At 46.9% G+C, this 71375-nt stretch overlaps 1 protein-coding gene and 1 long non-coding RNA gene across 2 annotated transcripts; one reads left to right on the top strand and one right to left on the bottom strand.

Annotated features, from left to right (window-relative positions):
• Positions 1 to 22576: 22576 nt before the first annotated feature.
• LOC118160238 lies at positions 22577 to 27927 on the top strand. The gene is made up of 3 exons (XR_004747374.1): positions 22577 to 22841; positions 26137 to 26195; positions 27811 to 27927. It is a non-coding gene; the product is annotated as an uncharacterized LOC118160238 (long non-coding RNA).
• A 33132-nt stretch (positions 27928 to 61059) lies between these two features.
• Positions 61060 to 69019, bottom strand: ALOX5AP (arachidonate 5-lipoxygenase activating protein). Its single transcript, XM_035324994.1, has 5 exons — positions 68829 to 69019; positions 64557 to 64656; positions 63345 to 63415; positions 62630 to 62711; positions 61060 to 61910 (listed from the first exon to the last, which is right to left on the bottom strand). Exons 1-5 carry the CDS (start codon positions 68896 to 68898, stop codon positions 61748 to 61750), a joined length of 486 nt encoding a protein of 161 aa, XP_035180885.1. The 5' UTR covers positions 68899 to 69019; the 3' UTR covers positions 61060 to 61747.
• Positions 69020 to 71375: the final 2356 nt, after the last annotated feature.

Consider the following 71375-nt stretch of genomic DNA (forward strand, 5'->3'; position numbering starts at 1 on the left):
AAAAAAAATTGGTTTCAAGCCCAAACAGCATGTTCTTGTGGTGGTAAAATTACTTTTGTTCTATTACTTACCAGTATCAAAACACTGAATTCAGGTTTTCATTTAAAGCAATTTCATATTATGTGAATGAACCATCTCTTTTTGATGTAGCCTGTCTACTCACAAATTACATGTTTATTCTTCTGTCCCACCCAATAGCTGGAATAAACCAGAACGCTCAGGGCTGCTCAGGATGTGTTTGATTTATCAGCACGCTTCTCCAAAATTAGGCAGAGATGTGCTATTCACACATGGCTAGTTCAAATATTCCAGCATGGCCACTTGTCTCCAGAAGGATGAAATAGAGATGATTTTCTGCTCTGGGGTGATTTCCTCTTGGAACCTACAGTATTTTTCACTGATGTACCTGCTCCTATGCTTAGTGCAATAGGCTCTGACCTACAGGCTCAACCTGGGGTTGCTACAAGGGCTGGGGACCTTCCCTGCCACCCTGGCCTTTGCAGGTGACCAGGGGACGTGTGTGAACATGAGAAACCCTGTGGCCAGACCCTTCCTCATCCAACCTCTTCCACCAGGCAGCTCCTGCAGGTGTGCAGGCCCCTTGTCTTCACGGGCAGCTCCCCTGGCTTGTGCTACAGCTCTGCTTGGCTTTATTTTTCTTATTCTTTTCTTTTCCAGAAGCTGCAGCACACGTTTCTTTCTGAGGCATGCAAAGCTGACTAATCCTTCAGGAATGTCTCAGGGGAGGAACTTCCCACAGAAAAGCACGGTGACTTGCAGCAACTCCCACTGGGTGCAGCTGGCTCTGGGGCAAGGCTCACGCACTGCTGGGGAAGACCTAACTCGCTCCTCTTCACCTCCGCAGAGGTGCAGTCACAGACCTTAGCACAATTTCCTCCTGCAGGGGAGAGAAAAAAAAGCAATTATTTCCCCATTTATATTCTTTAAACCTTCTCCACTCTTTCTTCCAGAAATCAGCAGACTGCTTACCTGCCTTTAGAGCACGCAGACAGTGCCCATTGTGATCCCGTATCTTCAGGCATCCATCCCAGCCTCATGTAGCACAGGACTTGATATCAGAGCTCTTTGCTGCATGCACCAGCAATAATGCCTGCAGAGATGTAACAGAGATACACAGAAATGCATCTTCTTCCACTGCTACCAGAAGTCAAAGAGGTGATTGCTGCCTCTCTGTGAGCGTTGGTCAACTCAGGTAACTGCTTTCCCATTTCAATATCCCACAATTTAATTGCCTTTTAAAGGGGAGACAAAAGGCAAAGGAAATTTGGAGTCTGAAAAGAAGCTTAAACCATTTGAATTCGCACCGCTCATGCCCACATTCACATCCCAGCTTTGTTTTCTGCTGAGCAGCAGGGAATAGGCATGTCCTTTGGTCACCATTACTAAGGTCTCAGATGTCTCTTCAATGCTGTAATGGGGGCCAGAGGACAAATTTAAGTGGGCCTTAGTACTTAAAAGCTCTTTGAATGAAAGTGGATCTGGGTGCCTAGCACCTGTGTGTAAGCAGCCACAGCTACTTGGGCACAGAGCTGCTTGGATCACCCTGGGCTCTGGTGGGATCCATGACGGAGGCCAACCACCACCTCATTTGCAGGACCTGCCTCATGATGGTGCTCAGAGCACGTCCCACCTCCTTCAAAAGACAGGTGGAGGTGGTAATATTGCCAGCCCTGTTTTAAGCCAATATCCAGTGGTTACCTGCAGTTCCTCCCACAAGAGCTGCTCACATTTGTGCAGGAGATGCTCAGATGCTCCAGTGGAAGGCTGCAAGACAAGTGGTTCCAGGGCAAGGGACTGATGCCACTCTGCAGGGACACAAGAGCCCGAAGAGTGGAGTGTCAAAGTCCAGGACCAGTCTGCCAACTGGCTGTCCCACCAGAATTGCTCTGGAGAAGCCTTCTGGGGCAGCATCCAGCACAGCTGCTGGGCTTCATTGCTGCTTCATTGAGTCACTCATTCACCCAAGGGAAAGCGTGGGGCAGGCTCTGGATGGACATCATTTGATTGGCATGGGAACAGGAAAATGAGCAGCATAAATAATAAAATCATGTTTGGGAGCAGCTGCCTGCAGGATGACTGGGACATGCAGCTCAATACCTGGCAGAGAGCAGGGCAATAAAATGCCACAGGAGGGAATAAATTATGTTCCTGTGGGTATATTAGAAGTGAAAAATAAAGCCCTGCACAGCTCCATTCCTGCTTACAGACGCTTGCAAGCTGCTCAATACCCGCAGCATAGTATGGGTGCCATGTGAGGAACTGCTCTGCCTTGTCACGGAAACCACTTGGTTGACACACAGAGTGCACAGCATGCCCCAGTGATGGACACCCCACATCCCCCTGGCTCCCACGGGAAACACCCAGCTTGTTCTCTAGTTTCTATTTAGATAGTAAGAACCAGAACATGGTATCAGTGGCCTCTACAGACATTAAAGTGTTCTCTGTGGACACAGAAAATATTATAACATCTTCAGATTGGCAGAGGTAAAAGATTGGTGGTTTATGGCTTTGGCTTCTGAGCTTGCCTGTGTATCACCTGAAATTTAGATGAGAACAGATCAGTGTTAAGCAGCTTTAGACTGTGAGTTTCTCATTAAGCCATGTCACATGTAATGGGCCCAAATCTATTACTACCCGTGTTTTGGAGAGCAAAGCTGTGCAAATTTTCTTGTGAACGTTTAGCCAGCAACAGTAACTCTTCACTGAAATGATGGCCGAGATGCTGCAAGTATTTGCCTGAGGAAAGCAGATTTTCCTGCTAGTTGGCATTGTTTCATTGCTTCCCTGCGTGCCCCATCCCTTTCTGCTGCCATCTCCCCTGCAGGCTATGAGCTCTGCTCCTGATATCTGCACCTTCCCTTCAGGGATTTAGGGACATGGATGAGATCCCCCTGAGCCTCCTCTTCTCCAGGCTGAGCAGTCCCAGCTCTCCCAGCCTCTGCTCACAGGAGGTGCTCCAGCCCCTTCTTCGTCTTCATGGTCCTTCATTGGGCTCTTTTCTGCTGAAAAATGTGGGGCATCTGCTTGGGCAGAAACCACTGTGTGGTGGTTTTACCAAGCTGGGCAGCTGAGTTCCACCACAACCCATCTCTTCACTTCCCCTCTGCAAAGGGAAAGCGGAGGAAATAGGATAAAAAGTGCTTTAGGGTTGACATAAGGATAGGGAGATCACTCAACAAACAGTTACCATCACGAGCAAAACAGACTTAGCATAGGGAGATTTATGTAATCTATTGCCTATTACTAGTAAGCAGTGAGAAATAATTTAAAAAAAAAAAAAAAAATCAAAGACACCTTCCCCCCATCTACCCTTTTCCACCTCCTCCCCCCGAGCAGCACATGGGAATGGGGAATGGGGGCTGCGGTCAGTCCCTGACACTTCATCTCACCACTCCTTCACGGCCCCTCTCTGCCCCTGCTCCCTGTGGGGTCCCTCCCACGGGATGCCGTCCTTCCCAAACTGAGCCTGCGGGGGCTGCCCACAGGCTGCAGCTCTCCAAGCACTGCTCCCACACGGCTCTGTGCCATGGGGTCCATCCCCCAGGAGCAAACTGCTCCAGCACGGGTCCCCCACGGGCGGCAGCTCCCCCCAGAGCCCTGCTCCTGCGTGGGCTCCTCTCCAGGGGCTGCAGCTCTGGCCTGGGGCCTGCTCCTGCGGGGGCTCTCCATGGGCCGCAGCCTCCTCCAGGCCACATCCACCTGCTCCACCGGGGGCTCCTCCACGGGCTGCAGCGTGGAGATCTGCTCCATGTGGGACCCATGGGCTGCAGGGGGACAGCCTGCTCCACCAGGGGCCTCTCCACAGGCTGCAGGGGAGCTTTGGAGCCAGCAGACACTGGCCCTTATCTAACATTGCACTCTTTTCACAGAGGTCACTCCCCAACTACTAAAACCTTGCCATGGAAACCCATTACATACTGGGAGCTGAGGGATGAGGACCAGCTCCAGCCAAGCTCCCAGTCAGAACAGTTTGCCATTCTGCAAAGCATTTATGGCAGCGGGTTGTTCCCTGGGGTTTGTGTAGGCCAGCGGTATGCAGTGTGAGGAGCAGTGAGCTGCGGTGCTGTGCTCTGGGGTGTCTGCCATAACCAAAGCAATGCAACATAGCTGTGGTCCTGAGCTCACAGCTTGGCAAAAGCCACCAGCAACTCGCTTCCCACACCCAACGGCAGGTTGCTTTTCTTACTGAGCACAAACGCTTTCACTCCTTTGTGGACTCTGAACACACCTGATCCCCTCCCGCTTTCCTTGGAGCTGCCACCGCTGTGGTGCCAGCACAAGGTACTAGGGCCAGCCCTGGGCAAGGGGGAAACATCGGCGGGACCAAGTGATGTTTTCTAGCACAGGTTAGTAATGAAGAGAGAAGCAAACCAATCTGTCATTTTGCAAATCCAACTTTGTTTTCCTAATGCAGGGGAAGAAGAACGAGAAAAGCCCAGGGCAGCTACAAGCCAGCACTGCAGGTGGAGTCCAGGTCCTTTCTTCCCCCTGGAGGGTCCACCTACCTGGAGGCTGCACAAAGTTACAAGTGTGGCTGCATCTGCTGCTGCCAAGGATTCCAGAAACCCTGCCCCAGAGTTTCAGAGCTGAGCAATTATCTACTACTAATTTTATAACCTTGAATTAAACACATTCTCCATTTATGATCTACCCAGGAAAATTGAGCTTTGTGAGATTGAAAAGCAATGGGTGTTTATAGTTGGATGATGAAGTAAGAGGGTTATTGTCATTGTGCCAGTGTCAGCTATTTCAGATAACTTTATGTCTGCCTGCTGTCTGCTGAATGAAACCACAGACAACGTGATATCAGCTTTGTCTGCAATTGCCACATTTAGGCTGGAAAAAAAAAAAAATAACCTTCTTGACATCTCTTGGGTCTGCAGTGTAGATGGGCCATTAACTTTGTGCACACTCTTCACGCCATGCAGACAGTAATATTTGACTAACTCGCAGTGTTGCTGTTAAGTGATGACTGTGCTCTGCGTTGAGGTTACTGGAGGGAAGGCTCTGTTCATGCGTACTATCACAAGAAAGATATAGAGGAACAAAATATCACCGCTTGTTCTTCTGAGTGCCGGGGACGGAGTGACATGAGGGCCAGAACTGGGAAGGGAAAGACTGAACTCCTCAGGTCTTGGGTTTTCATATTCCTCATGAAAATGATGGTTTTTGAGACGTGCTTGCAGTTATGCAGCAAAGAGGACCTCTGAGTAACTGAAGCAAAACGACAATAGCCTCATCACAAGGGCTGTTCTGGATGACAGTATAGGATAGCTAAAGGGGAAAAAATGTAAGAAAGATCGCACCAGCAGTTAATTTGCACTATTTCTAACAATTCAGCTAAGACCAGAGAAAACAAATATATGGGTTTAAAGATGGTTGCTATAGAAACCAGAAGAGATCTTATAGTTGCTTATGAAAGTAACGGAGGTTCTGATTGATAAGACAATCGCATTCCCAGAGTCACTATGGAAACCCAAGGTGACCCGGAGGAGACGTGACTCCTCTCGCTCTGCTCCTGGGGGCAGATGGAGGCAGAAGGATGGGGGAAGGTCTGGGCTGGGCGATGAAGCACGCTCACTGTCAGGCTAGAGATGCTCAGCACTTCACATTTCAGAGCTGTGAGAGTGCTGATTGCTGTAGTGGTGAGCTATATTTATTTACTTACCCTTGGAAGGGTTTTTCTCTCATTGAAATCGATAGGAGCTTGACTTCCTTGGTAGCAAAGCAGATTTTAGAGACCTTTCTGTGTCTTCAATCCATCAAAGCAAGGAAGCACATTTGCATGTCTCCCGCCGAGCTCAATGTTTAGCAACTGCTTGTGCTTTGTTGAAACGGGGCCACGGAGCTGCTGAGCACTTTTCACCTTCTGTGCATGCACCATGGTCCCAGACACAGGAAAGAAAGTGAGCTGAAAATGAAAGTCTTTTTTCTTGCAGACTGGTTATTAGAGGAACCCCTCAGCTCCTCTGCTCAAGCCTAGACATAATCTAGACACATCTAAATAATTTAGAAAAATGTTTGATTCACACTACCCACATATGAACAGATCACACAGTTTTTAATCAGTCAGAGATTTTTACTTTGCATAATTTCCAGCGAGGCAAAAAGAACCAGTTGAGAGTCTCAGAAAACCACTGATATTTCCGAGATTTCATCAAGTTTCCAGTACCAACCTGCAGCCAGGAAGAAACGATGTAGTTTGAGACAGCCTGAGAATGAAGGTCTGACTGTCAGGAGCAGACAGCAAGCAGCACAGGTTCCTTGCAACCCTTGGTCAGCTGCCAAAGTTGGTAAGAGCAGTCAGGAAACCAGTCCAGCCCAACCACAAGACCAGTGTCTTTTCTAACCAGCCTTGATGTGTTTCTAAAATTGCCCTCCCATGTAGGAAACCTAGCTGGGCTTGTACAATGGGTAATCCTTCAAACAGAGAAAAAAAAAAAAAAAAAAAAAGGCTCCTGCTTCCATCATCAAAGGAGACGTTCCAGCTTCAGGCTACTACTGGAAATGGAGGTAGTAGCACCACCGCTGTGGTGGGGCCACAGTAACCCGGAATGGCTGCAGGACTGGAAGCAGGGAGAGCGGAGCGGATGCACATTATCCTCAATGAAGTTCCTGCTGGTTTTAGAGATAAGCAAAATTGTTACCTATTACTAAAGCTGTCGACTCATGGCTGGAGGTAGAAATCACTGCTTTAATGGAGTCCTAATAATCCTGCTACAAAGAATGAGAGAAAGGGAGTAATATTTAATAAAAGATGTGCTCCCAGGAAGGTGCAGTCTGCCAGGCTATTTTCTGTTCTGTTTGTGTGTCTGTTGAAAGGAAACACACAGATGAATAAATAAGGACAGGTTAAGGTCTTTGAATGGGTATGAATGGTGTAAACATTTAATAGAGCTTTTCATCCTCAGCACTCTTGTGCTCACACTCTTGCTCATCAAATGACAGCGTAGCTCATGTATATAAACACTGAACAGCCTGCCAGGAGACATGATGTGCTTCTCCACAGGTACTCCAGCAGCCTCCCAAAGCACAGGTGGGCATCCAGCAGCTTTCTCCCCTTGGTAGGAAGGACCTACAGTGTGCCCAGGTGGCCAAGGAGGCCAATGGCATCCTGCCCTGTGTCAGAACTGGGGTGACCTGCAGGACCAGGGAAGTGATTGTCCCCCTGTACTTGGCACCGGTGAGCTGGCACCTTGAATATTGTGTTCAGTTTTGGGCCCCTCACTTCAAGAAGGACATCAAGGTGCTTGAGGATATGCAGAGAAGAGCAACGAAGCTGGTGAAGGGCCTGGAGGTCCTGTGAAGAGTGGTTGAAGGTCCTGTGAAGAATGGCTGAGGGAACTGGGGTTGTTTCATCTGGAGAAGAGGCTGAGGAGAGATCTTACTGCTCTCTACAATTACCTGAGAGGAGGTTGCAGGAAGGTGGTTGTGGGTCTCTTTTCTAACAAGTGATGGGATGTGAAGAAATGGCTTCAGGTTTGTCCAAGAGAGGTTTAGGCTGGACATCAGGAAGAATTTCATGATGGAAAGGGTGGCCAGTCACTGGACTGGGCTGCCCAGGGAAACGGTGGGGTCCCCATCGCTGGAGGTATTTAAGAGATGTGTGGACGTGGCACTAAGGGACATGGTTTAGTGGTGGGAATTGGTAGGTCAGGTTAATGGCTGGACTTGATGATCTTGAAAGTCCTTTCCAACCCAGACAATTATATGATTCTATGATGGGTAGCACTTCTTCACCAGTGCAGGGAATGTCTGAGGAAGGTACTGTTCTGAGACAGTTTTCGCTCTTTTCTTTCAGGCTGAAGAGGCCTCAGAGCACCCCTCCTGTAAGCACACGCTGATCAACATTCCCTGTGAATTATCCCGGCTTGCACAGGCTCCCCTGGGCCTCAGCAACCTCATACAAGAGGCAAAAGCTGTCTGGTACAGACGGCTCCTGCGAGCTGCATTTTGAAACCTGCCCAAGGAGATGATAAAAATCCCTCTCCTCCTCCCACCTTCCAATTCTAAAGAAGCAAAAACAAATGATTATGGTGGCAGCAAAGCATCATTTCGAGAAAACAGCCCGTGAAAACAGCCGAAATCAGAGGGGTTTCAAATCCTAAAGCTCTCAACACTGTGGGATGTGTTTTTCTTCAGTGTCCAATCCTTCAGCCCTCTGAAAAGTGACAAGTAGCTGTGAGCCTTATCGCTCTCCCTGGGTGACTTCCATAAATAAGCGAGTGGGTAGCGGAGGAACAAGCTGAGCCGGACAGGAGCTCTCGTAGGCTTTCTCCGAGAATCATGCACAGACAGTAAGCACCATCTGCTGGCTTCCTCATGAAAAAGGAGGAGAGAATTTTTTTTTGTCTGGTTGCACATCTCCGCAGCTGTTCTGCCCCCAGTTTCAGGGCAAACATAAAGAAACTGGTGCAACGATGATCCTCACCAGAGCAGGGCTGTGTGGGGAGCATCACTGACCCTGCCAGCAGATGGAGATAATAAACAGAAGAAAGTTAAACTTAGAGAAAAATCACAAGAATTTTATTAGCATTCAGACCGAACAACACTAAAGACCTTTTCACCTGTTTTTGCATTGTATTCGAAATATAAATACTTACCTTGGGAGTTGTCCCACGGAGGACATGAGTAAAATATCAACACAGCCCTAAAAAAAAAAAATAGAAAAATAAAGAAGAAGAAAAAGAAAGAAACAGCCAAGAAAGATTTTTCAGGGAAACTCATTTTTCCCCCTCGAAGGCAGGTTTGCCCAAATAAGGATATGGGGATTTGGCATGCGTAGAGCAGGGCAGTATTTAGCAGATGGCTAATTCATGTTGTAGATACTCATTACCAGAGGACCAGTGATTAAGGCAGCGAGAGCTGAAGGCACACATCAGCTTCACAAAGCTGCTCAGCAATGTGCAAAGAACAAACCCAGAGTACCAATAAAAGCAATGAATACGTGAGAATTGCCAGTTTCCAAACAACCAGCAGAGCCAGCCCCAGCCTTCGGAGCAAGACACAAAATGCCCTGAGGACAGATAATTTGTGGGAAGGCCAGATCCTGCTGGTTGCTGGGAGTTACAAACCTCTGGCCATTCAAGTGTGGCCCCACAGCATGGGAAGGGGCAGGAACTGAGCTGCCCAAGACCCTGGGGATGAGCTGGGAGAGAGGAGGGTGGCAGGGGGAGCCTCCGGGTGCTGTCAAGATGGGGTCCATCAGCACCAGGTGGGGAAATAAAAGAGTTTGTCATGGCCTGAGTGCTGGACACCCTACTTGTTCTGCCAGGCATGGAGAAAAGGGGAAGGATGCCCATCTTGCTAGGGGATATCCCAAGGGATAGTTTGTCCCAAGAAGACGCTTTAATGCACTTTCAGAGCTGTCTCCTCAGACTGCAATACAAAAATTGTGAGGTTTAGCTGTCTTGAGCCTACCGTTGCTGTACTGACTGCAAGACAAAGTCCATTAGATAACATCTTCCTGACCAGGTTTGTCCTGCTAGGCAGGGGTGGGAAATGATTGCAGCAGAAAAGAGACAGGTTAACACTCGGCACGGCTGGGGTGGAGTTGGTGGACTCATAGCACAAGACCTCTCACAGCTCCTTACACTCACAGTCTCTGCCTTGTCCAGAAGAAGGAGAATGACAAGTGCTGGAGGTTTCACCTGGGGAGAACAGCTCATCCCAAACCTCTCAAACCTCTTCTTTCAGTCTCTAATCAGCCAATTAGACAACCTAATGGCAAATGCTAGCTATCTTCGTGTAGTCATAATGCACTGAGGATGCCTTACTCAGATCACGAATCAGCATTTCAGTGTTAATGCCAGCATTCAGGTCATCTAATGTATCTTTAAGTACAACTTGACCCAACACGTATCTTTAAACATTATCTGTCAACAAGCCCCAGCTTCATTAAAGTCTCTGCTAAAACATGCCCACCCCCCGTCGGTGTATCGCCACAATAACGTGTTCGCTCATTGCAAGGTTGAATGCAATGCTTTATCATCCCACTAACCCAACCTTTTGTTTGGCAAAGGTCTTGCTTTTATTCCTGTTTGCAAATGAGTAATGCTAAGATTCCCAAGAGCTTAATTGCTTTTGTGTGCGATACTACAGCTTAATAGGGGCAGTTGTTTGTAGGTACTTACTATATATCCGTGTAGTACCTGGTAATAAACATCATGTGCAAAATTAACGGCAGCATGGCTTGTTAATTATAAAAGGTGCACTAAAGTGTATGTTTCATTTAACAAAATGATTAGTTATAAATATTTTATTGCAACAGCATGCTGTTCTGTACACTGCACAGTGGTAAACAGGGACATTTTGCTGTAGCGGGTCCAGCCCTGCTTTTTGTCACCTGAAAGGGGGCAGGATTACAGTTGTCCTGATCGGCTTCCCCAGGACAGCCTGGCTGGTCCCAGGGAGCAGGGTCAAGCCACTTCACCAGCTTGCATGGCTAGAAATTAACCTCAAGGGGCTTGCACAAGTCCACACAGCATGTAAATGCATATGCATATACTTATACCTGATTTGAAAGAGTACCATTTAATGTTTCTGTAAGATTTTGGAATGAAAACCAAATGCCGTTATCTGGGAGATGCTACACTTTCCCCCCAGTAACCACCCACAGGATAAAGGAGCAAGTGACTAGGTCTGAGGAAGTTTTGGGGCAGTTGACAAAGCTGTGTAGTCAATCAGTGTCATCTCTCATTTGCACTGAGCGTTTCTGGGTACCAAATACTTTGGAGGCAGGCTTTTACCAAGCATTAGCTGCCTTTTGTGTTCACTCATGTTAAAAGCCAGGATGCCTCCCATACTACCATTTATGTCCAACTTCAAACTGAATAAACACCCAAGTATATCTTAAGATCATGGAGCCACAGAATCACAGAATCATTTAGGCTGGAAAAGACCTTCAAGGTCACTAAGTCCAACTGTCAACCTGACTTACCAAGTCCCGTCCATTAGTGCCACGTCCACACATCTCCTGAATGCTTTCAGGGATGGGGACTTCACCACCACCCTGGGCAGCCCATTCCAACGCTTGACCACAGTCTCCATGAAGAAATTCTTCCTAATGTGCAATCTAAACCTCCCCTGGCACAATTTGAGACCATTTCCTTGTTTGCTGTCCCCACACTCCAAGGAACGACAAGGTGCTGCTGCCAAACCTGGGCTGTGTGAGTGGTTGTCCTCTGACACCTCCACAGACCTCAAACACCTTGCTGAGATCATAGGCAAGCGTTATGGGACCTTCACCAGGCTGAGCACGGTGTAGACTGCATCCTTTTAAATATGTGGAGAATGAAGAGCCATTGTGCCCCACTGAGGACAAGACCCTTGCTTGCTACGTGTAGCACTGACAAATCAATTATTCCACAATATCTTTTCTTGTTGGTGGGGCTGACCTTTGTCTCCTGCCTTCACAAAGTCTCGCTGCTGCAACCAAGTGTAAGAACACGGACCTATACAATTTTCCCTTGGGTATTTGTCTGAATTAGAGTTTATGTACCTCGTCATTTACCTTAATGTGTTTGTTCTTTCCTCAGGGAAAACTTTTGCCTTGCTAAAGTCTTGGTGTTCCTCACGTCCTCCTAGAGGTAAGACTTTCCAGATGCTAAGTGAGTACAACTCTTCTCCCAGCCATTAAATGTCATTTTTAAACCACCAGCAGCTCCCCATTACAGAACATCAGCAGCTACCATCCAAACATCATGTGCCCATGAACTGTGGCTGCAACGGATACTTTCTGCAAGGACCACTTTCTGGATGGGAGATGCTGGAGGAAGTGAAAAAGGTAGGCATTTTCAGCAAAATGAAGTTCCTCGGGGATTTCAGGTCCACTTGCAAGCAAAAGCAGCTACTGGGAACTGAGGAACTCAAATGACTGTCATTTCCAGCAGCACCACGCTGCATGTGCACATACACTGCATGTACACTGCCGTGTACTTGCTGCATAGGAAGGATGACACAGTTCTGCAGATATTTTTATATTGTGATTTTATTGTAATTTAGATTTCCTATGCAGCGTAACATATCACAGGTAGTGGGAAGAATTTTTTATAGCGTGTTTAAGATGATGCTCAACTACCTAAAGGTTCACAGTATGAGATTGTCTGGATCAGGATACTGCTGCATTTGGGAAAAAAAAAAAAAAAAAAAAAAAAAAAAAAAAGTAGCTTTTCCTGTGCTGGTCTCTGATCTGAAAAAAAAAAAAAAAAGGGCATAAAACCTGGATTTTTGAAGTCTGTCTGGTGCAGAGGCATGCAAGATCCCAGCCACGCTGGGGGATGACAGGCTGTGTGGCTGGGGATGCTCCTTGACCAACTCCCTCAAGGTTGTGGGGGCAAAGGCATTGTGATGGAGAGGTTCATCCCGAATAAACCCACCTGATGAAGCACCTTATAGGCAGGGCTGAATCTAATCAAATTTGGGAGTGGTATGCTGAGGCTCAGGTGGTTTTTGGAAGGGTGTTCATGCAGCATGTCCTGGTTGTAGTGCAGGGATAGAAGCCGGGACACTGGTGTGCACTGTGCTTTTGGGTAGTTTGAGCCCAACTGGGGTTTCAGGATCATTTTCCTAAATTCTTGTCCAATTTGTACAAAACCCAGAAAGAAGCTAGGATCCTCTACCAAGCAAAATGTAAAATAGAATAAAAAAGTGCATTTTACAGATTTTTTTTCATAAGAAAATTTGAATCCCATTTAACACTTCCTCTGTCCCTACCATACCCTAAGCCAAGACTAATGAATTTCTGAGGTTGAGGTTCTCACTCCTGTTTTTAGTTGACTAAAAGATTTGCTCTCCAAGTTAGAGAAAAAGAAATTAAAAGAGCCCCAAAGCTGTTCCATAAACACTCTCACCCACTGAATTCCCCCAGTCATAGTATGGTCTGTTTTCATGAAATGCCTTTCAACTTGCTCATGACTCTGAAAAGTGTGGCTGTTAGGACTTTGAGACAAATAAGTGAAGAGAAACTGTATTAGTATGCATTATTTTCACAACAGATTTCTAGTCAGCTGGAAATAATGGGGTTTTGCAGTCTCAGCTTCAATATTGGTTTCTGGATGAGTACCAGGATTTCAGAAATAAGTGATTTTTATTTTTTCCCCTAACATGTATCAGATTAGTCCAGCTAAGGGTTCATTTTACATAAAAGTGCCGAACCCTTCATGACTGAGCAAACTGTGGCCGAAACACTGTTCTGTTCAGTTTTCAGAGCTATCCTACAATCCTGCTGTATTCACTCAAGGCAAACAACCTTCCTTCCATCTTTCCACAACAAACAAGTAACCACTCTGGATACAAGCACAAATGATACATTTAAAATATATATTGATTTTGTTTCAATATTCCATATTTATTGAATGCCTAATAATCTGCATTTCTGGAGAAATTCAGTGACTGGCAGCACTGAAACTGTTGAATAATTTCTCCTCTCTGCAGGATTAGGTCCACAGAGCAGAGCCAGGTTTTAACAAACTGCTGTCTTGCCTTTCAAGCGTTTTAAAATTGTAGTTCGCTTACTGTGCTATGTGGACTCGTACACTTCTTCATTATCTGCTTAAGCTTCTCTACATCCAATGATTTATTGTTCTTATTTTCCAGCTCCTGGCAATAAAAGGACACACTGCTGAAAAAGATTGCATTTGGTTTGCTTAAAAATCATTCATTAGTAAGTGTGTTAATGTGAGCCTACACTTCTGAAAAAAAAAAAAAAAAAGTCTAGAAATACAGTAATTTTCTTAAATTCATGCTGAGTTCATTATTCTAGTAGGCAAGAAAATACAGCTTTGTATTAGCACCTTGGGATGGATCCTGTCACCTGACTTGGAGAAATTGTGACAACTGGGTTTAATCTCTCATGCTGCTTGCAGCCTGACTATACCATTTAATAAAATGCAAATCTGCTTGGCTACTGTTCAGTCATCTGGATACAGTGGTATCATTGCTGTTAAATAATGAAGGAAAACAAAAGCCAGGAAATATACTCAGGGCTTTCTCTGTGCTGGGAAACAAATTACGGTAATTTCAGGCTCCTTAGAAATATGGCTATTGTTGAGAAAAACATATTTTGCAGCTGGTGAGAAGTCTGTACAACTATGTCAAACTGCTTTAAAAATTCCACATACCAGGTTAAGTTATGGATCTTGTGTGTACCAAGTAAAACAGAGCGGCAATATTTAATGGCTACCCACAAGGGGCCCTCTTGCCACCTCCCGGATCATAGAATCATTAGGATTGGAAAAGATCTCCAAGATCACCTGGTCCAGCCATTGCCCCCCCACCAATGTCACCCACTAAACCATAACCCCCAGCACCACGTCCAACCTTTCCTTGAACACCCCCAGGGACGGTGACTTCACCACCTCCCTGGGCAACCCGTCCCCGTGCCTGACTGCTCTTTCTGAGAAGAAATGTCTCCCCATTTCCAACCTGAACTTCCCCTGGTGCATCCTGAGGCCATTCCCTCTAGTCCTATCACTAGTTACCATAATGGAGACCTCCATCGCACCTCTCTGACAGAGAGGCCCCTCTGATACAGCAGGTCTCTCCGAAAGGCACTCAGACATGGAGAAACAAGATTTTGGCTGTAGAGTTGGATTAAGATGTGCTGATCATCCATTTCTGGTCTTCAGAGAGGGGCAATGTGTTTGTGAGCCCATCTGAACAGAGGAGGCTGGCAAGGGGGGACCAGGATGGAGTGGCTGGTGCTGTTTGCCATCTGCCTGGGCAATGGATGGTGTGGGAAGGAATGCAGGTATTCCCCTAAAGCCACTGTAGAGATGGATATCCCCTGTGTCCTCCTGGGGTTTGTCAGGTGAACGTGCAGAGCAACTTTCAGTCAGTGGCCAGCAGGCTAGCCATGCCCCTGTCTGAGCCCCGAGGGCCCTGAGGCCTGATCATGTCAGGTGGCCTAGAAAACAGTGCTGCCCATGTATTATTTAAAGGGCCTCAGCACTTCATCTAGCACTTGAACGCAGCCAGCAGGGAAGTTTTGTTGCCCTGCCAGTGCTGGTAGCATCTGCAGAGCAGTCAGGGTGCTGCTGGGGGTCGTATTTCATCTGCACAGCCCCCCTCATCTGCAGCTGGACCCATGGGCTCCATGGCAAGCAATTTGCAGAGCCGTGAGCAGAGGCAGAGACCTCATCACCTCTTCTGCCCTCACCCACAACTCCACCAAGCACCTCCTGGCATGACTCCAGCCCCTGGTCTCATGAACTGCAGCAGGAGAAAGGATGCATTTTACTGTATTTTGCAGCTTGGAGGGTGAGCAAAGGAATAGTGCTGCTTGTCCTGCTGTTACACATGCTCCCCTGTGCAGGCTGTCCAGCCTACAGCTGCCTCTCCTTCTCCGTGGGTGCCAGGTTTCCTCCTCCAGCAGAGATATTTCCTTCTGACAGCACTTGGCTCCTTCCCTGTTACAGAAGCAGCTGTGACTCCAACCCCAGAGCACAACTGCCATTTCTTTTCCTAAGCTTTTTCTTCATCCCGACAGCAGGAATCACACTGATGAAGAGTAAATCTATCAGCAGCAAAGAGCACACACCACCAGCACCCATAGGCTGGACAACCACTGTGAGAAGGCTTCCCTCCTTCTACCTCCACCCGGGCCAGATAAGCGAACCCCTCTGGCCCAGGGAGGCTGGAGCGGTGCAGACGCCACTTGCAGTGCTTGGCCCAGTCCTGCCCAGTGCACCCAGTCACTGTGATTTATGGGGTTTGCTCTCTCTGGACATTTGTTCCAATGCTTGTGTCTGGGGAGCCCCAGAACAACCTTCCTGGCTGGTTATAAGGCATTGGGCAGGGGAACATTTGTCTGGGTAACCACTTGGAAATGAGCTGCCTGTGTACGGAAGATGCTCTGATGATACTGCCAGGTCAAGACATCAATAAAACATGCACATTTCAGAGACAGCGAATGACTGATGTCATATACTTCATAAATTCCAAGGCTTCCTATCCCAAAGCTGATCAGATGTGATGATCACTGGGAAGAATGTGCTGATTAGAAGTATTAAATAAAAATAAAATGCACAACATATACAAAATGTTATCCCTGCTCCAATGTTTTTCTCCAGTCAACATGTGGTTCTGGCCATTTTTGTGTGTGATACAAGCATGCATCTTTCTGATCAGTGCCACAATGAGAGAGAAAAATTTCCCTGAGAATTATACCTGAAATGCAGAATTCAGACTCTGAAGATCTTCTTTTGTTGCTCAGTTTTGCAAAGTAACAAAAGAAAGCAGGTGTTAAAAAAAAAAAAAAAAAAAAAAAAAAAAAAAAAAAAAAAAAGCATCACCCACAGTGCTATTAGTCACACGCAGTAATGCTGTGCAATGAATTATTTAGGTGCCTGGAGTGCAGGCTTCTAGAAGGGGCAGATGTGAATTAATTAGCAGACACTTTTTGCCTTTTCCTGTCAGATTATTTTCTTAAACAAATTTACTGTATCTATGCAAAGAAGGTACCATCTATTCAAGTCCCCTAAATAAAATCTTTCCTGCAACTATCGAAGATAAATGAGGACTCAACACTATGAAGGGAGCAGTGCCTTCTCATTGCAAGCTAAGGGTCTTCTGATAGCTGCTGGGAGCTCTCTACATCCCTTATTTTGTATGTAATTCCTAGTAAAATCAAGTGTGGATCTTGAGAAGCAAAATATTTTTTTCTGCCTTTGAAGTCATCCAGGGAAAGTACATGTGTCTATTTTTCCCCTCCTTTTTTTTTGGATCAGGGAGACACGATGTTTGCTGCAAGTGCTCCAAATACCATTATTTATTCAGCAGAATGACAGACAACAGTTTTGAATTTCCAGAGAGCTGCATTTGTCAATAATTTACAGCATGGATAATGTTCCTTGAGCAGCAATAACCAAGAAGGTACTGTGACGGTAAGTGATGGAACAAGCAGCAGTTCACGTTTTTATCAGTGTACTTACTCCGGGTGGTACTATTGGCACTAGAGCCAGGGCCTGACTGGGTGAACTGGACTCTGGGCACATTCTTAAAGAAAGCTGGCAGTGTGAGAACAGCAAATGGACCAGCCACACATTTATATTAACCACATAAAAACTTTGGGAATGGAATCGAGGAGGTGTAGATGCAAGTCTGCTTTGAACCCTTCCTCCTCCAGAGGCAGTCCAAAGAGTTGTATGGACATTTCCGAATGACCAGAGATCCCAGCTCCCCCAGCTCCAACCATGGTTTCTGCTGGCGAGACCTCCAACTGGTTCCCCAGCTGCTCTTCCTAGCCCTTTTTGTCCCCATCACCATGTGGGAAGGGACAAAAGGTTCCTTTTTACCAGTGCTTGGGGAGGGAAGGGTGTCTCCCCTGCACTGGGAGCTCTCAGCCAGACTTGCCTTTAGCTCTGTGTTAAGCCCATTTTATAGCCATCCCAGCACTGGCTGTTTGTCTTGCTGGTGGAGTCACAGCTGGCTCCCTGACAGCTCTCTCTTGCACGTCCAGACTGTGACAAAGCACAAGGACGATCAGACAGACTCCACATGCCAGCAGAGACAATGCATATTCATGCAGTCATCATCATAAGAGCATGCAACGCTTAGCATTTATATTGAGGATTTTGCCTCCTGACTAGCAGGCATACATTAAAATCCTCATTCAGCTCCTGAATACCAATATCAGCCGCCAGTCTCCTTTTCTCTCCCTGTCCTGCTTTCCTGAAAGTGAACAAATAACAACAGGCTGATGAGAGAGAAGGCATTTCTTTATTCAGAGTGCCCAGACGTGTGGAAATCTGTTATTCACAGCATGCATGCCCAGGTCCTGCATGCAGCCCTAAGTACTGCCTGTGTTCATGTTGCTGTGTCCTCACAGACACCCAGCCCTGCTCAGGAGACAAATCAGCCTACATTCAAGGACATAAATTTCCTCCTGTTAACTCAATCCTGTGTTTATCCTACACCTGTCTATCTGCTGCCAGAGCTTGCTCATCCTATTAGCTTTTCTTCGCTTCAGGCAATCCTGTACTCTCCAGCATCACAATTCTCCTTCTGAAAGTGTTACCTGCCACCCACACATTCTTGTATTTTCTCCTTCATCCCTTGGAGGCTTAGTTCAGTCAGGAGAAAGAGAGCTTTCTCTCAGCTCCACACGTGATGGGTTCACTGTTGGCTTGTGGCCTGGCTGGCACAGGTAGGAGTCTGGAAATGACTTGCCTGGGCAGCAGGCTTTGGTTTGGGCAGCTCATGGGATGAAGACGGAAGGTGTGAGCTCTCTGCCAGATCAGATCTGCCCGTTGTAAAGCCAGGAGCTAGGACTGTTTGAAGTTTGACTTGGAAAGCCACTCAGATATGTTTTGGGCCAGCTCATACTCTACCTTCCACCTGAAAAGCTATGTCTGTAATCCAGCAAGTCATAAACAGGTTGTTTTTTTCCACACCGTTGTGTAATTAAGTTCTCCCGAACTGCTACTGACAGAAACTTTGCAGGCCAAACTCATCACAGAACTGTAGGGTTTGGAAGGGACCTCCAGAGATCATCGGGTCCAACCCCCCTGCCAAAGCAGGTTCCCTAGAGCCCAGGTAGGCGTCCAGACGGGCCTTGAATATCTCCAGAGAAGGAGACTCCACAACCTCCCTGGGCAGCCTGTTCCAGTGCTCTGGCACCCTCACCATGAAGAAGTTATTTCTCATGTTGGTGTAGAACTTCCTGTGCTCCATTTCGTGGCCATTGCCCCTTGTCCTGTCCCTACAAACCACTGAAAAGAGGTTGGCCAAATCCCACTGTCTCCCACACAAGGTCTCTATAAACATTGATAAGATCCCCCCTCAGTCTTCTCTTCACAAGGCTAAACAGGCCCAGGTCTCTCAGTTTTTCCTCATAGGAAAGATGCTCCAGGCCCCTTATCATTTTTGTGGCCCTCTGCTGGACTCTCCAGGAGATCCCTGTCTTTTTTGTACCAGGATGCTGAACACTTGCACACTGATATGTTTTCCATGAACCTGAGGCAGTTACTCCTCCACCACCCTTCCCACACATCCTTCACCAGATTTTTGGGACAGGAGACCCATCCTCCCTCCTCCCATGCCCGGAGCATGTTGCCTGCCTCCTGGGCTGGTTCCCAGTCTGCCTCCCTCACCAGCCTGGGGAGGTGTCACCGGCAGTGCCAATAGTAGTGGTAGGAACCTAACATCTTACTGCAGATGGGTAAAGAAAGACACTTAGGGAAAGGTTTAATATACTTCATCTCTCTGGAAGGGCAGAGGGAGCTCCATCAGGAAAGTTCTCTGATGGCCCCTCTGCTCCACCACTGTCTCCTGGCTCTGATCTGGACCACTACAGCCAGCTCTTTCCCAGATGATGTCTGGGGACAGTCCAAAAGAGGACCATTTCCAAAAGGGGACACAGACATCTTGCTTTCCTTTATAATCCTTCAGCACCCTCTTAGCAGGCTTTGCACCCCACATAACCCCACGTGCCCTCTTGCACACTGCAGGACATGCAGAGCACACCGTGTGCTGCAACACTGCCTTCATGTTATTTCGTACACTTTCAACTGGAAAAATCTCCCAGAAACAATAACCATGTCTTGTGGCCTAGGGGCATTGCACGGAGTCCTGATGAGGTTTGTGGCTCAGTGCTATGTAGCAGATAAGCAGCCAGCCTGCTTCAGAAGAAACAAGTTCAAAGTAGCAGCAATAGGATACTGCCTGTGCCCTTTGGTCGTGGAGACAGGGATCAGTCCCTACCCTTCATTTATTCAGCACTAGAGATATGAGAGAAGAGAGAGAAAACACCACTGCTTTTGGAAGGGGGCAGTGAGGCAGATCATATCCTACGTCAGCAGCCAGTGCTACTGCAGTATTCATGTTTCCTCAGCAAAGTCACTTGAAGCTCTGGGTGCAAGCAGAGCATGGCTGCAGCCATGGATATGTTGGCTGGTAGGGACCTCTGGAGGTCTCTAGTCCAACCTCCTGCTCAAAGCAAGACTATTACCAAAGCTAGGCCATGCCAGCCTTGGCGTTGTCTAGCCAAGTCTTGAAAATCTCCAAGGATGGGGATTCCCCTCTCTGCATAACTGCTCCAGTAAATGTTGCACTACTGGTAAGCCTGTTATGTCCTACCTAAAAGTCCCATGCCACAAGTCATGGCTGTATATGATCCTGCAGGCTTTACTCAGATACCAGCTCTCTTCATCTGACTATCCCCTCTTTGCCATCATTCCCACAGGGGTAAAGTTCCCCGTTAATGCCCCCAGAGAGACTTTCTTGCTCTTCTTTTGAATGTTTAGCATTCGTGACTACACAGCAAGGGCACAAAAAAGGTCATTATGTCCAAAGAGCTCATGTCTTGTTGCAAACCAGTACTACCCTTACAAACCAGTATTACCTTCCCCCTACAACCCCGACCAGTTGAAAAAAAAGGTGGACTAAAATGTTAGGCTGCCGATGTGCCAAGAACACTCCCTGTGGTGTTCACTAGAATTGCCTTATTTATATTTCCTCCTTTACCACATTACCTATACTTGCTTGTATTCATGTGTTTCATATATACCTATTACCTATTCTTCAGCTGTAAACTCCCATGGTGTAGCTCATCACTTTCTGGGTTTGTGGAGTCACTGTCTCTGTGGGAAGCTGGTTCAGAGTCAGGGCTCCTGCTTGTCACAGCAGTTCCTGTTAACAGGAACACACTTAATACTGCGAGCAACAAACCAATGCCCTGGCTGGGGCTTTCCAGCATGTGCCTTAGCTGAATCTGTGAAAAACACAGATAAAAGAAGATTTAAGGGAAGGAGAAAACTGTGGTATAAAATTCAATCCTGGAAAAGTCATTTTCAGACGACAATGATGCTCATGCTGTGAGATTACAGAAAATAATTGGTTTTGCCAGAAGAAAAGTCTGCGATTTCCAGGATGTTAGTAATCAAACACATTGTGTAACGGAGAATAATATGCATGTAGCTCAGATCCCTATAATCAGAAAACAACTTGTTTCTTCCAGGCTTCAGCATGCAGAAAAAAAAAAAGAAAAAAGAAAAAAAATATAAGAAAAAAAAATAAGAAAAAAAAGCCATTGCTGATACACGCTTGAGCAGAGATTATGACTGGCAGAGCACTAACGATCCCTGCCTCCTGTAAATCCTGCCTGTGAGCATCTTACGAAATGGTGCGATGGAGCAGTGATCCATATGGCAGGTGGTATTGCAGGTCACCCATGAGATCATCCTGCAGCACAATGTCGTGGCTTGTCCACATATGTGGGCTTGGAATGGTGAGGAGGTGCCTGGTTTATGCATTCCTGAAATTTTTTTTTGTTATCTTTTGCAGCCACAGAGTAAGAATTATTTCTCCTAACACAGCAGCAGCGGGGGAGGAGATGGGGGGAGGCTGTACATGACTGCCACGTTGAGCTGGTAGCGTGAAATACATGCACAAAGCTACAAGCAGGCCAAAAATTCTAGAGTCCTAAGCTCTTTTCCCTTCAAACTGGAATTTGTGTCACATCCAGGGAGAAGCCAGTTACCAGAGACTGCTGTAGCCAAGATAGAGCGGTACCAGGTGCTTGTATTTTCTCTTTAATTGGATGCTTTACTCCACTGCCTTAAGTGCCACAAAAAGCTTACAAGATAAAACAAGGCAGGAGAGGAGGGATGAGTGCACTTCTCTGCTTCTTTATTGCAGTGGACAGGGAAGTTAAAAGCAGAAAAGTGGAGGGGAAATGTCTGCTGACAGCAGCTAAGGACATGTTGGCCACACAGTCCAGGCTCTGTGGCATGGTAAATCTGCTGAGCCTCAGAAATGGGCAGAAAGGGACCAGATTCAGCTCCAGGTGTGGACACCTTGGGATGTCATGACCTAAAAGATTACCCAGCCTACAGGTATACAACAGGGTTTGCAGGATGCTGTAATATGCAAGGGCACAGAAGCTCTATTTCCTAAATTTCTCCATCACAGGTTACCACAAATTCCAACCATCAAGTATACCTATGATTGACAAAGCAAGTAGATATCAAACTATTCTGAATTATTACTAGGAATGAAACTATATATCTGTATTATCAATAGTAGCAGCTATCTGTAAATAGTACCAAGTATATATATATATAAATAGTACAGGTTGCTGCAAACTTTATCACTAGTGAAGTAGCAAAAATATTTATGATGGATTACTTATATGCATATGTATATATATATATATATATATATTTCAAAGTGCTACAGGTGCCAAGTGCTATCAAAATGATCCCAGAAGTGAGGTCAAACTGACCTCAGGAAAAGGTCAATGAGGACTGACCCCAGCAGCGGGCTCAGGAAGGGGACCAATAAAATAACAAAGTCTCACTTTGAAGATGATGCACATCACGGAGTTCAGGGTCAGCCAGGTGAAGGTTCAATTTGTGAAAGGTAACTTGTAGTAAAAATGAAAAATTTGTGAAGCAGAGGAAGTTCTCAGGGGGAGAGGCTTCATTTTGGATAGAAAATGAATCATTTTTATGTCACTGAGACATTAGACAGCATAGGACACCATCTCCTGTAGCAGCCAGTGGATGCTGCTAATTTCTATTTCTCTCCTGAGGTAAGCAATAGATTATGTTTCCTATTCTCTCACACAGAACTGTACTTTTCCCAGACTATTCCCTTTTCATTCAGGTAGAACATCTAATAGCAGTTGATGATTCCTACTTTCTGAGGATGTTTTCCTTCTTCCAAACTATTTTCACACCTCCCAACAATAAGTTCCTTGTTTTTTCCCTTATCAGTGGTACCTCCAGGAGGTCTCTGGTTCTCAGGCACCCAGCTGCACTTTGAGGAAGCCTTTATGGGTCACGTTTATGGCTGCTCCCATCAGGGGGTGTGCCAACAAGGTGCGTGTCTGATGTCCTCCTACCGCCTGGTCACTCCCTGTGCCCCGTGCACTCCTCCTATACGGGCCTGTCAGAGCTTGCTTTCTTAGCAATAGCTGCTGGGGGCACACAGCAGCATGTTGCCCATGGATGAGGTTAGGGATGAGGACACAGTTTTCTAAATGATTCTGATAACTGAGGGTGACTGGAGTCTGTAATTATGACCCATAAAGCACTGTTCCCTCACTTCAATATTACTATCATAAACTATCTTAACATTTAGTCGTTTTTTCTGAATTTATAAAATTGGGTAAGCCTTCTACAGGGAACTGATATCACAGAAGACAAATGGGTCACAAGGACCAGTGTCAGCTCTGTACACTGCCTGCCACCACTTATCCGTGCCAAGCGTTTATTCCTTCCCTTGCAGCCTCCTCCCTCACCCATGAGCAATGTGCAGCTTTTCAGCAGTTTTTCTTAGAAACTAGAGCAAGCATTCTTGTGGCAACCGACGCTCTAGGGAGAAGCTATCTGTGAGAATAGGAGCTCCGAAACAGCAGCTGGTCTAACAAAACCATTCCAAAAACATCATTTGCTGCAGAACCTGCATTTATATGCAAAAATGCACATGCAGAGAAGTGAATGTGCAAGGCTCCTCAACAGAGCATCTTCATGGGAGAGGGAAATTTCAGTTTCTGGAGAGCAAGAGCAGTGGCTTTGATTCCTTGACAGCCATAAACAGCTGCTGAGCAATGATGATCCCTGCCAACAAAAGAGGCGCTCCAGGGCTGAATCTGCACCCGTTTACATTCAGTTTGTGAAGCAAGTAAGAGAAGAAGGAGAGCTTGAAGTCAATGTGGGTATGTGGTGGGAATGGGAGGGCAGAACCATCTCTCTTACCTGCCAGGGTCAAACACTTCTAATCTGAGTATCTCCCTTATCTCTCAGCATCACACAGGAAGGGGAGACTGCATGGCCCTGCACCACGACCACCTCTCTGCCCCGGCATGGCACACAAATGTTGCATTAAATTAATTGGTAAATCTCTAAGAGAGACATCTTGTGCTGTTAGGATACGCCTTAGTTACTTCTCCATGCATCCAGTATATATGGAGCAGGAGTGCAAATGCTCTGGAGGGTTACCTGTATTTTTGTGTTGGTTTATTTATTTATTTAGATGAATATGTATTAATTTCCTTGAATCCTGCAACTTTTAACAGAAGACTCTGAATTCAGAGTTTTTGTGCCTCAATATACCTCTAGCCTGAGCTTGCAAGCCCATTTCCTGCCTATGGTTAAACAATCTTCTTTGTAAAGAAACTAACTACAAAAATCTTAAGAACAGGTTCATTACCTTTTACTTAACAGCTGTTCTAAGACGTACTGTCATCAGTCATTCACTAACGGTTAGCAAACATTTCCCTGTTTTAATGTGTGACATATCGTACTAAAAACATGACACCTGCTGGGTCATTTTGTTACTAAACTATAAACATTCAAAATGAGCCCTAATGCCAAATCTGTGACCCTAGGATTTCAGCTGATAGCCCTTGCTCTGCTCTACCTCAGTTTGCAAATACACTGAATTCCTGTTGTACCAAGTGGAGTTTTCAGGGGCACGAAGAAGGTCAACAAGATGAGAAACTTATTCCACAGTCATTGAGCAAATAGTTGTAGAGAATTAAGATGTTAACCACAAACCTGCTGTGCTATTTACTTGGATATCAACACCATGCAGCGGAGAATCATCACATGATGGACATGTGTTCATGCCTCACTTATCAGTGGTTTAGGGTTTTTTTTTACTTCTCCTGGGTGGGTAGAGCATGGAGCATGTTCCTGTCTTCTAAGGCTGGTGTATGGCAGAAGAGTCCAACAGAAGTGAAGTTAGAGTTGGGTATGTCCTCCTCTATCAGAGCTCATCTGCCTGGACTTCTCTGCCACAGTCTGAAACAAAACATCTACATTATATATAGATATAGCACATGTAAAAAAACATCCCACTGAAAGCTACCTCTTATCTGCCAGGATGGGAGGTTAAGGATCCATTTTGCCCTATAAAGAATGAGGAAACTTCCCGGACAGCTGCCTTCAAATCTAGTTCTGTCATGATATGAAAGTCCATGTTTCAACGTTTTTTATATACTAAAAATTGGCACCTTCTAAGACAGATCTGTTGCCTTGTTTATCCACTTTTATTTATGTATAATATTGCAAAAAACTCGCAGTGGTGTTTAATTCATGGCATTAAGCCTAGTTCTTAAGAAATAATATAAAATATTTTTGTAAGTATCCAAAAGAGAGGCATTAATCCCTGCTTCAGAGCAGACTAATTAAGCTCAAGAGCAGGAGGTGCAAAAAAACTGATCATTAGTTATTGTCAGGTTAAAAAAACATCATTCTGACCTTGGCACTGAAATATCACTCCAGTTAGTAGATTTAAATATCTGTATGAGTACTTCTGTGGAGTTGCTTTAATATCAAAGTAAGAGAGCAGAAAGTTGGTCCAATATTAAACTTCTTAGTGTCATGAAGTGAACCGAATAGCATAAAACCGCAGAAGCATCCACTAGGAGCTGTATTTGTCTGTTGCTACAATGCTTCAATGGCATGGCAGGGTGATGAGAGTGCTCTGTTTCAAGCAAAGCACCCAAAAGCAATTTCTTTTCCTGTAAACATCAAAAAAATCCTTGCAGATTTGGTGTTCTGAGAGAAAGAGAAAGCTAGTTACAAAGCCTCTTATGCACGCTTTCCTTCAATCCCGGTGCAGCACTCTTCATTTTCCAGCTCTTCAGTGTGATCATATGCATTATAATGTTTCTACCTGAATAATTTACAAGCTAAAAGCACTCGAAGAATGTGTGAAAACATTTGCAAAGATCCTAGATGTTTTTCGCTAGGCCATTGCAAGGTACATTTTTGTTGAAGCCTGTTTCCATAGGAAAGCACATCATCCAGCGAATAGCCACTTGGAATATAAATCAGGTAAGTGAAATATGAAGTGTATTTTTGCACTTTATTTGGATTTCAAAGGGATTGAACTACTGTTTGCTTAAATCTTAAGATCATGTGGAAAATATCTGGCAAAAAATGTGTGAAATAGCTTCAGGTCCAGTAGTCAGCATTTATGACAACTACAGGTAAATGGAAGTAGCGTTACCGTAGGTAAATGATCAACGTGGCATGTCCTGCTGGGGCAGTTCACACCAACTGAGCTCTTCATTTTCACTTGGAAGAGTTTAAATACAAGTAGAAAATATGTGGAAGAGAAAATACATAGTTTCTAAGGAGTCATTTTTCATTTTGATGTTTGTAGAGCATGCCGATGGGCTGCTTAGGATGGTTTCTCCGTAGTCTTCATACTCACCATGGCTGGTGAGTATTACATCCCCATTAAACACAGCACCATTATCTACTGCTATCAGCTATTATTTTGGAACTGAACTTTTTTTTTTTTCCTTCTGGTTTTAAGTAGGGTTTTTGTTGTCATTGTTTTTTAACATGGAGAGAACATCTTCTGAAAGAGAAAACAAGATATAATTAAGTTTCTCTTATGTAAGTCTCCCCTCATTTAAACTCACACAGAAATGGAGACACTTAGGAAATCATTTAATGGTACGATTCTTTGTAAATTATCATTACAAGAGCAACGTGGCTAAATAAAAGGCATTTGATGAGGTCCAGTTTTACCCACCTGCTTCTGAAAATCTAGATAACATTGTTACTTTGCGTTCCCAAATCTCAGGACTTCCTGTACTAGGTATTCATTCCCTAGAGATAAACAGAAAAAAAAAAATGCCTTCTATTAGAACTCAAGTTTCTTGTGTATGTAGTTATGAGGAAAAATCTGAAAGCATGATCCAAATAGTGTAAGAAGAAAATAGATCTTTTGATTACATGATTTGGAATGAAATATTTTTGATACAATATTATGATTTGGGGGAGCTGATTTGTACTGTGTAACAGCTGACCCTGTCAATAGCAGATTCATTTTTATTTAATCCCACTACTCATTAGGGGAAAAAAAAATAGAGAGGAAAGGAAAGGAAAGGAAAGGAAAGGAAAGGAAAGGAAAGGAAAGGAAAGGAAAGGAAAGGAAAGGAAAGGAAAGCTTTCCTTTTTTCTCCTTAAAAAAAAAAAAGCAAAAATGATTCAAAGAAGCAATCCTGTCACCATAAAAGATAACAATGAGAAGAAAATGTTTGATGGTTGAGTCAATTTAATATAATCCTACCTGTTGCATTTTACTTGCATAGTCCAGTCTGAAAAAAGCTTGTGACAATTTCTCTCTATCCCTCCTGCAAAGGCTGGTATTAAAAAACAACAGAACAAAATCAGTGAAAACTTACAGAAATGCAGATTTTAAAATAATCTTTTGTACGTCCTGACTTCAAAACAAATGATGCTGATAATTTAATGTCCTGTGTCATTTGCTCTGCATTTTTCTAGCCAACTATGAAATTTTCGTGATAAGCAATGATTATGTTAATTATGTAGTTTATGTGAAAGAAGAAAAATAACAATTGGTACCTATGAAATAAAGATGTGGTGCTACACCTATGTCTTCTCCTGATAAGCATATAAAAATGCAATTGAAAAAAATATACTTATCCTGTGCAACACTTTCAGGCTTGCTCATTTTCATTAACTTACCATCATTCCCCTGTAAGACCAGTTTTTCAATGCAAGAAAACTTTTCAGTGGTAAGGCTAAACCCCCAGGTGACCTCAATTCTTGGAAAAATCGACTTTGCCTATTGATCTCATCTGAGTAATCATAACCCTGTTAATGAGATACATTTTTTAATGGCTTTTGAATTGTAATAGAGTATTAACTCTCTCAAGAAGACCATGTTAATAGACATGGGGCTACACAACAGAAAAAAATGGTTCTGTGAAAACTCCACTAACTCACACTTTGGGGTTACTATATGCTGTAAGCCAGTGGTTAAGTGGACTTAAAATATGAACTTCTGCATTTGTTTATGCAGACCATGGGTCACATTTTTGGGTTGATTCCAGGCATCCTCTCAGTTGTGGGATCCAAGAAAGCTCTTCAGTATCATTCAGTATCATTCTGTATATCTGCTTGGCAAATAAAGGCAGATCCAAAACAGTTTGCTGGCTTTCCTTCTTTACCACTGTGAATGGGAGTCTATTTTGGGGGATGTGAAGGTGGCACTGCAGAATGTGGGATAGACAACGGAAAGCTGGGATTGTGTGCAGAGGTCTCACACACATTTGCCTGAGTAGAAAATCTCTCTGATCATGTAATTCGCTCTCCAGCTTCCAAATATAAGACCCATCCTTGGGAAAGCAGGGATTTATATATATATATATATTCTTTGAAATGTTATGATCTTATTGCTTTCAGGGAATTGTTATTCTATTTGTACCATACAAAATACAGACACATTTTTTTCTAAATGTGTATACCACAGTCATAACTCTGAGATAGGCAGTCTGAAAACTGGAAAAACAAACAAACAAAACAAAACAAACAAAAAACCCACATAATTTGCCTATAAAAGTAATCAGATATTTCTTAATGGACTCAGGAAAACAAATCAACCCCCGCAAAACAACTCCACCCCTCCAGCCAGGATCTTAGTGCTAAATGCAAGTGCTGAAGGACATCTTCAGGGGCCTGATTTTCAGAAGTGCTAAGCCACAAATTCCATTATGTCAGAGGTATGTAACAATTTTGTAGACTGAGTGACTTGTAAGTAGAAGCTTTAATGAAGATTTCTCAACCTAACTTTATGAAACAGACTTTGAAGTTTTCATTTGTATACCAAGGGCAAATACTACCCCATTTTTGGGAAGAGAGAAGCTGGGACAGCAAGAAGCTGAAGGTGCCCTGAGATGGAGTAGGTGGGTGACCCATTGCCAGGACCTCACCACCTCCTGGACAAGGGGCCACCTGCACTTGGTGTAGGGCTGCAGGAAGCAAGGGGTCAACCTGTGAGACCACCAGAAAAAAAGAGGCAGGAGAAGGGAAACTCAGGATCATTATTAAAGAAAAGGGAAACTGGAGATGCCACAGTCCTGCCTCTCTGAGCAGGTTGCAGCCAAGGTGCTCTGTTTCCCTCTGCTGGTAAAACTTCAGGATTTTTTTTTTTTTTTAATGTAAATTTACTTTCTGCTGAAGGTTTTCTTCTGGATTGTCCCAGTGTCATTGTGTGCCTGTGAGCAATGCTCAGGTCTCTAATGTTCTTCCCATATCTCCCCCTCAGCTCTATTCTTCTTTGCTGAGCTCTGCCATAAAGCCAGCCCTGTTTAATGCTGTTGACTTCAGCAGAGCTGGGCATGAATTGAAATTATTAAGAAATATTTCAAGATGATTTATGGGTGTTTGGAAAGACTTCATTGATTTCTCAGTGTGAAAGCAATGCCACAACACTGAAGCTATTCCAAGCAACCTAATGCGCCTTTTGAAGAATTGTTGCTATTTGGTTGTGTTCAAAAGCCAGAACAGAGATTCTGTTGTAGGAAAGTCTCAAGATTACGAGCTGGTAAGAAGATGAGGTAATTGTACACATTGCACTGAATGCACTATCTAGGTATTTTAATAGCTCGGTTAGACCACACAGCCCACAGCCAGCTCCAGTAAGACTTCATGCATGATCCTTCACCTGCCTCTGCCAAAGTAAACATCAGTGTTCACATCCATCAGTGGCCTTTAGAAGTATGCAAAATTAATTTGGGAAGGAGCTTTCTGAGCTTTCACAGAGCACCTTAAAGAGACAGGGGTCTCACAGCTTACAAACTTCTACTATTTTGGGGTCTTTCAGATTTTTTCTTCCCTTCCACAAGACATCCTGACGTCTCAGTGAAAGCAATTTTTATCTGTGGTAGCAGTAGTAGGGGTGGTATTTTAAACTCAGAATGCACTTAAGTTTTTCCACATGTAACAAAAACAAATGGACAATTTTAACTCCAGAAAAAAAAAAAAAAAAAATTATGGTTATACTTCTCTGATATGAAGTGTTCTTCTTGGGACACCCAGTCATTCATGCTCAGGTACCTCAGTTTAACATGAGTGATAGATTAATTGAGCTATTGAACACGTCTTGGTACAACATATGTTGTGCCTAACTTTGGAAAGCCCTGAGCAGACTGACGGGTCCCTGGGGTGTAGCCAGAGATCTTACCATAAAAACTGTAGGGTCTTACAGTGAGGAGGCATTGAAATGAATTTACATTTAAAGGAAGCAATGAGATGAGAGGAAACTGAAAACTTTTGGTCAAATTAATCTGCATATGTCTGAATACCAAGTTGACAACCAATACAATTTTCTTGATCGCGTGTGAGTGAGTTTTTCTCTGTGATAGCAGCAATTAGAGATTTGTAGAGATACTTTAGTACCTTTTGTATACATGCAGAAATGTCAAAATAAATTTCATACTTTTTAGGTTCTGCTAATCAGACTCTTTTTGATTTCACATCAATTGTAGTTACTTTAATTTTCCTTTTCCAACTTAATCGGAATCCACATTCTAGGAGTACAAATTACCAGCCCCATCACTTTAATTACAAAAGAAGAATTTAGTAAGGAGCAGCTCTAAGGATGTTCCAGGAGACCAGGCTGAGAAATGCAGGCAGGTGGTGGGGAGGCAGAAAGCCTGCAGTCTCTTCTGTGTATGCAGATTCTTGTGGAGGCATCCTTCGCATCTGGAGTCACCTCCAGAGGTTGTCCATCGCTGGGCAGACAGGAACACACTGCTCTTGTGGCCCTCACAAAGGACCAGGGTTACATGTGGGCTACTCTGACTTAATACCACCTGATATTCCTAGAAAAAAAAACTGTTCCAAGGCCTCATTGTTCTGATGGTTAGAGTTCATTTTCTGGACATGTTCATGGTTAGTTTTTATCTGTTTGGTGCTTGTTTATATATACCATTTTTAAAATGAATAGTTCTGTACTGCCAAAGTTTGATGTGGATGAAATTTGCCTCCTTCTGTTGCCCTCAGCATCTCACTTTTTGACTGCACATGTACTCTGTAACTGTAGTCAAGAAAATTAATTCTTCATTGAAACCCTAAAACTGGGCTGTGTTGGAAAGCTTCTAATACTATGTATTAGTTCTGTAAATTCAGTAAATGTTTGAGGCGGAGCTCGATTCAATTCTATATCACTGGTGGAAAATAGCTGCTTAATTCAGCCTAATCTCTACTACTCAAGATAATGGGATTCCAGGGACATTACTCTCAGATTAGCTGGAAGACCATGACTGCCTGCAACTGTGGGCATAATTTAGCTTCCTTCTGCACTGTTGTTAATGTGCGAGAAAGTGTGAGCTCAGATAGATGAGCCAATCCCTGTCTGATTTGCAAGATAAGTCATTAAGAAGAAAAAAACAATCATTTCATAGTAAACTGTGCACAATTAACAGGCATCTGGGGAAAGCAGACGTTTTTCCAGGGACATTTCTGAAAACAGAGAAAGACCACAATAGCGAAACCACATGAATTAGAAATAAATTCTCTAGGGAGCACAATGTGAGAGAGAATAGATCTTTTTGTTAACCCTCAGTAAATGATGTGAAAGTGGGCAATTTTCAGATCTCACTGCCATTTGGAAGTGAGAAAGCTGGGTGATGCTGGATCATACATCACATGACTTACAATTTCTCAGTACTCTATGATATATTTTGCTTGGCTGGAAGCCTCCATTTTTTGTACTTTTGCCCCACCATGATTGTGCCTAACATGAATGCTTTAACCATAACAGTAAGGCTGGTATCTTCCTTCCTCATTGTGGTCCCTTTGGGTGTCACACAATGTGATCAGTAAATGAAAGAGGAAAAGGCGGCACCAAGGCTTTTCCATTTCACATTATGAGGTCCCAAACATTTTGTGAGCAAAGTTTCTAGAGCTACAATCCCTGAGGAGAAGTGCAAGACAGCAGTGATACTTTGAATACTTATGCAGTAGGTTAACACCTCTCCTCTTCCTGAATCTTTTATTTATTTATTGCTCCTGGGTTTTGTTGCACAGCATATTAATGTAGATTTCAATTAGATCAGCAAAAAGTTTAGCTTGCAGTTAAAATGTATCACAGGTCAGCAAGACTTGATGAGTGGATATGCTGAGAATTTTGAGGTCTTGTTCTCAATTTTGCACAGATATTCCATGTACCTGGGAACATGTCCTGGTGTCTCTGTTTCTGGGACTGAAGAAAGGCAGGATTATCTATCCCTGTCTCTATAGTGCTTAGAGGTAATGGGGGAAAAGACTTAACAGAAGTTAATATTTCCCATCTGTCAACAGTAGCAGAGCCATAAAATGAAGCCAAAGAAGGAACACTGTACCCAAAACCAGATTCTTCCAGCTTGCTCCCTGTGAAGGGTAGGACAAAAGTATTATTCTCTTTAATGGTTTGGTATTTGACTTTTAGGAACGAAAGTCTGACGAAACTTCTATGAAAAGTAGATGAACTGGGATTCGTCTGCTTACTGAAGACAACTGTCAGGGTCTTTGTTGACTTGGTAAACTTAGTACCATCAAGAAAGTCCAGAGAGTGATTCAAATGATCAAGTGAGGCTGCCTGCTTGGCTCCACTGGCTAAAAATAGGCATCCAGTTCTGTTTGATATGACCAGGACACCCCAGTTAGTGTTTGAGCAAAGTCTTAAAGACTTCTTAAATTAATTCTTCAAAATAAGTATTGAAGACTGATGATACCTGCCTTCATGTTCACATATCTTACATAATAACAGTAAAATGTTAGAAGCATTTAAGACATTTTCTTGTAACTAAGAGAGAGCTTTAAAGCATGTTAAGCAATTCATGTGTTTTGCAGTGACTCTTCAGCAATAATAATTTAAAAATAAATTTGAATCATTATGGAAATTAAATAATCTCAGTATGGCAGGCTGCAGAAATGAGCTGACAGGAACATCATGCAGTTCAACAAAAGCAAATGCTGAGACCTGTACCTGGAGAGGAGAAATCTCATGTACTAGTAGATGCTGGAAGCCAGATGGCTGGAAGTGATGTTTGCAGAAAAGGTACTGGGGATCGTGGTAGACGCTGTCCCTAGTGGTGTTCAAGGAAAGGTTGGACGTGGTGCTTAGGGACATGGTGTAGTGGGTGACATTGGTGGTAGGGTGATGGCTGGACCAAATGATCTTGGAGGTCTTTTCCAACCTGAATGTTTCTATGATTCTATGTTACACTGATAAGAGGCTAGAGCCTGAGCTGGAAAAAGGCATGTGGAGCATGTGGAACAAGGTAGATCAGGCTGCAATTTGCAAGGTCCTGTAGTTTTGCCACCTAACCTAACCCATAAAAGTGGCCTAAAAGAAAGCTGGTGAGGGACTCTATCAAGGAGTGTAGCGGTGGAACAAGGAGTAATGGCTTTGAACAAATGGAGGGGATATTTAGATTAGATGTGAGGAAGAAATTTTTCACTCAGAAAGCACACATGGGAATTAGGGCTGAAGATGCACCTTGCTTCTGTTATTTTCTGTAAATTAATTTTAATTACCTAAAAAATGGTGTTAAAAATATACCCAGAGCACAGGATGGGAAGTGCAGGGCAGTCCCAGTGGCAGAGGTGCAGCCTTTCTCTCTGGCAAGCCAAATGGCCTGGGGGAGCCAGCCCCAGAAAAGAGTCCCTCAGCCCCTCCAACCCCTCTCCTTCTTCCACGTGAGGGCATCTTCCAGGCTGCTCCCAACACAGCCGCCTTTGGCCACGCGTGGGCCACTCCATCACAGAGGCTTGCTGAGGTCACAGTGGCCACCACTGCCCCGCCTTTGCTCTGGGCCCTATAAAACAGGACCCCTGCAGCTGGCCCACCCCTCGCTGAGCTTCTGGGCACTCTGACAGCCGGCTTGTGTGGCAGGAAGAAGAGCCGAAGCAGCGAGGCGAGCGGCAGGCCTCCTCGGTGTGAGGACAGCAATGCAGCCCAAGGAAGCACCAAGCAGGAGTGCACCTAACGAGAAGTGTTGTGGGCTGAGGGATCACACCTGCAGCACAACTGACACCAGTGCTCAGGGCACCTCTGGTGCACGGCCCACAGACACATACAGGCGGTACCACTGGCACCACCAGTGAACAGGCCGCCCCCTCAGCCATACAGCGACAGGGGGCCTGGGCCTAACCAGTGGCACAATGGTGGTGTGGGGCAAAAGCAGGAGCATCAGGCAGACAGCCCTGGGGAGCAGAGGCATGCCCATAATCCGGAACACAGTGCGGTACCCAGGCATGGCCATATAACAGACAGCAGCATCAAACCCATGCATGAAAATCAACCAGACAGTGGCATGGGACTTAAGGGTGGAACTGGATGACCCCCTGGTTCGGCACCCTGGCCTGAAAACATTCAGGATGGAAGGCATCCCGTCTGGGCAGTCCCAGGCAAGGACTGGCTTATCCTTCTGCCAAACACCATGGAGCCCATGGAGCTGAATCCACAAGAAGATGTGGAGGTAGCAATGGAGGTGGATCCACCTCGCCAGAACAGACCTGGGACTACTCCGGCACGTCTTTTCTACCTGCCATCAGGGTGCACCAACTCGCAGGAATGCCCGGTGAGCTCCGTGCTTGTCGCTCAGGCTCCATCCCAAGCATTAGCTTGGAGCCACCAAACACCACAGACATCCCACAGGCTCACCTGCAAGATATCCCGGCAATAAAGAACTCTGTTGCTGATTCTCAGGGGTTGTATGAGTGCTTCTTCCCCACCCCCCAGCCCTTGTGCGGGAGGTGGCGTCTCTTCTGCACGGAGCCTTGAGGAAGAGCACAAGAGAGGACCCAGCTTTGTTTGGGCTGCTGCACTGGGGTGACAGGAGGAGTCCCCAAGGGCCACCATGCACCTTTAACATTTGTCAAAATGGACTGAGGGGTGAAAATAATAGTGTGTAAGTGATTATAGGTGGCTAATTTCTTATATTAAGAGTGAGTTTCTATATCTGAGTAGTTGGTAACGACAGACATGGAGAAGGCTGAGGTACTCAGCAACTTCTTTGCCTCTGTCTGCACTGGTAGATGGGCTTCCCAAGTCCTTCATTTCCCTGAACCCGTAGATGGAGACTGGGGGATCAAAGTCCCACCCACAGCAAGTGAAGAGCACGTTCAAGACCACCTGATGAATCTAAACAGGTACAAGTCCTTGACTTGGGACTTGATGACGTGAATCCCAGGGTCTTGAGGGAACTGGCTGATTTAGTTGTCAAGCCTCTCTCCATCATAGTTGAAAAGTCCTGGCATTCGGGTGATGTCCCTGGTGAGTGGAAAAATGGAAATGTCATGCCCCTACTCTTCAACAATTAAAACAAAGAATTGGACAAAGAGCACTACTCTTCAACAATTAGGAGACATTTCTTCTCAGAAAGAGTGGTCAGGCATTGGAACGGGTTGCCCAGGGAGGTGGTGGAGTCACCGTCCCTGGTGGTGTTCAAGGAAAGGTTGGACGTGGTGCTTAGGGACATGGTTTAGTGGGTGACATTGGTAGTAGGGTGATGGTTGGACCAGATGATCTTGAAGGTCTTTTCCAATCTTAATTTTTCTATGATTCTATGACTTCAGTCTCTTGTGTGCTGTGCATCCTCTGTCAACCCCACACACCCTCTGAACCCTGCATGCAGACTACTGAGTTGAGCACAGGATCTCCACTAGCAGTGGTGACAAGAGCAGTGCAGCATCACTCCCCTTGAAGTCATTGGCAGCTGTAGGCCTGACAGACTCCAAATTCTTTATACTATTGCTGAGAGCAAAGAACTGATAGAGTCAAAGCTCATTGCTGAAAAGAGAAGCATCCGGAAAACATTGGAAACAGGGGAGCTGAGCTACCTGAGAGCCCATCCCCAGGCCCAGAGGTCTAGGATCAGCAGTGCTAGTGCCACGTCTGGCAGGCATTTTTCAAGCTACAAAAGCTGCAAGCTGCAGTCTAAAACCTCAGCATGAAACTTGTCTGTTTCCACCAAACCATGACACTGTTGATGCACCTGAATCTTGGGATCCACTATAACCCTGAGATACTTTCCAGAAGAACTGCTATCAAACCAGCTTTCCCCTCTATTTTCCTCTGTTTTCCCAAAGGGGTATTTCTGGCCTCAGCTCTGTACCTCAGCACGGGTACCCAGGAAATTATGGTGATTTCTTTTAGACCATCACTCCGCTCTCCAGAGCTGGTTCAGGCTGCAGATCTGCCTCTGCTCGTGGCCTTTTGTCACAGGTGGGTCCAGCGGGCCTCCCCGCCTTGCTCTGGGGTGGCCAACAACACCTCAGGGCGGGCAGCTGAAGTACTCCGCTCAATACAGACACTCATTTGATGGGTTAATCTTTGACATTCGCCGTCTGGTACACGATCTAATTAGTTTTGCACCTTGTAGTCATAATTTCATTTACCGCGTGTGTCCCTCCTTTGCCAATGAAAACATCGTGCGAGACAGCCGAAAGCTTACTAACTTCCAGATGCACAACTTCTATTTCTCTCCCCCTACTCACGAGGCCTATCACCCAGAAGAGATGTGGGTTAATTTGACAGATTGTCCTTGACAAATGGATTTTATCTGTTACTCATTTTCACACTCAGAAAGTGTTTATTCATTCCAGATCTTTTCCCCAAAAAATAAAGTTTAAAAAAGAAAAAATCCTATAATTCATTGGCTGTTTTTTTTTCTTTCTTTCTCTTCACAAGAATCCATTATAAACCATGAGCTACCCTACTGAATAAATAGAAATATTTTGTTAGAAAGCCTGTGTAAGGTTAGCGGCCATTTTCCTAGGGAACTTGTTGTGCAACCCTAATTATAGAGACTAAAAAAATAATTAAAATAGATTACTCAGGAAAAAAAAACAGACAAACAAAAACAAAAACATAAACAAACAAAAAAACAAACAAAAAACGTGATCTGGAGTAGATACAAGAAGCTGTAATAAAAGTTGGTTTGAAGTTGGTTTGATATTAGACTTGTTGGGAGTAAAAAGAAATTATATAAGCTCAGCTGGCTGCTGTCTTGCAGGGGCTCTGAAAGTCCTTGTGCCTTTATAACAGGATTGGTGTGAGTAAAGACACTGGAGGAGCAAAATCCAACTGGAGATTCTCTGCCAAATATTTTGCATCATATCATCCTCCAGTTAAAAACTTGAGTCATTTTATTCACACAGACTATACGATGTACTGAAAGCAAGGCAGCTGCTAGAATTAGTTTGCGTATGTAATGAAGTTGAATCTACAAAAAGCACTGTTGCAGTTCATGGTGGTTTTGAGACAGAACAGTTCTGAACCTGTGTGAAGTATGAGAGGGCATTTTTTCTCCCTAACTTGAATGGATATTCTGTCTATTTACAGTTTCCAGTGATCTGGAGAGAGTAGCTCAGATTTCATCACCAGGCGTGAATGGGAGGCCCATGGGAGAAATGGTACATTTCTTCTGACAGCTCTACAAACCTTTGCATGGTGGGTTCTCATATAGGCATTACTGGACTCCTGCTGGTGGGCTGTGGGGCTTTCCAACACCCTGTTTGCTCATCATGATGGCCTTATTGCCATCATTCACCAGTGGAAGGGTGCTTTCACCCAGCAAAGTAATTCAGCTGTGTGAATTTATTCCTGAGCTTACACATATGCCATTGGACAGTGGTTTGGGATGGGCATAAATACCCCCTTGTGGTTATAGCTGATGTAGGACTTGGAGGGGAAGAGGAACCAGTGGGAGAAGGAAGGATGGCTCAGACACTGCATTACTGGAGCTGCTGGCAGGACAACATGTTGTTGGTGTGTTCAACAGTCTTTTGGGGCCACCAGCAGACCAAAAGTGGATACTTTCATACTGGCCATTACCTGATGATTTTATGGCAAATAAAGCTACATAAACACATAACATGCAGCAAAATCCACCTTGGTAGGGTATATGAAAGAAATATTTCTGTGTTAATTTTCCATAAGGGAGGGCTAAGGAAATCATGTTCTCCAGCTCTGGTAGTCCTCGTGTGGGTGAGTCTGCAGCAGTTTGTGTCAAGAAACCCATCTGAGACAGTTTTCACTACATGGGGACACGTTTGTAACTTTTTTCAGATGTACATAAGATAATTTCTTTGCACATTCAGGAAGATTTTGTTTGTACTGAATATCAAAAAACATGCTTTTACATGTTTATCATTGTAAACTCAGCTTTGGAAAAAAAATAATCAAATAAAAATGTTAGGAGATGGAGAAAATGTCACACTTTTTTCAGACCACAGGAGTTTGTCACCATGGAGACCCTCCTGTTTTCTGTGAAAATGACTGAAATCTTACGGATAGAGCATATGTGATAGAAGCAAAACAATATCACCAAGAATTCACATTAAACATTTTAGAAAGATGTTTCTGAGCACCAACTAATGTTGCCAGACTATTCATGAAGCAAAAATATGCTTCCACGTTTTTCCTTAAGAGCTTTTTCTTTCAAATGTAAAGCAACTAAGGATTTTATTTCCAAAGCTGGCTGATTTTGAAGGAACTTCTGATACAGAAGGCTGAAGGCTGAAGGACTTCATTATGATCCTGTGGTTATATACAATGAAGTACTCTTCCTAAAGAGCAGCATTACTTCACTGGGTCCCATACCGCATTCTTTAGAGGAGCAGAGCAGCTCTAAGATATGTAATTTGGTTTTAGAAGGCCTAGTAATGAATCACAACTCCTATGGCCATATGGCACAAAGTACAGAAACAGTGCCCACTCACCCTTGCAAATGTGCCCACTTCACACTGAATGGGTTTTGTAGTCAGCCATTATAATTGTGCACCAGAAAAGGCACCGCTTGTCCTTCCACAACACGTAAGAAGACGGGATGAAGCATAAAGTCAGAATAAATATCCTGATGTGCTTAAGCTAATCTAACAGAAGGGAAATTGAGTATTTACTCTTAATCAGGATCAGATTTGTCTTGCTGGGCCATGTGGTATTAATCCGTGTGGAGCCACATTTACCAAGGACGGCAGTAAGAGCTGCTGTCCCAGGCTCAGGAGAAGACAACTGCATTCCTGGTTCTGGTGCCCACAAAGCCCAAGCAGCTTGTCTGTGGTCCAGGGAGCTAGGCAGCCTCATGGAGAACAAGAAGCACATGGCATGTTTCGAGTGGGACAGGCTGTTCTTGTTTTCCTTTCTTCCTCAGTTATATGGGTAATAAGTAATGCAAAGTAAAGGTACAAGGCATCTTCTCCATCAGTGAACAAAGTAACTAGCTGGAGAAACTAAATGGTTTCAAGTTCACAGTATTGCAAATACTCTACTGAGAACAATTCAGGAAACGAGTTGAAAACATAGCAAAATCAGTACTTAGCATATGTGGATGTTGGAAATACATAAACTCAAAAATTACTGCAGTGAAGAGTTGTGCGATGAAATTTGTTAAACCAAAGCAATGTTTTTTGTTGTCTCAAGAGGTGGTTTTTATCATAGTTGCTAATCAGGTTGTACTCTGCATGGTGAACGACTCCACTTACATCGCTTTCATGGGTCCAATATTTTTTGTGTTCTACCCACTGGACCGAAATATTTGAATACAAAATTTGTCAACACAGTAGTTCTATCTGACATGGAGTCAAAATGTTTAAGAGAGAATCTCATCTGTTTCTTTTATTGGAGCTGAACCTTCTTACAGTGTGTGTAAGTTTATTTGCATTGATGATAACATCTGGGCTGTTGCAGCTGGTGCTCTGGATTTTCAGGCAGCAAAAAATGCTTTCTATAGCAATGCCTTCTTCAGGAGCATTTTGAAAAGATTTGTAGAAGTGGGTCCTCTGTTATCCTCAAGTCTTCGCTGTGTCTTTGCAAGGTGCTCTGATAAAGCAGTGATTATCCCATGTGAAGATAACTCTGTTAATAAATGAATGACCACAGAATTTTCGTAAACTTCTCTGGGTTTAGAGGCATGAATCTCAACTGTCTAACCCAAAGCAGCACAAATAATTATCCCCCTGTCCATGAAGAACTTTGGGAAGGGATGCCATTTTCATATGGTTTGTTAGATCTTCTCAGACAGATTGTCCTGTTCTATATCACCTATACCTTGGCACTGCCTTTCCTGTTCCCACTAACACGTATGTTTCTGCTAAAATACTCACACAGCACAGCATCACCCATCAGACTTTAGAGTGATGCTTTCCATGCCTAATAAATCCAGCTAAACAGGCAGTGACCAGATACTGAGTGTTGTGGGGAGCTGAGAGCATTGCACCTTGAGTTCTAGCCAACCTGAATGCACCCATAAGAAACTCATCTTTTTGCCAGTTCCTTACAAATGTGTCACTCTGACCAAACAGATTGTCTGGTTTGGGAACTAAAAAGGACTTCATGTTTTGCTGTGGCCAGCTTTTAAATGACTTAACCTATTTGTTCTTGCTACTTTTCCTGAAAATCTATTACACAGCCTCTCTCTAAGAGCTAGAAACTGTCTTCTCATTTCCAGCCAAGACTCATCTGCAGCCAATTTCCCATTTAGAATAGCTCTTTTCTCTCCCTGACATTTATACTCTGTATTTGTTCCACTTCAGATGTTCCCTGAAGATGATCTATGGGAATAGTACACTGTATTCCAGATAACGTCTCAGCATGTGTTTGTAAAGGGGTGTTAGTTTCACGGGCCATACCTACGTAATCTCTAATCTTTACCCTGCACTGATTGCAAGCAGCCCCCTTTGCTCAGAGTCTTTTGTCATGATTTTCTTATTTTGCTGTTCACTTTCTAATTCAGCTTGAAGTTTGGCAATGCTTTCTTCTTTCCAATACTACTTAACCAAAAAGAAATGACCCTCTCTGTTCATCATATCATCATTTCACCCTAAGTAGCCTCTGTCCTTGTTCCCCACTATTATTTTAAACGATAATTGTTCATCAGTTGATCATTGTGACCTTTCCCCTTTGCTTAGAGCACAGTTAATGTATATAGTTTGTATATCTTTACAGTACAGATATTCTCAGCCAGAATTGTAAGAGCTGATGATTTCAGCTGTCCTGTTGTGGCTTGGAGCAGAAACCTGTGCTTTGTGACATCAAAAATTAATTGTCTGTAATACCCCACCCCCCTTCTAAACCCTTGTATAATTGCCTGTGTGAATATCTAAATTCTTTCTCAGAAACCTGAAGCAGTTTGGGCTCTATCATTTTGCTTGGCATCTTGCAGAAGGTGCTGTGATTTCAGAGGGGTAAGTACGTAAGGCAGTTTTGTTAATGCTGCCGCTCCTTCAGCCGAGACCACAGGCACCGTAATGGCATCCGTTGACTCGCTTGCATGGTTCCCACCACAACCTGCCAAGTGAGGGGGTTGTCCGTGAGACCCAGACAGCCTCGGAGTGGGGAAATGCAGGCACAGACACGTCAGGGATTGTCTTCTGCTTTCCAGATCATGCCCTCAGAGGCTCCAAGGAAGCACCTGGCACAACTCGGAGCCCAGCTGGCAGACTAACAATTTTGTTTACTTTTGTTTTTAATTGCTAGAGAGGTAAATGGGCCTGGGGGAGGAGAAGCAGAAGTTCCCCAGTCTGCAGGTTGCTTTAGGCTGGAGAAATGCTGGGGAGGCCTGGGCCCTGCAGAACCTGAACAAGTAGGTGGGTCTGGGCTGGGGGAAGGTGTAAGGCCCCAGGCTTCTGTCCTTCAGCTCATCAGGAGCTGTTCCGTCTCAGGGCAGCTGTGAGTAGGAAATCAGTGGCTTGGGGAAGGCCTGCGAGGATCCCTTCCCCATCCAGATGATGTCCCCATGGCAGCTTCTCAGCCCAGCGATGACCAGACTGCCCCAAGGGTGGTGTCACCTGCAGCTGGGGACCATGCGTGGCAGTCCCACAGCAAGCCCGTGGTGGTGGCACATCACGGGCACGACTGCCCAGTCTCTAAGGGCTCTGCTTCTAGGACAAGCTGCGGGCTTGCTTTCCATCACCACGGCTCTCGGTTCCTTAGGTAGGCGGCAGTGACAGCTGTGTCTGCGTGAGTCATCTCTGTGGGCACTGACGTGGCTCTGTGGGCTTGGTGGCACTTGCTAGCTCACTGCACGGCTGCTGGCAATCCTGGTGAAGGGACCTCAAAGCTGGGGTGTCTGGAGGACAAAGCGGGGTGTCTGTGGAGCCTGCTGCCATCCTGAGAAGACAACAGAGAGGCCATCCCACGAGCAGATCCGCAAGAGCACCGGTGGCTGTGTGAGGTGTGTGGTGAGCATGGCTGCTCTCAGATGATGGATGTAGCCACAGGTAAAGTGGCTCAGCTATTACCAGAGTTACCATTTCATGGCATGAAATATTGACAGACTTCACAACACGGACTGCTCAACGTATCCACCGATAATCAAGCTTGGAGGTAGATGTCAAAGAAAAGACACAAGGTGCCATTAGGAGGAAACAGTGAACCAGTTCATCAGTGTAGGGAGAGTCTCCCAGTGACATTTTCATAACATGCACAGACTTCTAAAAATGCAGGAGAATTAAACCATCATTTGAAGCTGCCCTCCTGAGGCTTTATTTGAATATAATATATTTCAATTACTGTGTATTCAAAATTCCCATGCTAATATACAACCTGCAGAGACTTATAATGTGTGTTGGTTGAAATCTGAGCTAAATTAATATGATCTTTTTTTTTTTCTTTTTTAGAGAAATAATTTACTTGGCTGCAAGTGCCTCAGTGAATGATGAGCAGAAAAGAGACAAAATAACTGAAGAATGATTTTAGAAGCAACACTTGCAGGCCAATTGCTCAGAGGCAGTGCCAGAAAATAAGGCAAGACTTCTTTTATTAAACATGATTGCTGTGACCTTCTCTGGTTAACCTACAGAAGGAAAAATGAGCTATGCACTGTGTATGATTTGTTGTTATTACAGCTGGGCTGTTTTTCAGTGAACCCATAAAAGCTGGAATGTTTATTTTGATTTATTTTTACATTTTTTTTTTTTTCTCAAAAGAGTAAAAGCAAATGAAATGTCTTCTAGGACCCTTTTCTCTTTGAGAACTGTGTCTGCGAGCCCCTGCTCTCACCTCCTTTCTCTCTCTGAGCATCACAGCCATGCCTGTTCCTCCCTCCCTCCTTCCAGGGGCACCAGGTGTTATCCTCCTCTAAGTGCAGGGGTTGCAGCCATACCTGACCCTTGGACGAGGCTAGTAGGGTAAGCTTTCTCTTCTCTATCCTCTCCCAAGGCAACCACCAGTAATGCTCCCTGGAGAACACATAAATGAGATGGAGGACAGAAATTCGATGTATTTATGTGCAGCAGAGTCAAGAGGGCTGCACTGTGCTTGGGACACACATCAGCATAGTTCTGGGCGTACCACTGGGACACAGATCAGCGGTAAGGCTGGGGGGACAAGGACAGTACATTCACATGTGTGCTTGTGTATCCTTGTCAGTCTCTGAGGTGCTTTGCAGTGTTTGCAGTGGTACAGTAATGTATGCAGCATAACTGAGAGTGTAAGAAAATCCCCTTAGAAGCCAGACCTGGTGAGCTAATTGTGGCTTAGGTCATTTTCTATATGCTTTCCAAGATGTCTGCCTTATACTTAATTAAGATGCTTAATATGTTTCATTTAGCCCAAAGGGTGATGGAAGAGGCAGGTTATTAGTCTGGTGTCTGGGGTATTGGCAATGTTGATTTTTATGTGGATTGAAATTCAGCAAGCTTTCCGTTTCTGAGGAATAAAGTCACCAATAAGACTTAATCACATGATTACTTTAAGGAACAGACAAATCACTAAAAAAAATCTAAAATCATAAGATCTCACTGATTCATCTTTCTGTGTCATTTCTTGGCCTCAGCTCTCACTTCAGGAAAAGTATGCTCTTACCTTATGTTGAAAACAAGGTTATTTGAGGAATATTAATTGGAGGGAACTTCTAGAAATCATCTATTCCAATCCATTTGCTAAAGCGGGGTCATCTAGTGCTGGACTATGCCCATGCCCAGGACCTTGTCCAGTTGGATTCTGAGTAAATACTCAGAAGGATGAAGACTCTACAAGCTCTCTAGGCAGCCCACTTCAGTATTCTATCACTCTTAGAGAAAAAAAAAAAAAAAAAAAAAAAAAAAGTATTTTTATGTTAAATGGAATTTCCCGTGTTTCAGTTTGAGCCCATTGCCCTTCCATTGGGCACCACAGAGAAGAGTCTGAATCCCTTAGTACTAGTGGGTGGTTGCCATCAGGTCCCACAGACTTCCACATGTCCAATTTGTTTAATGCTCACTAAACTGGCCCTCCTCCAGTGAGAGTAAGTTTTCCTTGCTTCACACTTTCCCATGAATCTCAGGAACCTGGGATTTCTGATTTCTGGTCTTATTGGAAAGACCAGAACAAAGAAGGTACTGAGCACTTCAGGCTTCTCCAGGTGGCCTTTGGCTTTCCCAACCCCATCCCTACACACTCGAACAGTGTCTCTGTATTCCTCATGGGTGACCTGCCCCTGCTTCCACCTCATGTGTGTTTCTTTTTTTATGTTTGACCTTCTTCAGGAGCTCTTTGTTCATCCATGCAGGCCTCCTGCTGCCATTGCTTGACATCTTGCACATGGTGATGGACTATTCTTGAGCTTGCAAGAGGTTAACATTGAAAGTCAAGCCGCCCTCTTCTTTTCAGGGCCGTATCCCACGGGATTCTTCCAAGCAGCAATCCAAAGGGATGGAAGCCTGCTCTCCTGAAGTCCAGGGCTGTGGTGCTGCTCTTTGCCCTGCTCCCTCCACTCAGGATCCATCATCCCGTGGTCACCACAGCCAAGGCTGCCTCTGACCTTCACAGAATCACAGTATCACAGAATCACAGAGTTTCTAGGTTGGAAGAGACCTCAAGATCATCAAGTCCAGCCTCTGACCTAACGCTAACAGTCCCCACTAAACCATATCCCTAAGCTCTACATCTAAACGTCTTTTAAAGACCTCCAGGGATGGTGACTCCACCACTTCCCTGGGCAGCCCATTCCAGTGACTAACAACCCGTTCAGTAAAGAAGTTCTTCCTAACATCCAACCTAAAACTCCCCTGGCGCAACTTAAGCCCATTCCCCCTCGTCCTGTCACCAGGCACGTGGGAGAACAGGCCAACCCCCACCTCGCTACAGCCTCCCTTGAGGTACCTGTAGAGAGCGATAAGGTCACCCCTGAGCCTCCTTTTCTCCAGGCTGAACAAGCCCAGCTCCCTCAGCCGCTCCTCGTAGGACTTGTTTTCCAGGCCCCTCACCAGCTTCGTAGCCCTTCTCTGGACTCGCTCGAGCACCTCCATGTCCTTCTTGTAGCGAGGGGCCCAAAACTGAACACAGTACTCGAGGTGCGGCCTCACCAGAGCTGAGTACAGGGGGACGATCACCTCCCTAGCCCTGCTGGCCACACTGTTTCTTATACAGGCCAGGATGCTGTTGGCCTTCTTGGCCACCTGAGCACATTGCTGGCTCATATTCAGGCGACTATCAACCATCACTCCCAGGTCCTTCTCTGCCTGGCAGCTCTCCAACCACTCATCTCCCAGCCTGTAGCTCCGCTTGGGGTTATTGCGCCCCAGGTGCAGGACCCGGCACTTGGCCTTGTTGACCTTCATGCAGTTGACCTCAGCCCATCGGTGCAGCCTATCCAGATCCTCCTGCAGAGCCTTCCTACCCTCGAGCAGATCGACACACGCACCTAACTTGGTGTCATCTGCAAACTTACTGAGGGTGCACTCAATGCCCTCATCCAGATCATCAATGAAGATATTGAAGAGGACCGGCCCCTGCACCGAGCCCTGGGGAATGTCACTAGTGACCTTCACATGCCTTCCCTTGGCTTCCTTTTTTGTGATTCTGAGGTCCAGCAGCAAGTCTGCCCTCACCATCTCCTCAATCACCTGTGTCCAGAGATTATCGTCGGTGTACTCCAGAAACATCCTGCATTGCTGGAGCCCTGCGGTGTTGCCCATCCATCAGACATTGGCAATTTCCCTGATCTTTCATCTTTAATATCAAAGTTGTCCAGAAAGGAAGGGGGTTGCAAAATTTGAATAAAATTGGGTTAGGCAACACTTAAGAATGGAGACCATACACCTTCCCCCCACGAAAAGATTTATTTCATACCTTTCTCTGAGGTGTCTTACAGCAGAAAGGAGAGGCAGCTGAGATTTGGCAAGGAAATGGATCAACTACAGAAGATGCGTCTTTCAGTATTCCAGCAAGAGCTGGATTCAGCAGTGCTCAGTTGTGTCCCCCCCAGCAGGCCCTGGCCTTGTTCTGGATGGATTTTTTCCTGCAGCACCTTTCACATTAAGGAAACATACAGTGTATGGGTGACAGATCACCATCTCCCTCAAGGCTTTTGCTTCCTCTGCTTACTGGAACAGCTGCTCGTTTGCTCCAGGCCTTGGTTCAAATTTGGAGCACACTGATGAGCAGCGACGTAATTCCAGCCTAACTTGGCCTCTTTTCCCACCCCTGCTCTGTGAGGTCTTCTGTCTTCTTCTGCCACAGTCCGGGGCCTTGCACAGAGCCCAGACTGCAGCCTCACCCAGCGGCTCTCACCCAGCAATGCAAAGCTGTGGCCAGCCATGGGCCAGACAAGCCACGGGGCCATCGCTCATCGCCTCTCCTCAGCACTAGTCACAGGGGAGCTGCTGAGCACCTCACAGATACGTTTTCCTCATCCTTCCCCTTGCACCACAAGCCATGCAGCACCCAAAAACCTGTGTATGATGGTTACTGGCCAAGCGCCACAAAGACTTTGGCTCTCCCCATCCACTCCATGCTTGGCCACAGCCAGGGAAATTGCATAATTTCCTTCTCCAATGCAGTGTGGTAGGCCAAGGAAAATTTTGGCAGGCCCCGTCCAGCCCTTGGGCTGTATGTTGCATAGACAGTAAAATATATATGAGATCTGTGGGGTGTCTACTGGATGTCAGCAGAAAAATGAATTTTATACCACTGATCCTCATGGTCAACTTCACTGTACATTTGAAATATAGAGCGGGTGTGAAATGTAAGTGCTGGCTGAGGAAGAAAACTTTTATGTGAGGAGATTGAGTTTCAAGTGGTTTTGAGGAGGGAAAAGCCTGTGGCTGTCTGTGAACGGCCACATGCCTTTAGAGGACAAGTGGCAAAGAGCCAGGAGAAGTGAGCAGTGCCTGTGGTGTTTCACCACGAGGACCACCTACGTGCGCGTGGTGCCAAGCGCTGTTTGGCAAACAGAATGGATGCAGTGTGTAAATAACAGAGTTACATAGAACACCCAGGGTTCACAGATGGAAAAAAAAATCATTATGAGGGTCCTGGCAATGCTGAAACTCAGCTGCCTTGCAGCCAGCATGGCTGTGGAGTTTGCTGTCTCTCATAGGACTCAGCCACCCTTTCTGTTTGTTTGTTTGTTTCTTTGTTTTCTTTTTCTTCCTTTTTTTTTTTTTTCCTTTTTTGCAGACTCATTTAAGCCACCCTGTCCCCAAGAACAAAATGAAGAGTCCAGCTGGACTACTTCAAATGGACACACTTTGTGTTTCATGGCCCCTTGCTCTGTTACAGGGACGTTTCTGGTGCCCTTCTGACCGTCGGCTCACTGGTGAGGTCTGAAGCATCATGCAGCTGGGCAGCCATGTGCCTCGGTGGGAATAAAAATCGCAGCTGTGATGCCATTAGCAATAGGGTTGCTGCCATCTGTTGGTTGGAATCACATGGGGAACAGGAGTCCTCGAAGGGACAGTGCCATGTAAGATGCAGATCTGCTGAAACAAGGGTATTGCGATTGCAATGACAAGTCCGATGCAATCATGCTTTGGAGATGGGGAGGGGGGCACCAAGTGATTAGTCTGCATTGTTGTATTACATCCTTGCTGCCCTGCATATTGGTTCAAGACCTTTGCTGAAGTGCTGGCTAAAGTTTTACATTTTCAGAAAGTGTGATATTAATTTCAACTTCTCCGTTAAAGTTTGCAAAATTTTGAATAACTATTGGATAATAAGTGCCAATATACTTCAGAGACTGCATTACTATGCAGTAAAGGAAATACCCACAGCAAACATGCAAATGCTATGTGGCATAGTATACAGACCTTAAAAAGCCTATGACAGAAAACATCTGTGGTTGTTTCTACCCACAGACTTCTTCACTTTGTAGCTATTGCACCTTTAAAGGTGATGCTTTAACTTAACACATTTCAGCACACACCTCTGAGTCCACATCCCCCCATATTTAAATATGTGCTTTCCTTCCACAGTGATGGTCGTGTTGTGAGGACCTAACCTGGGCTCTGCGGAGCAATGCCTTTGGGGACTTTCCCAGGCCCCCAAGAATCTGACCAGCCACTCACCTGGGGTCTTGGGTCTTGCCAGCCCACCTCTGGGGTACAAAAATGCAGGCTGTGGGTCTACAGATATTTCCCTTTGCAGCAGTACCAGCTCCAGCAGTTTGTCCTGCTGATAGCTCGTGGCCACCCCACAGCCATGCCCTTAACTAGCTACTGTTCCTGGGATGGCACCGTAGGCCAAACAAGCAAACTCACATGGACTGGAAATAACAACTCCCCTTTCTTTTTAAAAAACAAACAAACAAACAAACAAACAAAAGCAAAAACAAACAAACAAAAACACTATTTTAAAGCTGCATAAATTTCCTGGACCCATCTGTATGTCCTCCCACAAACACAGCACAGCTGAGGGAGGAGAGCACCTGGAGAACTGCTGAATGCTGCTGCTGTGAGAAATGCCTGCCCTTTTCAGCAGGGCTGTCAGTGTAGCCCAAACTTGTAAAAGTTTTGGACCAACCTATCAAATAGATTTCATAGGCTTGTCCAAAGGCCATAATTAACCAGGGTTTTACATCTCTGCCCTCCAAACCCAGATCAGCTCAAAAATCATTTTCACTACCTGTAGCTCTGCCCTGTTTTCTGGCTGATACTCCTGGCCCTGAAAGATGATAAATGCTGCGCCTTCAGCTTTCTCCACAGGTCAGTTGAGCAATTCTACATGCACCAAATGTTTCCAGAGTGAAGGGCTTCCACAGTAAGTTAAAAGGAACCTTCCATCTCCTGTGTCCCAAGTGGAATAGGTATTAGGTGTTAAACATTGAGCATCCCCAGCATTAAATATCTCAGCAATGCACTATTGTGTCCATTGTGCTCTCTCCATGATCATGTTCCTTTGCCCTGTGCTCTGTGAGGCTCCACTTTTGGAGATCAGCTACCTGCTCATGCAACCTGCTCTGTTGCTTACCCCCAATAAAATTTCATACAAGGTTCAGAAATAGCTACTGAGCATATTGAAAAGGCATGAGACATACTTTGGGATGTTTCTGGGCCCTTTTGTTGGAAATGCACATGGGCTGAGGTACTGAAATTTCTACTTAAAAAACATTTCCTGTAGGATTGCCAAAGGCTGGATTTGATCTAGAGATTGGGGCGTTGTGGTTTCCAGATTTCTTTCCATGTGGGTTTAATGGAAAGTGAATTCCCCAAACCCCTCCTCATAGCTCCCGTTGACTCAGGCTGAGGGACTCTTAGTCGTAAGGGACCTGAGAGTCATTGCTCCTAACAGTACTCAAGTCCAACTGCAGCTGAAGGTCAAGTTTCTTCTGCTGTGCAACTGCTTTTGTTGGTTATCACACTAGTGTTTCCCACCAATTTCCAGTGGCTGCAGCACATGTTGAAATTTTAGGAAAGGCTTTTCAATTTTTGTGGGATCTTTGCAGAATGGGTGGAAACCAGATGGAGAAGAGCCAATTTCCCCTAGCAATCTCTAACTCCAAATGAACTCTTGTTCAAATTGTAGGAAATGCTGAAGAAAGACTCACATGCTGGAAGCCTGCCTGTGGCTTTCAGCAAAGATTTAAAGGAAAATTAGCTGGCTAGGTTAAACACTGGCTTACTCATTCTTGTAAATCACAGCTTTTCATGCCTAATTCTTATTTTACTTTTTGTGCAAGAATTATAGGTTGAGGATGTGTTCTTATATTAAGCCAAATAGATGAGCACCTACATGGCTTTTTGCAAAATTGTCAGTGAATGTAGGCTATAGACATGCACAATGTACATGTTGACAGTGATATGTAAAAGAAGGGATATTGGACTATTGGACCCTCACCATCCTTGACTGACCCATTACTTAACTTCTGGCCCATACCTTCATTCAATTTTGCATGTGGTCCAGGTAGCTCTCTCCAAGAAAAAGCCCAGTTAGGGCTCTTGGGACAGCTCAGGGGGAACGAACAGGATCACATCAGGTCGACCTCCCTTTAGACACTCTTTAAATGCTATTCCAGCAGGTTTTAATTTCATTGCCCCCTTCCTAAGCCATTGTGCTGTAGCCCTTTCTTTCCCTTTGTCTGGAGCAGAATCAGTTCCTGCATAGAAGCATATGGGATACATTTTCCATCTGAGTCATTTTTAAACATCAGTGAGAAATGTTTTTTTCCTTTTTTTTTTTTTTTTTTTTTTTTTCCCCAACATGTTTCTCTCTACGAACACAAGATATGTCCAAGAAAGACCAACACAAGAAAGACCAACGTTTCTTCTAGCCAAGGACCCCATCTCTGACCATGGTGGTAAGAAATGCTTCTTAGGGAGTACACATGAAACCAGAGATTTTCTGCAGCCCTTCTCCCCTCTACTCCCCCAGCAGCTACAATTGGTGTATTAGAGCTGGTAGATGGTGCATCCCTCTGTATTTCATTTGCCATCTGTTACAGACCTGTTGTCCGTAAGAGTGTCTAACCCCCTTTTGTCCTATCCCCTTTCCCTTCTTGTTCAAATTTCAGAGGTTCACTGCTGTGCTATTTAAAGAACCCCTTTAATCTATCTTAACCCAATCTACTACTAGTTTCATCATGTCCCCTCCAAGTTCTAGTATGTGGTATATGTATGACAAATAACAGTTCTGCATTCACCTTGTCTACTGCCTTTATGATTTTGCAAATGTCTGTCATACCCCCCCCCACCACCCTGCTTCCTTCTCTCCAAAGCCTCTCAATTTCTGATAAACATAGGTCAACGTGATCCCTCTCACTCTTGTCTACATACAGAGGAAAGTGACCCACAAGGCCAACTAGTGGCTTAAAGAGTACTTTGATTTTTTATCAGTACAGCACAAAACTGCTGTTCTAAGAGGCAAGATGAGTGCAAGGGATGTGACTGCAGTGTCCATGTACTCCTTGAGCAATGCTGCACCATGGCTCAGCTTTGGGAAGGCTTTGCAGTGGCAGAGCATCCCTCTGCAGGGCGCTGGGGCCACCTGCAGTGTCAGAGGCAGTGACAGGTTTGGCTGCTAAGGGCAGGAGTTCTCTGGGGCTTTTCACAAGATAATATCAAAAATAAAACCCAACACACCAGGGAAATGAAAAGAAAACCCCTTAGGGCTGTGAGAGCACTTGGATGTTACTAAAGAGTTTTCTGGGAAGTGGCATGACTGATATCTTTCCTGAAACTCTCCTGGACCCCGTCCAGCAGCCGGCCACCTACCATCACCCTGCCACAGCTGTCAGGGAGCGGGCAGCTCACCGCTGCCCTTCGGCCAAAGGCAAAGGCACCTCCAGAAAAAAAAAAAAAAACAACACAATGTTAAAGGAGAGTTCTGAAAAGTCCTTGGGGCTCTGCTCAGCCCTTCCACTTTTGGTGGCATTCCTGCGGAGTTGCCTTGTGGGTTTGTCTAAAAAGCATTGCCATGACTCCTGCTGCAAGGCCTGAGCCCAAGGGGGACAAGCAGAAAGTGGTTACGAGGAATTAGTAAGATCCTGTAAATTGTTTTTTGCTTGACTCAGCCCATCAGGGTTTGCTTTTTATAGCTGCATGATGCAAACTTTGTCCATCCTTGGAATAAAAATGGAAGAAAACAATGTTTATCCACCTCACTGCTGCTGCCACTTGCTGGTATTGTGCCAGAAGCTCCCAGGTGGACAAAAGGCAATTGCTGTCACTAAGAAATACTTCTTGCACATAAACTCTCACCCTCTGAGGCACAAGATGCTGGGCCCAAAGCCAGTGCCTTTACTTTTTATTGTATCCCCACATGGCCATGAAATCAAGTTGATCAGCACAAAAATGAGCCCAGTTTTCACTGATGAGCTCAGGTGGTCCATGTTGGCTACACCCAGGCTTTGCAGTGAGGTTGAAATGTGAGCAATGGTCACGGGTCTTCCTGCCCCCCTTGCTGCAGCACCGTTGGCTTTGGTTCACCACAACACCCAGCTGCCTTGAAATGCAAAGGGAATCAAGTGCAGAGAAAACCCAGGCTTTGGCTCCAGCATCTTCTGGGTCTTCAGAGTTTACATTTCATTTTTTGGTAAGAGGCAGTCTACTGCTAGACAGCTTTTGCCTTGCTTGCTCACCACCAGCACATCCCCCAAGGAGATGCTAATGCTGCAGCCCCCCTTAGCCCCCCACATCCTCCCTCCAACACACCTGCCTCCAGTTGCCATAAGGTGATGTGCTCATCTCTTCTCAGCGCTGAGGGTCCCTGTCCTTTCATAAGTCTAACCCAATGTGTTTTCTGTCCTTGACTTTAAGTAGTTGTGCAGCTGCTTTGGAACGCACCAAAAGTTGATGTATTAAAGATGCTTAAGGCATAACTGATAACCCTAGGTTCCACGAGAGCTCAGCCTTGCAATACTTTTCTCTGCCTTCTTAATTGTCCGTTCAAGGACCTCCTGAAAATACCCTCATGAGTTATTTCCAGACATCATCCAAGAGGTCCTTGGTGGAGTTCAAAGGTCACTATGTGTCCCCCTTTGAGGGACAATGTGGCTGCCATGTTTCAGCTGACTCTCTGTCACACCTCCACCGTATCCTGGCATTCACGTGGAGATCAGGCTTTATGTAAAATGGCTCCAACATTTCCTGGTGGGTTTCTGCCTTGCACTAACCCACTTCTCTGTAACCGTGAGTGTGTGTTTGTGTATGTGAGTTATCTCCAGTACATCCCTGCGGACATTCAGAGACACCTATACACACACAGCAGATGTATTTCTGACAGAAGATAGGCCTGGTAATTGCATGAATAAAATAGTACAGATAATGGAAATAAAATCAATGTACCCAGGCAGGAAATAAGCAAGTCACCAATATGAAGGGCCCATTATACTACTGACAGGTGTTTTAATATAGCTTGTGAATAAGGGATTTCTTTATCAGGAAAAAAAGCTAAGACAAAACCTCAGGGTCTAATTATTTATCCAGCTATGCAATTATTAGTTATAAATCTCTAAAATGGCTGAGAAAGTGTCTGGGCAGATGCCAAGTCTGGCTGTGTGAAATGCTATTGCTAGAAGTGGTGTTATTCCTGCCGATACATTATGACCAAAGACACAAGAGAATTCCCATTTTCTGGGAGCGCTGCCTTTTTGCAACAAGAAATGTGCTTTTGGTGATGGCTTTAATATCATGTTTCAGGCTCCGGCCACACAGGGGAGGAGGAATGGAGGTAGCTGGGCCTTTCTGGATTAAATGTCTATTATATGGTTGCCAGGGACGACAGGGAACGGGGTTTAATGACCCAGGTGTTCCCTTCATATTCTGCGCTCATATCCTCTTCTATCCAAATGGTTCCTCAGGGATCTGCCTGATCAAATACGAACGGCACTAAATCCTGAGACCTGTTGGAAGAGCGTTGGCCTAAGTGATATAAGATGTGCTGAGGCAGAAAAAGAGCGTGCAAGGCAGCCGCTCACAGCTTACCCTACCCCAGCCCTGAGGCTGCCTCTCCATGCAGCAAGGCAATAACCTCTGTGGGGTCTCCTGGCATGGCAATCGAGGTACCAGTGTAAGAGCTTTGGATGCATGCCACAAGCTGGCCTGGCTCTGTGTGCCATCAATTCTGTTGTAACCATACTGACGGTGAACATAAAGAGGGAGTTATGTACCCCTGCGTGGCTCCTGCAGGGCTATACCACAAATGGACACTTACTGTAGGGGTATCTTTAGCATACCTCCCACAGATTTCTACTGCTGTACATAATGAAAGCCCAAGAAACCAGATCAGTAAGGAACTTTAGAGCCCTTGTTAGAATAAAGCATGCTACAGTAGTCACCCATAGCAAAAAGCCAATTAGCATTTGCCATCTGGTTTAGGAAACTCCAGACAGCAAGGATAAAGAACACTGCCATGATGGGAACAAAACTTTTATGAAATCTTGAGCACCTGACACTTGCCAAGGACCACTGCAAGCTGGTCTGAAGTGGGTTTCTGAGGCTGTCCACATGAAGATGCTTCCTGGGATGCCTCGCTTTTCAGGCTTGTTACACCCCCACTACAAAACAAGGAGCTGAAGCACTGACTGTGCTGGAGAAACGACTGCTGCATCATCCTCTGTGCTTCCTCAGCCCAGGAGGGATGCAGGGAGGAGGCAGCGAACAGCCTGCCAAGTGCTGCCTTGAGCCATGCCTCTGCATTTGCTGGTGCTGAATTCATGCTGGCTCTTACAGAGGTATCTGCCTCAAGGTGTGCCCTGAGCCTGTGTTCAGTGGCATTTTTGCTGAAGGAGGCTGAGCATGGGATGTAGGGTGTGCAGTGGTGTAGGCGTGCTGTGTGGCACGGCGGGACATTCATTTGTCATTCCTGTCTTCTGCATGGCTCCCTGCTGGGCTGCTCCTGTCATACTTGCTTGAAAGATGCCTGGGTGAAAGTAGCATGACAAGCCCAGGGTGCCACTTCTTCCAAAAACAAGCCTGCCCACCCTCAGCACCACTGAGTGTCTTGTGCAAGCTGCAGAAGGTCCAGCAGTGTGGGTTCACAGGTGCCACCAGTCCTACAAATGGCAGAGTGGGCACAGCTTGGTTCCTACTCATGCCAGACCCCATGAAAGCAAACAGGATCAGAAAGCAGCTGGTGCCACTGCCTGCACTGTTACATTCCTTATTGATGACGAAGATTCAGAGGGCAGCACCATGTGCTAGGGGGTCTAGGTCCAGCCAAAGGTTGCTGAGCACCAGCAGTGCATGCAACGGGAGTGGAGGGAAGATCTCAGGATGGGGTGATGTTTTTGAGCACCCGTGTGGGATCCCTTTTCAGTGGAGAATGCAGCAATGAGAGGATGTCACTGGGAGAGGGGGACGTCTGTCTCAGGTGTGTGTGTGGCAGGTGGTCATCTGCTGGTGAAGGGAGAGAGCAAGCCCTGCCCAGCTATGGTCTAGAGGGACTGTGGACTAATCTTTCTTCCATTAGCAGTGCTGATTTTTTTTTCACACTATGCTGATAAAACCCATTTGTACCATCCCATAGTTGCTTACTGAATCATTTGACAAAGGAACAGATTTGGCAGGGTGTCTCTTAATTGATTTCCAGTATGTGTCACTGCGCTGTTCCCCTCACCCTGGTGGAGAGCCATGGTGTGCTTTGCAAAATAAGTGAGGAGCAGAAATGCATAAAAACATAAGATCAGCTGTACTGAGTCAGACCAGAAATGCTTGCAGGCAGGATCCTGCCTCTGACAGCAGATGAGAGCAGATAGATCCCTGTGAACGGGTGCAAGCACGGGGTAAACACAGCAATACTCCCCAGGCCTCCTATAATCTCCAGCTGTATTTAAAAGCAGCACTTAACCTGCTCAGAGTGACTCCACTAATTTCATCTCCAGCACCATAACTATCCAGCCACAGGCAGAGGCTGCACTCTGCGCCTCCCCCTCCTGCAATTTATCTTGCAACAGCTCTGGCCTCTGTCAGACGCTTTCCGCAGGCTGCTGCAGCCTGCAGAACTGGGCAGACCTCTGCCATTTGAGGGAGAGGCCATCAGATCTTATCCGTGTCTGTGTAAAGGTTGGGGTGAGACAACCCCTTCCCCAGAGCTGGAGGGGGTTCAGGAAAGCACAGAGAGCTGACAGCCATCTCCTCCTGGTGTCTGCAAGCTACAAAATGCTCTCTGTGAAGCTGCTGTCTCTCCATGCAAGGTGTAACCACATCTCAGCCATCACTCCTTACTCATTATTTGCATGGTGGCTACATGTGGAAGACCCAATCAGACCCCTCACAGCCTCCTTTGGGTTACCCCATGTCCACCAGTGCTTGATGCAGTGCCTGCAGTGGGCCCACAACCATGTGGGCGAGCATCTCCGCCTTGTGCCCAGCACCTGATAAATACGAGGAACATGGCTGGGGTGGGTTTGTGGTGTTTCCAGTTAGGACATGGCACACATAGCTGGGTGGCAGCTTGACAGACCACACATGGCTTGGGGAAACCAGGAGCTGCCTCATGGGGCCTGGGAGGCAAGCAGCGGCCTGGCCCGCTGGAGGAGCCCACCATGGGGCAAGGCGTGATGTAGGGCCCCCAGAACCACAGGGGACAGGGCAGTCTCTGGGAAACAGGTTTTAAGAGAGAAATGCCGGAGCCAGGCACCCCGGGGTGCAGCCCTGGTGAGGCTTGTGCTCGGGGTTAGCAGCAGCCAAGCGAGGCCTGGTTCAGGGATGTCCCACAGGGAAGTGGGACAGGGGCTTTGGTGGCACCTCGTGAGAAGAAGAGGTGAAGAGGACTTGGTGAGCACGTGTGAAACAATCCTACATAAGGTGTTTCTCTGCTAAAAAGGCAACCCTGCTTATCAACCTTCCTGCTTTTCAGTTCTCCCTTTCGATAAAACGCTATTTCACAGGCAGTCTGACGTGTGTGAGGACAGGAAAAGCTCAGCCGGTATTTGCCAGGGAACTCGAGTTTCATTAGCAACCTCAGCAAACTCGAACCGTGACATTGCTGCTGCCAGCCAGGTCCCATCAGAAGGGCTACATCCTGCTACCTCAGTAAAAAAAATATATATATATATTTTTAAAAATCCATCTTAAGTCCCTGCTTTGGAAAAGAAAGTACTGTTCTGCAATACAGCAAGCAGTCCAGGAGCCATTAAACCAACAGTGGGTGGGACAAGCAATGATTCACAGGGTTTTTGGTGCCCAAAACATGCCTGGACAGTTTCCTGCTATTTTCCGTTCGTTAGTTGTGTTGCTGGTATGCCTTGTGTGGGGTTGGTGCTGCTGGAGATCTGGCACAGCAGCAGGGAAAGGCCAGCAGAAACCAGGCACAATCATATTTTCTGTGAGGGACTATGTGAATCCTATGGACTAGGTGAGGTGTGAGAAGTGGGGTTTTGGCTTGGCCACTCTGTGTGAGTGAGGGAAAGGAAACTTCTCCCATACAGGAGTGCCTCAAGACTAAAACATCAGGACAGCATTTACACTGGATGGACCGGAAACCCCACGAGTATTTCTGTGGGGTCTCCATCTGCCCAGGCAGTGGGGCATCTTGGTTGTGCCACTGCGGCTGTGACAGATCAGGGAGCTTAGCAGAGTTAAAGGAAAGTAAAGGGGAAAAAAAAAAAAAAATGTTGTTTTCAACCAGATCAGCTCCTGCACTGTCTCACCTAGGCAGATCTACCAAGAAACCTGTCTGTACCCATTGGACAGACAGGAGGGGAAATCAGGTGTGGGAGAGGGATAGACAAGTGGGGCTGGCACCAAAGGGATATTCGGGATGCCTGATGGGAGCAGGGGCAGAGGCATGGGGGTTTGGGGAATGAGGCTGGAGTGGGGCTGAGCGATGGGGTCATGCCACAAAAAATGTTTTCGGCACCAGTGTCTGCTGAAGGCGTGTGGAGTGAGACATGCTTCAAGAAACCTCAGTATGGCTAAACATAGTCCAGGACTAAGCTCTAACCTAAACTTCGATGAATGATGGGGTATTTTGTTTTATGGAAGAAAGTAAATCTGTCCACCACGAGGACTCGGGGCCTCCTCGGAGGTGGGAGACCACAGGGACATGGCAGCTGGCGGAACCGCAGCATCACAGCTGCTGGTGAGGACAGGCACCAACTTTCCCATCTGCTGAGGGCTGCTGCTGCCTTTGGAAAATAAATTCCTGTGCTGTGACACAGGAGGAGCATGAAGCAGGTGGCCATGAGACACTGTGCTGCCCTGCTTCATCCCAGAGCAGGGGCATGTCCCCCCCCCAAGGACCGAGTTGGTGCCAAAAATGCAGAATAACATTGGTGATGGAGGCTGGGGTCGCATGCTCTTGGGAAAACACAAGGACAACAAATAAACCACAGCTTGTAAAAGTGGTGGCCAGTAGCACCACAGCAGGCAGCAGTCCTTCTCCTAAGCCTCCTGAAGCATCCTCTGGCCTTATGAGGAGTCACAGTGTGTAGACAGACACTGTGGTGGATTTGGCATTGCTACAACTCAGATTTCAACCCCTCACTGTGATACCACCAGTCCTTTATTTATTCATGTATTCACATACTTGTTTATTCATTTAGGTGAAAAAAAAAAATAAAAAAAATCCATGCTTGCTCCCCGTGTATCACATTGTAGCTGGCCTATTGGTGTCCAGTCCCCTGCCCTTGGGGACCTGTGGGATGTCCCCAGTGGGTGGCATCTGAGCAGCTCCATAAGCAGCCAGCAAGGAGCCCCAGAAGTTCATCTACCCGATGAAGCCATCTCACAGCAAGATGCTTGCAGGTGAAACTGAAAAGTTATTTATTTCTCCTCTGAAGAGCAAAAGGAGTTCGCTGTGGAGGCTGCTTGCCCTTTAGTGTCCTGCACCTCGCTGATGGGCCTAGGAACAGGAGCTGTCACCCAAAGGGATGGTGAAGCCCATGCACATCCTCTGGGTGCCCCAAAGGGAAGTCTTTCCCCCTCCTGGGTGCCAGCATGTCCTCTAAGGGCTCTGCCAGGTTCTGCAGGATCTGCAGCTTCTCCATGTGAACGCTCATCCCGTTCACTCCAGCTGGAGCATGAGATCAATTTAGAACAACCCAGGGAATGGTTTTGCTGCTAGTCTCATTCTGTGCTACCCTTTCATTTATCAAGGATGGACAATTTCCAAGCATTCCCTGCATGGCCTAATCGTGCTCCCACTGTGGCCTACAAAACGCACACCACTGACGTGGGCAGGGCAAATCCAGGCCAGTGCTAAATTCTTGGCAGCATCCCACCCTGACAAGGCATTGGGTTGCTTTTTGAAAGGTGTCTGTGGATGCTAAACCAGCTTCTCAGCTAGAAAAATGTAATCTCAGGGCCGAAGACACTGCCCAGGTCAGTCTTTGCTCCGTGCCAGCAGAATTTCTCTCCCAGCCCTCAGAAATGTGTTTGGAAACCTGGCGCAGACACAACACAAACTGAAAGGGTGCTTGCTGGGAAGCTGGGAAGCTGGGAAGCTGGCAGATGCTCCAGGAAACTCTTGTGGGTGGCACACATAGATTTCTAATCCTACCTGCCTTTTTTGGGCTCCGTGCTGAGCAGGACTGCTTGCTTTGTGATGGGCAGGCTGGGGCCCTGCTTCAAGACTGGGGTTCCGATGTGGCAGAATAATAAAAAACAGCATTCATTAGTAGAAATGCATCTGTTCACAGTTGTAAGGTGCTGTTACATCACTGTCAGGCTGGAAATCTCCGAGGAATAGCTCCGAAGCACCTGCGTGCCGATAGGAGCAAGTTTCCACTAGAGGGTTGTAGTGCTGTACGGAAAGGGATGCGCTGCGGTGGCAGGAATACTGCGTGCGCCCCGGCGCTTTGTCAGCAGATGGAAAGCATCCTGCCATAGCCCAGCTTCCCGCAGCCTCCGCAGTCCCTGATGTACACAGCCCGCAAGCTGTGAGAGGAGGGCTGCTGCCCGAGCGACCCGCTTCCCTGCCTTTCCCGAAAACCTAGCATTCCCGTGACTCAGCAGCTCCTATAATGTCCATACGGATATAGTAAGTAAACACACCGTGCCTTTGCATATAGACACATCACATACAGCCATCACAGGGCTCTGTCACCAGCCATGCCCCCACGTCCCACACACTAGGTCCTTGTAGGTCCACGTCTATATGACCCCGATATGCACCCGCATGTCTTTTGTGGTAATATCTCAATTTTTGCACACGGATGTATGCTTGCAGCTTTCTGGTGTGCTGGTGTGCAAAGTGCTGGCGGCTGCACCACCGAGAACGGGGTGGTTATGCCTGCAGAAAGCAAAAACTGGAGTTGTGCAGCGTGGCAGGGAAAGCCCAAATAAACTGGAGCGGCCTCTCCTTATAGAAAGAGCAAAAAGGCAAATGCAACCACAAGCCTTGCCTGCAGCATAGAAAACAGAGCGTGACATTCATGGAGAATTTGCATAGCGCTCCGTTCGTGCACCACCTGTTTGTGTGTCTGGGACTCTCATCGTTTCCATTTATAGAGAGATGGAAAATAGATTTTGCCTACATTTCCATTTCTTTTGTTGTCAGAAAGGCTTTGAGGAAGTAAGTAGGTGACATTCTTGCAAAATAAATGATTACAGCAGAAGATGGGCCTGACTCAGTTCCCTCTGAAAATGACTAGACCCAAAATGATTTCACCTACATACAGGTGTGTGGAAGCCAGCCACTGAGTCGACAGAGAACCCTAAGAGTGCTGGAATGGCTTTTCTGACCCCAAAGAGACATTTGGTTCATCTTTTGTGCTTTATAGCTGAGAGAATCAGGAGGCTGGTGGGGCTTCTCATGCTAGCGGGAGTAGTCAGAAGGAGCTCAAGTGGGCTGCAGAGGACAGAAAGGATACCAGGGGAGCCTCACCCAGCTGGTGACACCCACAGGGCAGACACATAGCGTTGGGAGAGCCACCTCCAACAAGCGATGGCCTCCATAAGCAAGACTCAGACCTCACGGAGAGCAGGCAGGCCGGAGAGCAAGGCCCATGGTGCTGGTGGAGCCCCTGCGAGCATCTCCTCCTCTGAACCGAGTGACGGTGCTGGCAGTGTGAGCATTGCCGCAGTGCTGGCTCCAGGCCACGAGGAACTGCCCCTTCTCTCCGGGGGTGCTGCTGTCCCTTCGTGGCTGGTACCCTCTGCTCGGGCTGGCCCCACGGAGGGGTGGTGGGCCACCACTGAGGCTGGGTGGCTATTGATGAGGTATGGAGAGAGAAGGCAGCAGAGGAGCGTGGCAGAAAGCCGCAGCACACAGGCAGGCTGCTCTCTTTGGCACACAGCTCTGCAAACCCTCTTCTCACGTAGCCACGACTCCGTCCCTCCCGAAGGAGTCATAAAATGCAGCTTTACCCGTCCTGCATGTGGTAATCAGACGGGCTTAAGAGCTTAAGCGCTCCTATGGCTGCAGTGCCTACAAAGGTTGCGCCGGGCTCTTGGCCCGCCTCAGTCTGCTTCCCTCAGCAGGCTGCTGCTTGGCATGGGTGTGCAGGGCCACATCGTTAGTGACGGAGGCGGCAAATTGAGCTTGCTAATAGGGAGGGAGGTGAGAAAGACACGTCCCTTAGGGCTGCTCACGGCCACCAGCAGCTTCTGCAAGAGCCTGGGGCTGCGCCGCATGCCTGTGTCCTGCCAAGCCTCTGGGTACCAGGATAGTCCACAAAATGAAAAGATGGCAGTGAATGGGTTTCATCCTTTTAGGCTGCTTTATTAAGCAAAGCAAAACAAACCAAACCCCCTCAGTATGCCTGGTGCTCATTGAACCAAGACCCCTGTCCACAGCTCTGGGAGAAGGCCCAGGCCGAGGTGTGGATGAGATCAGTGCTGGGAGCATTACACACATGTATATTGACCAAGGAAGACTGGACAGGGACCAACTTGCTGTCCTCCTACTCTCAGTTGCCAACAAACGTGAAGGAAAGGGTGCCCTATGCGTTTGCATGGGCAGATGGGTACAGGACGATGGTGAAAACCTGCATGTGTGTGGGAGATGGTCGTAGCTGCACAGTCCTTCAGGGGTGAGGCTGAGAGGCTCCTACTTTTCATGACAGGAGCTAAGGACAACACAGTTACGATGGAAGCATAAAATACCCCTTACAGTCACGCAGTCAGCTTTCAAGCTTCAGTTTATGGAAAAAAAAAAACCTCTGAAGAATTAACTGGAAGTTGTTACCGTTCCTTGGGCACGCTGAGCGCTCACAATAAATCTTTTTCCTGAAGGAAAAAGCAAGGTTAAATCAAACTACAAAGCCCACTGAGCATTAGATTTACAGCAATCTGAAAGGGTTATAGGTTCATTTCTTAAACATCTGAATTATAGCTGCTTCTGGGTATCGATACGTGAAGCAGGCTGACCCCCTCAGTTCTGCAGGGAGCTAGGGAATGAGCAGCAGCGGTGAGATGGCGCTGGTTATCGTCTTGATGTGCATTTCAAAGTCACTCCCAAAGAAGTAGATGAGATAGTAGTTGAGTATCCCAGCCACGGACATGAGGAACAGGAACAAAATGATACGCTTCCCAAACAAGTAGCCGGGAGTGCTGTTGAGAAAGGAAGGGAGGGAAGCAACTGGTTATCATGGATCACCTACCTCAAGGAGGCCTCGGCCTCCAGCCTCTGTGGCTGAGACCAGCTGGTGCACCCCAGGGGGTCCTGGTCCATCTTCACAGCCATCAACGGCTGTGGGACAGTTTTATTCCTCATGTGCATAATTAGCTTTATTAAGATGAGAGGAAAACGTGCAAAAACTAGCATAAACACACTCATGCATTTACACAGGTAGTGAGGGGCTGGTGCATCTCTGCTGTGAGCAGAGGCTGGGGGACCTGGGGCTGCCCAGCCTGGAGGAGAGGAGGCTCAGGGGGATCTCATCCATGTCCCTAAATCCCTGACGGGAGGGTGCAGAGAAGACAGAGCCAGGCTCTGCTCAGTGGTGCCCAGTGCCAGGACAGGAGGCCATGGGCACAGCCGGGCACCCAGGAGGCTCCCTCTGAGCACCAGGCAGCACTTCTGTGCTGGGCGGGTGATGGAGCCCTGGCACAGGCTGCCCAGAGAGGCTGTGGGGTCTCCTCCTTGGGGATCTCCAAAAGCCACCTCGACGTGGTCCTGGGCAGCCTGTTCTGGGTGTCCCTGCTTGGGCAGGGGTGGCACCAGGAGGCCTCCAGGGGGCCCTGCCAGGCTCAGCCATCCTGTAGCCCTCTGATTCTGAGTAGGAGCTGCTGAAGCACCCTGGCTTTTGGGAAGGGCTCTGCAGTCTTACCTCTGCGTTCTCTCCCCCAGGTAGCCCACGAAGTACTTCTGCCTCACGAACAAGTACATCAGGCCAGCAAAAGCAGCAGGAGCTGCATAAAGCACAGAAGAAAGAAGAACACATTACAAACACCAGCTTGGGTCCCTCCGCACATACTGTCCACGCTCTCCTTTTCCTGAGGACTTTCTGGATGTAATTCTGCCCTCAGCCATGCAAAAGGTGCACCTGGTCCCATCAGAAACCCAGGAAGGAATGTAATGGCTTTCCCCACACCTCTTCCCCTGGCCATGAAGCTCCTCTCTTCCAGAAAGAACAGCCACTGACCCTAGGAAATTAGCTAAGCATGGTCCTGGCCCTAACTTTAGGAAAACACCCATTGCATTGGAGGTGCTATCATTTAGGAGAGCAGGTAAACAGTGCATGGTGTTGGCCCCAGATCGGTGGCAACGCCACCGTCACACACACACCTTCCCTGGCCCCAGGCACCTTCTCCCCAGCAGGGCCTAAAGTCACAGCCCCCTCCAGGGCATCTCTGGCAATTTAATCAAATGAGCCCATTTCCAGCTCTGAGGGTGAATAGCGTGGCATGCCCAGCAGCCAGCACCAAAGCCTCCAGCCTGAGCAGAGGGTAATGACCCTATGGGAATAGTCCAAAGCACCAAAGTGCTCTCCATCCCTTGCTGAAAATCATGCCAGGTTGAAGGGGGAATAAAATAAGTGTTACCTTGGCTGCAGAGAAGCCCGGCGCACCAAAGCACGGCGAGAAACGTAGGGTACGCGTGCCCACAGTTTTGGCTAGGAAGAAATTTATGAGCAAGAAAAATCAGAACAGAGGGAAAATGGAAAGAAAATCATTTTGTTTCACCCATGAGCGACAGTGAGGTGGATTTAGGCTGTGCGAGCTCCACAATGGCCACACACAAGCACGGGGATGCTGCAGGCAACCAGGGGCAGAGCAGGCATGTGAGCAGAAGCTGGGAAGCAGCTCCTCATGTGCCCGTGCCCCGGCACCATCACCGCTTCACCCACGGATTTGCTTACCTGCCACCTCCTCGTGCAGAGAATGGACACCTTTGTTCTGCCTACTCGGGGAAACAAACCGCCCCGCGAACGTGCCTGGCAGCTGGGAAACGCGTTTGCCTCCTCTAGCATGTGTAACAGACAATGTGTGCTTTGTCAGCTCGGGAAATCCTTGTGCTTAAGTCGTATTAATCAAGTTAAGGGCATTGAGAACCGAGTGAAAACAACAAGAGGAAAACTGCGCAGCAGAAAGGAGTGTCTGACAAGTTAATGTGTCTCCTTGCATGTGCACAGGAGTTATTTCCAACTCCCTCCGTCAGCTGGGAATGCTCTTCCAGAGGGAGGCATTCTCCTCTTGCAGAGGTCACACACCTGTGAAGGGCAGCGTTTTGATGTCCCGTGCCTTTTCAAGCGCAATGCCACCACTTCACGGGTAATAAAAATACTTTATGTTCTTTTCTCCTCTGGTTTGGAATTAATTCCCACCCGCGCCCCCCCCCCCCCCGCTCCCTCTGAAGGGATGTCAAAGACAAGATGCACTGAGTGTGGTGGGGAAGTGGAGAGCAGAGGAGCAGGGCTTTGTTAGGAGCTCTGCCACCCAGCCGCTCCTTGAGTCACCATCTCTTCCCTTTCGAGCTTTTTGGGACACCAGCTGTGCTGGTGGCACACATCCAGCTTTAGGTGCTTCTGGGGGAACTGGTTCCCATATGACAGGACATCGTGCACACCAGGGCTGCAAGTCCTGCATTCATCAGCAAACACAACGGAAAGCCGCGGGTCTGAATGCTGCCGCAAGGCACCCAGCGATGGGATTGCAGAGCAAAGCCTTAAACTGACGGCATTGGGAACCCACCTGTGGACCCCAAAAGGGTTTGGATTAAGCCCTAAGGAAGAGGGAGATGAGCTTGCTACTCACTTGGCAGTGTAGACGCGGTCAAAGGCGGAGGACCCCGGCCGCTGGATCCCTTTGCCGTTGCAGTGTTTACTCTCATGCTCCACTTTGCTGGCAAAAAAAGCTGTTAAGAAAAAAAAAAAAGAAAAAAAAAAAGAAAAAAAAAATACCACAAAGCACACAAGTTGTTTTATCTGAGACGTAGTTTGGAGATAGTTCTGACACTGGTCCCTGTGGGCTCTGTTCTGCTGTCGTGAGCATCCCCGTGCATGCCTGGACAGCAGGAGAGTGCGCCGATGTGTGGCGGTGCAGGATGTGGCCGGCACACTCCTTCACCATGGTGAAACCCCACCCTCCCTGCAAGTGTTTCATGTGGTGTCACCTTAGGCGTCCCCGTGCACTCACATGTGACCAGCAGCCCCGAGCCCTGTTTAATCCCTGTACCTGCAGAAGTATGACTCAGGCATTTGTGTCCCCAGGGAGAAAAAACTTTCTAGTCAGAGCCACCAAACTCCATCCTCACTCTCTAACGGAGCAGGGAGAAAAGAGATTCCCTTCCCTTTTAGTGGCACCCATTTGCCAAAACAAGGCCATCCTACAGGACATACACGTTTCCCTGAAAGGCTCATTGAAAACCTTGTCTGGATGACAGATCTCTGTGTATCCATGTCGTGTTTCCTACTTTTAAGCAACAGTGTGGTGCCAGGATGTTAGCCGCTGCAAAAATGCAGTACCTCAAGATAACGTATCGTGTGCTTGACAAACATGCTTTATCTAACGACACTAAAACAGAGACCATCCATCATGGGTCTAAATATACCAGGCAGCGCTGTGGCAGGCTACACGCTGCAAGCGTTTTGTTATCACGCACCCAATCTCGGTGCACCCAAGGCAGCCTGTGGTTTAGAATATTAGCCAAAGATGTATATAAAAGAGAAGACATCAGAAAAATGAATAAATAAATATCGTAACAATAGAAGGATGATTTGATAAGCTGTAGGACTTCTTCCCTGGAATCTAAAGAGCTACTTCTTTTTTCCCCTCACGGATGCTGGAGGTGTGTCTTTTGTACTGATGCTGCTTTCAGTAAAAGCTTCTGAGATACTTGCTTTCCAATATTGAGTGATTCCCTGGGTATGCACAGCCTTTCTCCAGAAGGAACAGAGCAGCACTGGCAGGTCCCACCCAGCGGTAACCCTTGCCATGGCTTTGGGCTGGCAGCACCAAAACGAAAACGCCGAACAGCAGCAGCGTGCTCCTGTTAGGCTGGGGAAATGGGAGACTCTGCGGTGTGGAGCAGCTTTTAGCACTGTAGTTGTACTTCCTGCTCTTCTCTGACCATCGAGGTGAGAAGGAGGTTTCTCACAACCCAAGACCAGCAAGCAGAGCAGGGATATGTGAGGAGAGAGGAGGCTGAAGGGTTTAATTTGGCTCATCTGCGAGATGCCCTGAGGCTCCAGGGCTACATCAGCTGCTCTGAGCCTGAACCACCACAGTCCAGCACTTGGGTACACATAGCGAGGGAGCTGGGGAGATGATCCAGCCAGAAATAACACACTTTTGATTTCAGGTCTATTTTCAGGCATTTATACCCATGAACCAGCTCCTGGCATGGCTGTGTGAGGGGAGGAGGCCTGGTTGTTTTGCAAGTCCACACAAACAGAGCCAGTGCAATGCTACTCCGGCCAAGCAAAATCTGGAGAGCATACAAGGCTGCCCCTTCCTTCCACTTCGCATCGCTTCCTCTGCCCTGATCTGCTCGGCAATGAGCACTGCTTTGCCCTAAGAGCTGCTGGATTGCAACATCACAGTGATGCAAGAACAAAACCAAAGCTACGTGCGTGTCTCAGGGACGTCCGGCCACTCGAGTCATTCTGCAGTGTGCAGAGATTCCTGACATGAGCAAAGTGATGGCAAACGGGTGGGGAGCAGCACCACGGCCTGCATCTGGATTTGGAACAGCAGCACTCACCAGAGCAGCTGTCCTTTCTGCTGCGCTGAGCTGGAACCTCAGCAGGAGTTTAGCACAACTGCAATCCCTTGACAAGCATTTCTACTGCCCTAATTACTGTATACATAATATACAGCACCCACATCAGTCAGGTCTTGCTAGACAGAAAGCTTGGGACGAGGAAAGAAGTGAATGCAGGCTCTGAAACCATAGCTCAGGGCTGCGTGCCACCCTTGAGTGGCATGCGGAGCCCTCTGCAATGCAGCCAGTCCACAGCAGTCAGGTCAGTGGTCTCACAGAAGGATCTCCATGAAACCAAAGTGTGAGTCAGTCCGCAAGGCAAAGGCCTGAGTTTCAGAGTCTATTGGGTTTACGTGGCATGAGTTTGGTAGCGGGGGGTGGGGAGGAGGGGGAGAAAGAGCCCAGGAGCTACCCTGTATCAGATCAGAGCCAGCTCCAGCCGGCTCCAAAAGGGACATAAGGACAACGCTGGTTGGGCCTCTGTTAGAGCGCATTGAAGAAAGGGAAAAAAAACGCTGCACAACAGCAGCTGGGAGAGTGAGGAGTGATACCCAGCCCTGCAGCCCCCAGGTCAGTGCAGCAGGAGGGCAGGAGGTGCTCCAGGCACGCAGCAGCAGTTCCCCTGCAGCCCGTGGAGAGGCCCCTGGTGGAGCATGTTTTCCCCCTGCAGCCCGTGGGTCCCACATGGAGCAGATCTCCACGCTGCAGCCCGTGGAGGAGCCCCCGGTGGAGCAGGTGGATGTGGCCTGGAGGAGGCTGCGGCCCATGGAGAGCCCCCGCAGGAGCAGGCCCCGGGCCGGAGCTGCAGCCCGTGGAGAGGAGCCCACGCAGGAGCAGGGGTCTGGGGGGAGCTGCCACCCGTGGGGGACCCGTGCTGGAGCAGTTTGCTCCTGGGGGATGGACCCCGTGGTACGGAGCCGTGTGGGAGCAGTTCTTGGAGAGCTGCAGCCTGTGGGCAGCCCCCGCAGGCTCAGTTTGGGAAGGACGGCATCCCGTGGGAGGGACCCCACGGGGAGCAGGGGCAGAGAGGGGCCGTGAAGGGGCGGCAGAGATGAAGTGCTATAGACTGACCACAACCCCCATTGCCCTGTTCCTCTGTGCTGCTCATGGGGAAGAGGTAGGAGAGGGTGTGTGTGGGGGTGAAGGTCTCTTTAGTTTGATTTTGGTTCTCACTGCTCTAGTCCCTTACCAACAGGCAATAAATTACATTACTCTCCCTCAGGTTGAATCTGTTTTGCCCATGACGGGAACTGGTGAGCAATCTCCCTGCCCTTACCCCACCCCACGAGCTGCTTCATTGCATTTTCTCCCCCTTTCCCTTTGACATTGCATACTGGGCATTTACCAGAAAAGAGGAATGGGTCGAATGATGCAGCATTTAGTGCCTACGTCAAAACTTCACCGATCCTCACTCTTTATCCACCCTGTGGCAGCCAGGCTCACGCTGAGCTCCCACCACTTCCCCTCCCTGCAGCACAGCCCATTTCCTAGGTTCGATGGTGAAGTTTGCCCTCAGTGACAATCTCCTATTTGTACCAAGAAGCCTCGGCAGAAGATTTCAAGCGTTTGCTTGATTCCCTCCATGCTTCTGGTTCACATTGAACTTGGACAGTCTCGGTGTACCCAGGGCAAAACCCACTCCCTTGTCTGGCTGCTCGGCAGCATTTTCTGCTAAAATGATTAAGTGTTTGTAAAGAATGATGATCAGGCTAAAAGCACATTTGCACAGGAGAGATGCTTGCAGTTTATTTAAAAAGCCCTGAAGAATAGCACTGAGTGTAGGGGTCTGAATAAGATCTAAAAAAGGAAACTTCCCCATTCTAGGAAATGCACAGTGTTCTAGGGAGGGACTGCGGATTGTTGAAATTAGCTGAGCTGCAGCACACGGACAGCTGGGTGCACCCCATATCATCCAAGCAGGTTTCTCAGAGGGGTCAGTGCAGTTTTGCTGCCTTCACCCAGCTCCGTGCAAAGCTCTGAGCCCTGCAGCCCATCAGGCTCTAGCCGAAGAGCAGCGCTGGGGCTTTATCCAGAGAAGGATGTCCCAGTCATCAAAATGAAGTTTGTGCTGTCACCAGCAACCCCAGCATGGCATCCCTTTCGTTAGCTGACATATGACCAACACACAGAGCAGGACTAACAAGCTATTGAAATTATGATATGCAAGACAATCCCTGAAAAGGGAAAAAGACCATCCCTAAAGCCAAAGCGATGCCTGCGCCCGCACGCACTTACAGCAAGAGGTTATTTGCCCAGCGATCAGCTCAGCATACATCACACTGGATTTTTCTCAGCCCTTCCACAAATGCTGATTTCTGTCTCACCGTTCTGGACGACGCTGATCAGCGTGACGATGGCGAGCAGGACCACGCTTCCCAGGGTCTCCTGGTCCATTTTGCGAGCAGGCTGTCAGGGTGGACGCTGCAGCCCTGGGTGGCAGCTCAGCCCTGCGAGCACAGAAGGAGGAAGTGATGGTCTCTCTTATCTTGAATCGTGAAACACTTCCTATGGCCTCACAGGAGAGCAGTAGCACCCCACACTCGGATGCCTGCCAGCGCAGCACAGCCACAACCCACAAGCTCCGTCATCACACCCTTTTTCATCCTCATCTCTCACTGTTTTACAGATGAAGCGCAGAGAAACAAGTCTGCAAGTGCCTAACCACTGCCCAGCTAGGAGAAAGAATGTTTGCCAGTCTCGGTAACTCTGCTGCTCCCAGACATGGAACCCCCCTGGTCACAGCCCCAGCAGTGATGAGACTTTCAGGTCACAATCAGAAGCTCCCCGTGCATGCAGCGTGTTGGAACAGGTATGTTGAACAAGGAGTACACAAATGCTGTGAGCATCATGGGTGGACAGAAAATACATGTCATTACCAGAGATGGATCCTGCATCCTTCCCCCTGGGAGATGGTGACAGCTGCCAGAACTCAGCTTTACTGGCTCAGACTTTGCAGATGCACCTAGGCTGAGCCCATTATGGCTGAATAAAATTGTTGCAGCATGTTTTCTGCCCCAGCTCTGATCCTATGGAAGATGGGATCCCATGTGGCAGGTAGTTACAGGCTGTGGGAGTGGACGCTGCGGAAAGGCTTCTGTGAAGTTCACAGCATCTTCAGTGAGGTGAGGCACTGGAAGAGGCTGCCCAGAGAAGCTGTGGCTGCCCCATCCCTGGAGGTGCTCAAGGCCAGGCTGGATGGGGCTTTGGGCAACCTGGTCTGGTGGGAGGTGTCCCTGCCCATGGCAGGGGGGTGGGACTGGGTGGGCTTTAAGGTCCCTTCCAAGCCAAACCATCCTGTGAGTCTGTCACATGGCTGGAAAGCATCCTCACCCAAAGTGCACACCACTTGCTGGTTGGAACCATTCTGCTGCCTTTTGTCCGTATTTGCATGGGGAAAAGCCTTGTTGAAAGCATTAACTTTTGCTCCACCACGTGCTACCCTGGAGGCCTGAGAGCTGCCCTCAGACAACTGCTCACATCTCACTGCGACCCTGCCAGGCGCAGGATCCCAGTGGGTGCACGTTGCACAATCCGCTTTCTTCTTTGGGGACAAATTTACCTACAGCTGTGTTTTTACCCAGCCTGTCATGCAAATTGTTATCACCTAAACTCATAGATAAGGAGAGCTATCGGGTAACTCGGGTACAAGCAAACATACAGAAACACGCCGCTAGCGGGGGGGTGACTAACACCCCCCAAACTTATGCTACGTGTGCTGGCCAGGTGGTGAGGGCTGGGCTGCCGCTGATGCCTTCGCTTTCTCCTCATCCCTCTCCCCACCAGCTTGTCTCCCCCTCAATATCTGCTTTTCCTCCCTGCTTTGTGCTTCCCCTGGGTCCCGTCCGGCTCCGTCTGTCCCTTGGTACTGCTCGGCGCCAGCACCGGCGCCTGCTGCTTCCTTCTGCCGGGGCTCGCACCGAAGCCATCCGTCAGGCAGCGCCTGCGTCCCCTCCTAGTTCGGTTTGGGGCTGAGAGCCCCCTGTGGCTCCATGCCCCAGTCCTCCTCCCTGCCACCTCTGTCACCAAAACGAAATGCCATCACATCGAGTCCAGAGCCTCTTAAGCTAATTTCTGCGTGTGCAGGAGGTAAAGGCTTTGGTAGTGAGAATGCATTACGTGTGACTGCCTTAAAATAAGAATTACAGGTCTGGTGTCTTTTTTTAGGTGTAACATCAGACTGGACATTGCCAAGAAACGTTAAGGAAAAGCAGAGGGTATAAGGGATGGTGAAGAAAAGGACCTGTCCCATCACCACGGCAGAGCAGCACTGCTGAGGTCAGACAGAGCAGAGACCTTGGGCAGGGTTATCTTTCATACCTGCTGGCACTGCAGTGGCTGCAGGATGGAAGGAGGCTCTGACGATTTTTGTACAATTTAGGGAAATGGCCTTGGAGGGGGAGGAACGTGCCTGCATCTGCTGCAAGCCCCAGCCCCAGTCTGTGCTGTGCAGGCAGGACAATGCTGCGTTTCCCCTCCTGCTGCTGGATCCCAGCCCTTCTGCTTGCTGTATCGCTGTTTGAAATTCTCATCTTCCTGCCTGAGGAAGATAAACTTGACACAGAGAGCTATGAAGCCCGTGAAAATGTGCAAAGCTAGCAAGTTTATCCAGTTGCACTGTACAGCTTCCAGCACGGTAATCTCTTTCTCTGAAAAGATTGAGCAGCCAGCCAAAATATGCCTTTCATGGAAATACTCATACAGAACAGGAAAGGACAGCGAACACAGATCTATAAATCTCGTGGGGGGTTCATCTTGTCTCTCCTCCCTCACTGTCTATTCTGTCTTGGCTGCAAGGGCTCCAGGCGAAAGCATGTGTCCCGATAGTATAAAACCTGTGGAGTTCGTATATGCAAATGCCAGGCTGCTTGACT

This window comes from Oxyura jamaicensis, chromosome 1 (assembly GCF_011077185.1).
Source record: "Oxyura jamaicensis isolate SHBP4307 breed ruddy duck chromosome 1, BPBGC_Ojam_1.0, whole genome shotgun sequence".
NCBI classification, from domain to species: domain Eukaryota; kingdom Metazoa; phylum Chordata; class Aves; order Anseriformes; family Anatidae; genus Oxyura; species Oxyura jamaicensis.

Bases quoted from the DNA above. Each gene is read 5' to 3' on its own strand.
- ALOX5AP (XM_035324994.1), bottom strand. From the start codon at position 68,898: ATGGACCAGGAGACCCTGGGAAGCGTGGTCCTGCTCGCCATCGTCACG. The intron at 62,712-63,344 runs GTAACACTTATT...TGCTTTATGCAG, and splicing joins CGGGCTTCTCTGCAGCCAAG to CTCCTGCTGCTTTTGCTGGC. The intron at 61,911-62,629 runs GTAAGACTGCAG...CTTTCTCAACAG, and splicing joins CTGGGGGAGAGAACGCAGAG to CACTCCCGGCTACTTGTTTG.